General features: G+C 37.5%; 3 protein-coding genes across 4 annotated transcripts; 2 read left to right on the forward strand and 1 right to left on the reverse strand.

Moving 5' to 3' along the window:
* The first annotated feature begins 18,280 nt into the window (after positions 1 to 18,280).
* Positions 18,281 to 20,185, forward strand: LOC144998230 (uncharacterized). The gene is made up of 3 exons (XM_078958043.1): positions 18,281 to 18,712; positions 19,267 to 19,290; positions 19,690 to 20,185. The coding sequence occupies exons 1-3, from the start codon at positions 18,517 to 18,519 to the stop codon at positions 19,989 to 19,991; spliced, it is 522 nt and encodes a 173-aa protein (XP_078814169.1). The 5' UTR covers positions 18,281 to 18,516; the 3' UTR covers positions 19,992 to 20,185.
* A 23,281-nt stretch (positions 20,186 to 43,466) lies between these two features.
* LOC144997895 (calmodulin-binding protein 60 E-like) lies at positions 43,467 to 46,319 on the forward strand. 2 transcript variants are annotated; one of them, XM_078957755.1, is made up of 7 exons: positions 43,467 to 43,978; positions 44,158 to 44,233; positions 44,401 to 44,459; positions 44,520 to 45,016; positions 45,105 to 45,265; positions 45,333 to 45,536; positions 45,603 to 46,319. In XM_078957755.1, exons 1-7 carry the CDS (start codon positions 43,869 to 43,871, stop codon positions 46,212 to 46,214), a joined length of 1,719 nt encoding a protein of 572 aa, XP_078813881.1. In that variant the 5' UTR covers positions 43,467 to 43,868; the 3' UTR covers positions 46,215 to 46,319. The 2 variants fall into 2 exon arrangements, with proteins under 2 accessions (XP_078813881.1, XP_078813883.1); XM_078957757.1 differs by having other exon boundaries at positions 43,469 to 43,978; positions 44,523 to 45,016.
* A 100-nt stretch (positions 46,320 to 46,419) lies between these two features.
* Positions 46,420 to 49,586, reverse strand: LOC144997894 (two-component response regulator ORR24-like). The gene is made up of 6 exons (XM_078957754.1): positions 49,110 to 49,586; positions 48,796 to 48,948; positions 48,322 to 48,699; positions 48,152 to 48,228; positions 46,887 to 47,840; positions 46,420 to 46,743 (listed from the first exon to the last, which is right to left on the reverse strand). Exons 1-6 carry the CDS (start codon positions 49,240 to 49,242, stop codon positions 46,672 to 46,674), a joined length of 1,767 nt encoding a protein of 588 aa, XP_078813880.1. The 5' UTR covers positions 49,243 to 49,586; the 3' UTR covers positions 46,420 to 46,671.
* Positions 49,587 to 72,089: the final 22,503 nt, after the last annotated feature.

A 72,089-nucleotide genomic window follows, 5' to 3' on the forward strand; every position in this document is an offset into this window, starting at 1 on the left:
GATGCTGAGACAGAAATTGTGTGAGGCACTGATCCTAGCCCTGCCAGAGGGCGTAGAGGATTTTGTGGTTTACTGTGATGCGTCCATTTCAGGGTTGGGCGCAGTTCTGATGCAGAGGGGGCATGTCATTGCCTACGCTTCGAGGCAGCTCAAGCCTCACGAGGCGAACTACCCAACGCACGATTTGGAGTTGGGGTCCGTGGTCTTCGCCCTCAAGATTTGGCGACATTACCTCTACGGGGTTCGTTGTACCATCTACACGGACCACAAGAGTCTGAGGTATCTCATGGACCAGCCGAATCTGAACATGAGGCAGCGTCGGTGGTTGGATGTGGTGAAGGATTATGATTGCGAGATCCTTTACCACCCGGGGAAGGCCAACGTGGTGCCCGATGTGCTTAGCCGCAAGGTGGCGCCGATCAGGGACGTATGCATGAGGATGACCGTAGTGACTCCCCTATTGGAGCGAATTCGGGAGGCTCAACAGGAGGCTATCAAGGAGGAGCATCGGAAGAGCGAGCGCGTGGTGGGTCAGGCGTCCTCCTTTGATTATGATAGCCGGGGTCTATTGATACTACACCATAGGGTGTGGGTGCCGTATCACGGGGGCGTCCGCCAGATTTTGATGGATGAGGCGCACAAGTCCCGATTCTCTATTCATCCCGGGGCGACGAAGATGTATAGGGATCTCCGTCTGAACTATTGGTGGCCCTGCATGAAGCGGGATGTGGCATGGTACGTCGAGCGGTGCTTGACCTGAAGGAAGGTCAAGGCCGAACATCAGAGACCTCATGGTAAGATGCAGCCGTTGGACATTCCACTGTGGAAATGGGAAGATATCACCATGAATTTTATTACAAAGCTTCCCAGGACCGCGCGTGGAGTGGATTCGATTTGGGTCATCGTGGACCGACTGACCAAGAGTGCTCACTTTATTCCGATTCAGGAGAGCATATCGGCCAAGAAATTAGCCGATATCTATATCAGGGAGATCGTGGCGTGACACGGGGTGCCGGTATCGGTGATCTCGGACAGGGATGTGCGTTTCACTTCCAGATTTTGGAAGAAGTTTCATGACGAGTTGGGCACTCGATTGCATTTTAGCACCGCCTTTCACCCGCAGATGGATGGTCAGAGTGAGCGGACCATCCAGACTTTGGAGGACATGTTGCGGGCGTGTGTGTTAGATTTCGGTGGTAGCTGGGATACCTATCTTCCCTTGGCTAAGTTCTCATACAACAACAGCTACCACGCGAGTATTGACCGACCACCATTCGAGATGTTATACGGGCGGAGGTGCAGAACCCCGATATGCTTGGGTGAAGTTGGCCAGAGAGTCATGGGAAGCACCGAGGTGGTGCTCGAGACGACCGAGAGGATCCAGCAGGTTCGGAGGAGACTTCAGACTGCTCAGAGTGGGCAGAAAAGTTACGCTGACAAGCGTCGATCCGACTTGGAGTTCCAAGTCGGGGATATGGTTCTCCTGAAAGTGTCTCCTTGGAAAGGCGTCATTCAATTCAGGAAGCGGGGCAAATTGAGCCCAAGATTCATCGGGCCGTTCAGAGTTGTAGCCCGGGTGGGCAAGGTGGCGTATAGGCTGGATCTGCCAGCCGAGCTCAGTCAGATCCACAACACTTTCCATGTTTCTCAGCTGCGGAAGTGCCTAGTGGACGATTCAGCGGTAGTACTGTTGGAGGATATTCAGGTTGATGACAGCTTGAATTACATTGAGCGCCCAGTCGCTATACTCGATAGGAAGTCGAAGGATTTGAGGAACAAGAGGGTAAAACTAGTGAAGGTGCAATGGCAGCACCGCAAGGGTTCAGAATGGACTTGGGAGCCGATGGACGAGATGATGGAGCATTACCCCGAGCTGTTTCAGGATCGAGCAGCAAACTTCGAGGACGAAGTCTAAAATAAGTGGGGGAGATTTGTAGCACCTGGTTCCTGCTATGTAAATCTTATTTGAGTATTTCCCATTTTAGCCTTGGACTCGGCGAGTCATAGGTCCGACTCGCCGAGTAGGGACGAGACTCAGGACATATTTAAGTTGGCGACTCGGCGAGTCCATATCCTGGACTCGGCGAGTCACCGCTGCTGGATGAAACCCTAAATTTCAGGGGTTTGCACCCTATTTAAACCCTCATTTCCGCCCCAAACTCGCCCCCATTCACCCTCAGAGCTCCCAACATCGTTTATACCCTTATTTCCTTGAGAGATTGAAGTGTTTTGGTGTGTTCTTGAAGATTTTGAGGAGAAAGAAGAGTAGATCAAGAAGAGGAGAAGGAGGCCACGCATCTTTGTGTCATCTCAACGTTTTCCTTGAGGTATAGCTCGTTCCCCCTCTGTTTTCAAGCTTGTAGTCTCTTTTAGCTTCATGGAAGTCCTTCTTGAGCCATTCCCCAAGCTTGTTTGTGCATTGTGGGTTGTAATAAGTTGTTAGCCTTTAGACCTAGGCATGATTTAGTCCCTGGAGCTTGGATCTAATGCCTTTATGGGGTCATATTGCATGAAAGCCCTAGATCTACCCCTTTTGGTGCACTTTGAGCCCTAAAATCCATATTGGTGAATATCTACACGTAAAGTTGGAAACTTTACGTGTGATTCGTGTCCTAGAAGCCCAACTGTGTGAATGGCATGGACTGGAATCGAGCAAATCGGTGTATTTAATGGATGCATGGCGACGACTCGGCGAGTCGTTTATGTGACTTGGCGAGTCTGCTCGCGAGTCACCGAATTGGTCCCTTTATGCTGTATCGAGTTTGAGCCGTGATTCACAGGGGGTGACTCGATGAGTTGGAAGCTGAACTCACCCATGGTAGGACTCGGCAAGTCAATGCCCTGACTCGGCGAGTCCAAGGCAATCTTCATAGATCAAGAACAGACTCGGCGAGTTGTTCATACAACTCGGCGAGTCTAAGCATGAGTGTTCATCGGATGAAGATGAACTCGCGAGTTGTTCATACAACTCGGCGAGTAGGACGAAGAACTTCAATGTCAGTTTAGAAGAAGAACTCGTCGAGTCTTAGCCTAACTCGACGAGTAGAATCAGGGACTCAGGACAATCGTCTGGATAGGAACTCGGCGAGTTGGTGAGCCAACTTGGCGAGTCGGGTCAACTGAAAGTTGACTCTGACTTGGACTCAGGGCTAGACCTGGGGTGAAATGGTCATTTTACCCAAAGGACAGTTAGCAGTGTTTGATTGAATATGTTGTGGGAATTGCAGCCGGAGGATTTCCGGAGCAGCAGCAGCAGCAGTCAGTCAGTTCCCGATCAGTTCAGCAGCTACTTTGAGGTGAGTTACCTTCCAGTAGGGGTGGGTCTAAGGCCACAATGCCGACCCACCAGTAGGAGACGTATGATAGATGATTGTCTTTGTGATATCATTTGGGTTTGCTATTACCTGATATGTTATATGCTAGTATGATACGTTATATGCGATAGTAGTAGAGTTTGGTTGTTAGGACCGCAGGGTAGTCAGACACCCCAGAAATGTCTGACAGTATGTGATGATATGTTTGTATGATTGACCTGTTATGTTATGCGATAGAGGTAGTAGGAGGGGACCAGTCCCCGAGGATCGGTTGTTAGGACCGATGGGTAGTCATCACCCCAGAATGGCTTGACATGGGTAGTCAGCACCCCAGAATGGCTTGACACGGGTAGGACGGCACCCCAGAATGGCCGTACCGGGTAGTCAAGCACCCCAAAATAGCCTGGCAGGATGCATGTTATGTGTTTGTATGGTATGTGGTACGTTGGGGGAAACTCACTAAGCTTTGTGCTTACGTTTTACAGTTTTGTTTTCAGGTACCTCTTCACCGAAGGGGAAGGAGCTGGTGCAGTAGCGGCACATCATGCACACACTCTGGTTTCCGCATTTACGAGATTCACTGGGATTTGTACTCTGATATTTTGATGGGTTGTATGGTTTGGTTTTTTTTGGACATGGTTTACGTTATGTTATGGTTGATCAAACAATGTTTTTAATTGCCAATGTTTTCTAAAGTAATGTTTTCGAACGAAATTTTCGGACGTGAAAATTGGGTCGTTACAATCGATTTGCATCCCTTGTGGTGGATCTAAAGGGCCCACACACATCTATATGTATGAGATCCAATAATCCTTCACCTCTTTCACAAGTACCAGTGAAAGGTGATTTAGTCATCTTTCCAAGTAAACAAGATTCGCATGTATCATCTGGCCTAAATTCAAATGATTCAAACACTCCATCCTATTAGAGTTGAGCAATGTGCTTCTTGTTGACATGTCCAAGACGACAATGCCACAAGCATGATTTTCCTAAACCATTAGACGAATTAATATGAAACACACTATTTCCTAAATTGTCCACAACCATCACAGTTTCATATACAGCATCACAAGACAATGCTTCAAAATAAAATACACCATTATAATAAACATTAATAGATCCATTCTCATTATTAAAAGAATATCTAAAACCTTGTATGTATAAACCATGAAAAGAAATAATATTCCTCGTCATTTCTGATGAGTAGCAACAATTATTTCAGTCTAAACATAATCCACTACTAAGCTTCAAAGAATAAATGTCGATCTTGGTAACGGGTGACGATCTCCTATTACCCATTATCAGGTTCATCTATCCAAGCTCTACATTCCTACTTTCTTTTAGTCCTTGCAAGTCAGAGCAAATGTGAAAACCACATCCTGTATAAAGGATCCAAGAAATAGAATGTGACGAATTTTTAGACATAATAATGTAAAATTTTGCTGAGGAAGGCTTGATCTTGCCATCCTTAATGTCTTGCAGGTACTTAGGGAAACGAAACTTCGTTTCCAATGCCCCTTGTCTTGGCATTGCATCTTTTGGACATGAGCCAGGGGGAGAAAAACAGGTTTTTCCTTTGGGTCCACTACTAGAAGACCCATCATGAGACTTTCCCTTCTAGTTTTGCTTCGAGGGAGCTTTCCTTTTTTTCCCTTTCCCTTGTCCAATAGCCAGGACTGGAGCAGCAGCAGTATGAGTGGATTCAATACTTTTCCCTTTCGATCCACTTTCAGTGGTTCTCAGCAAGCCTTGAAGTTTACTCAACGTGACTTCCTCTTTGCTAAAATGATAAGTCATATTGAACTTATCATAGCAAGGAGGTAAAGAGTGCAAGACTATGTTAATAGCCAACTCTTCATCAAAGTTCACATTAAGCTTTAAGAGACGATCCACGTAGCGATGCATGCATTGTAGGTGGGTCGTGATGGACTCTCCATCCTTCATCTTGGTGGTTATGAGTGACCCGACTATCTTATACCTTTCTTGACATGCTCTTTGATGGTACTTTTATTGGGTTTTGAGCATTCTAACACTCCTATGTGTACATGCAACCCTAAATACCTTGGATCTATGTTTTCTCTATTATACATGCAAATAAGAACTTTCCAAGGTATTATCCTAATCTAGCATACAAAACAATGAATGTAACAAGATAGAATACATACCTCTTTGATGTAGGAAGTCTTCATGAAGCTTGAGTGCCTAGTGCCCTAAGTGTGACACCTCAAATGGTTCACACAACACCAAATACACTTGCAATAACTTGAGAGAATTCTACACTTCATGAAAATCGGCTAGCCCTCTCTAGAATGATACTAGTGACCGATTTTGTCAATAATAAGATATTTATATAGTGTTACAATTAGGGTAAACCCTAATTGTCATGACTTTCCATTTCCTTGGATTCATGGGTTCAAATACACCATGGAGCATCATATGGGTTTTGGACCAACTAGATAATCCATGGAGCATTAGCCCACTATACAAGTATGGATGATTTACACAATCAACCCATATATTTAATTAGTCTTCTTTTGATCACTTATTTAATCCTAGATTAATTCTTGATCAATACTAATTAAATAATCTTATTATTCTTATTACTAATATACTAGAACTTATAATATATTAATAACCATAAGTGTCTTATTTCTCTCATTATAGTCTTATCCAAATGCATGATGCCATGCAACCCAAATGGACCATGTTGGGTCGGGTCAAGTCTTACCAATTATAGTTATGGACTTAGACATTAATCCAACAGTCTCCCACTTGGATAAGTCTAAAACTAATATTGCGTATGACTTCAGGAACCGACTGGCAATCGTAGCTTTCAAAAGCTTCTGTCGAACTCTTGGCCTTGTAGATGAACTCTAATCTTTGTCAATGACTTGTCCATTAGATAAGGGATCATATATTCCTCCATTCTAGATATCATATGGACTGAGACATGGATTATAATCATTCTCTCTGTCCATTTGTTGTTTCCCGATTTTCGATTTATGGCGACTGATTAATTGAAGAAATCAAATCAGTCCTGGCCCGGCCGAGCACTTCCATTTGTCATCATCAAATCATCGAGGGGCCCACAGATATCACTTTTATCCCGAAGGTAAAAGGAATGGATAAACTTCGACTCATATGGCTTTTTCTACTACTTGTTGAATCATACACAAAGGCACGTTTTATAGCACCGAGTTACCAAATGCGTTTTCGTGCAATAAATGTACAACCAACTCATAGTAACAACTCATATCTCTAGGTTTGAAGAATATAAGATATTATCATCTCATGATCAATCGTGATAAAATCCATGAAGTGATTCCAATGAGCGCGAGTTGAATCCAATACTCAGAACTTATGAGCACTCATGAGTGTTGTAGCCCTTTGTCTAACACCTTAGACCTCTACAAGCCAACCCATGACAGTCTTAATTCATATCTACTTCCAACATATGACTGACTGTGGATGGTTTGAATAACTTAGTCATTCCGGAAGAATAACCTAGTTTATTCGAGAAGTCAAAACATGCAAAGTGAAACACAATAATAATTGAATCCAATATGGTATCAAAACCTATGAACATAAATAAAACACCTTTTATTTATCACCATATGATTACACATTATTCATTGTATACTGTTTCAGCTATCAACTTTATTCTTGAATTTAAAACAATAGTTGTCCCATGCTCCAAGCATGTACACTATGTTTTCTAAACACTAGTCATGCCATACACCAAGTATGCATACTATGTTTGTCTATGATCTTTACTTTGTGAACTAGATCAATTGAACATAACTTCAATGATTCTCTTTTCACACTCCCAAATCCTTACTGCAAATGCAAGAATTCCAAATTCATGCCATTTACTGAAATCTGTTAGATTCTAAACTTATATGTATTGATCCTCTTGTAATGATTATGCACAAATCCACAAAGACTTGTCAACAATCATTACAGAGTATTCCAAAGGAGATCAACTCCTTGGAAACATCCTTCTTGCATTAAGTTTCCTTAATCTTAAACAGATTGAAATTTCTGACTTTGAAACATTTCCAGATTCATTTTGACTATCACTTCTGAACAAGAGTTGCCTCCTTACAGATTATGCCAATATGGTCCTTCCAGAATTATCACTATACTTCCAACTGTCATTGAGCAACCAATCTTTGGTAAGCCTTAGATTGTCCTCGACAATGGTTTAATCCTTTTAGTCATATCCAGTTCTAAACCTTTTCTCTTCTTAATGCCCCAGGCGTTTGGAAAATTTTAGAAAGGATGACTATAGCACATGTAATCGATCCTATATCCGAAGCATATGGGACACAATTCATGATGTCTCACATAAAGACTAAACCAGTCTTTTGCTATAACATTTCCATTTCTATTTGCCAAGTTCTCATAATTCAAATTATGAAAAGGGATGCCCTAATCATAATCGAATTTAAGAACGCAAATAATGGACCTATATACCGGATTTCCTTATGTTGAGCCATTCCAACATGAAATTCATATATATTTCCTTAACTAAATGATTAAAGCCTCACGATCTAAGCTTATAGATTTGAGATGAAGTATAATTTCCTCTCCCTTAATTATAGCAAAAAAAACTTTTTCCCAATTGAAACCTTTTGTTTTCTATAATTAACATTGGTAACTTGCAATACTTATCATAATTATCATGCTCCCACTAACATGATGATTATTAGCATAACACTTATGCTCCCACTAGCTCTGACATGTTCTCAGAAATCAGCTGACTTTCTTACCAAAGTTCAGATTTCTGATACCAGATTGTTTTGATAAAACTTTATCAAAATCATACACCTTCCCTTAGATAGCACACTTGTGTGTCTACACAATTATGAAGAGGGATGTCGTAATCATAATAGTTAGACCTTTTTGCCACTTCTCACAAGTCTAGGTTAGTGTGCCGGTAAACCACACACGCTCCACTAACGACTTTGAGAATGCAAATATCATAATTGCTATCTAGCTAAAATCTACTTAGTGAAAGTGTTTCCTCACCATCATTTTCATGAATCGGAGAGAAACCTTATGACACTTAGATTTAATGGTGTACGTGTTCTTATCCATGTGAATTATCAAAACCATAGTCTTAAGACAAGGATAATGACAAATCCAAACTCATATGGACTGAACTCAATCTTAATTTCTTGCCACCTGGCAGCTCAAGGGCCTGCCATTGCTTCCAAGTTGTTGTGCAACCAATTGAGAACTCTAATAACTCATATGCAAAGCCAACTTTAATTGGAATGGGCACAGAATATGTCAACACGATAGGTTATAAACCTTAAGTCGTGTGCTAGTGAAGAACTTCAGGTTCTATTCTTGATTAGTTCTTGAGACTTTCAAGACCTTTAAGACTCCCACTGTCCTCTTGACCTATAGAATTCCCTTGTCAAACATCCAAGAGATAGTGTGGATTCTAACCAAGACAAACACTTCACACAATTGGCCTAAGTTGGTCTTTTTTTTTTATCCAAAACATCACAACTTACCAATTTCAAATGTACAAGAGTAGAAAACTTTTACTCTTACATTTGACAAGTGTTTTAAACCTTCTTTGAGACATGTCACTCAAGTTACAATCTTGGAGTATGACTCTAAGATTTGTATTGGAACGAAGTATGACTCATCTTCTTGATTTAACCACTTCAACAATTCAAGTTCCTCTTCTTAGTCATAAGAAAGCACTTAGGGGATGAATTGTGATAAGCTCTCTAAATCATTAAGATGATCATAAAAACTGATACGAAACTACTCTCCCATCTTTTCAGATTTGAGAAACTTCTATCCTTCTGCCTAATTTGATCCTTCTTATTCGCTCTGCCTTTCATTGGAACCTTTTCCAATGTCTCAGAGTTACACTTAAGCTTGTAAGTATAACCATATTTACTGAGCTTTAGTAAATTATGACGAATAATCTTATCGATCTTTTGTGGTGGACTTAATCAGTGTACAAGAATGTGTACTCGATCCCTTAGTCCTTTACTTGACTCACACATCCATGTGAACAAGTAATTAGTCTTAATTTTCCAATACTTCAAAGTTCTCATTCATCATGCTATACAACTTGCATGATTCCAAGTTCCGGTGCAATTGAGACTTGGGTGATGAGAATCTTTCCTTATTTGGTAAATTTAGACATTACCACAAATGAAGGAATCAATTTCATATTTCCACTCTTGCTATTAATGGAATCATATAAGCAACAATTTTTTTTCTCAAATGCCATTGTAAGGATATTTTAAAATAAATAAAATCAAAAATTTCCTTTTATTTTAAAACTATGCGGAAAAACTTATCCTTACAATCCATATGAAAACTTGTTGTTATCTATTCCTAAGCAATATCTCGTAACTCCTAAGAAGTAGCTCAAGAATCCGATCTTCAAACTACGCGATAGAAATCCATCTATACGATCAGATTCAACATATTCTTTCTTTAAGTTCCTTTACTTTTCTTTGATTCTTAAAACATCAACATGTGACCCAGTCACATCATGTAATAAGAATCTCAGAATAGAAACTTAACAGAGTTAGATAGTGGACTTTACCTGAAGTAGAGTCAAACTTATTGACTTTAACCTCCTTAGGTAAATTTGGCAGCTTCGCAACCAATGCCCCTTCCTTTGGCAATATAAACATATGGGCCCTTTGATAATGGTACACGGGACTATCACAGACTTAGCTTTTCTCTTTACCATTTGTTCAACCGAGTTGACTATGGCCGATCCCTTTCCATTGGGAAGATAATGCTTTTCTGGATTTCCTGTGTCACTATTGTCAATGTCCATCAAGTTTTAAGGAAGTTGATCTTAACAAATAGATAAGATCATTAAGGGTCTTGTCATATTCTGTTTCATAGGTGTTCCAAAAAGAACTCACTATGTGACTTAGAAAGTAGTTGAACCACCAACTTTCTCAAGACTTTGACACCCTTCTCTCCCGGCTTGTCAATATGTGACTACATCTCCAAGATGTGACCACACCTAGATCTTGCCTTGCCAATAGGGCTTGAGTGATCTTAAACTTTTCAAGAACTTGTGGGTTAGGGAGAATAATTGGAGGAGGTGAAAGAAGTATGATTTATAAGGGACATCATCTTCATTAGGAAAGCTTGTTTCAAGAGATTTTGGAATATCATAAATGACTAAACTAGACATCTTTTGGGAGATATTCAAGATAGTTGATCTAAAGTCCTTAATATGACACCCAATCTGAAATATTAAGGCTAGGACCCAACAAACTATTTTATAACTTAGAAGAGGGATGCCGTAATCCAAGCTATAAATTTTTTGAAGGTAGGTGAATGACGATTCACCAATTTCCACCATGAAAAACTAAATAGTAATTAGGTTTTAATTGGTTTTGAAACTCCTAGATCTTTGAGATTCATTGAACTGTTCAATGGCATGTTTCAATCTCGAGTGTGCCCTTCAGGTTTTGTGATTGGGATGCCGAGGATCACAAAACAAGGTGTGAAGTAACCATGCAAATTACTTGGTACCCTTAAGTGTTTACCCCTCAATCGATGTGTCAGTTAACCACACACGCTCCATCGAATCTATGATAAACATTAAGTTACCCTTTGCCTACCTTGTTAAATACGAGTTAGTGTGCCAGTTAACCACACACGCTCCACTAACCGACTTAAACAAAGTGCAAAATGTAATTTCATGGATTAGCACCTTATTCACATTTTCCTACGTAACTAAGATTGGGTATTTATAAGAGTTTAGTTACTTAGTATTTATCATTAATACTTTTAATGAAGGGAGAATTCTAGTCCTGTCAAACCCGTTCGGTTAACGACCCTCCACCAGTCAAGCAAGCGGTGGGTGAGAGTGGACACCCATTAAGTTGCCATTTTATAGGAAACAACCTTATACCCACCTTATAGACCGGCTTCGTGAATGAGGCGTACTAGCAGTAAGACTGACTTTACTCTTATACATATATATATATATATATATATATATATATATATATATATATATATATATATATATATATATATATATATTATTAACTTATAATATTATAAAGTATAAGGGTTGAATTTTAACTTTTAAAATTCTAAGGGCTAACTTGGAATTAAAGTATTCATAAGAGAAAACTTTACAAATTCCAAAACTTGAGGGCAAGTTTTGAAACTATTCAAAACTAATTAATTCCATAACTTATGTGTTTAAAGTAGTTTTAATTCAAAAACTCTTCAAGTTCCATAACTTGAGGACAAGTTATGGAAGACTTTAAACTAATAAAAGAATTAACTTTTCTTTATTTTATAACTTATGGAATTAATTAAGGTTACACTTTTTTTTTTATTATTTAATGAAGAGACTCTTGGTCCTCCATAACTTGAGGACAAATTATGGAGTCATAACACCAATTAATTAGAACTAGACTCTTCATTTTGTAACCTTTGCCAACTTTTATGAGTTTTATGAATCTTAAATGTGACTTTTCATATAACTTGAGGACAAGTTACAAAAACACATTTTAGAATCAACTCTTAGATTAATTTGGATTGAAAACAACTATTTCACTCAACTTTTCTATTAATCTAAGCAGCTCATAAGAACAAGATAATTCAAATCAAACTTTTTCATGTAATTAGTCTAAACCTTAAACTAATACAAAACATGAATCTATTGACAATTATCTTTGAAATTGGATTAGCATGAACATTACCACATCAAAAACAAGTTTATAAGTTCAAAAACATCTTAGGGTAATGTTCCTAGTCCAATTCCAACGAAAAAAGTCGAATTTATGCTATCTGGGGGTCCAACTCGTCGAGTGCACGAACCAACTCGGCAAGTTGGATACTTTTTGCCTTGGACTCGGCGAGTCCATTCATGGACTCGGCGAGTCTGCTGGGCAGACAACATCAAAACTCGATTTTTCAACTCCATTTGCAAGTATAACAAGAAAACAAGCCTAGGCTCTGATACCACTGTTGGGTTTTGAGCATTCTAACACTCCTAAGTGTACATGAAACCCTAAATACCTTGGATCTATGTTTTCTCTACTATACATGCAAATAAGAACTTTCCAAGGTATTATCCTAATCTAGCATACAAAACAATGAATGTAACAAGATAGAATACATACCTCTTTGATGTAGGAAGTCTTCATGAAGCTTGAGTTCCTAGTGCCCCAAGTGTGACACCTCAAATGGTTCACACAACACCAAATACACTTGGAATAACTTGAGAGAATTCTACACTTCATGAAAATCGGCTAGCCCTCTCTAGAATGATACTAGTGGCCGATTTTGTCAAGAATGAGATCTTTATATAGTGTTACAATTAGGGTAAACCCTAATTGTCATGACTTTCCATTTCCTTGGATTCATGGGTTCAAATACACCATGGAGCATCCATGGAGCATCATATGGGTTTTGGCCCAACTAGATAATCCATGGAGCATTAGCCCACTATACAAGTATGGATGATTTACACAATCAACCCATATATTTAATTAGGCTTCTTTTGATCACTTAATTAATCCTAGATTAATTCTTGATCAATACTAATTAAATAATCTTATTATTCTTATTACTAATATACTAGAACTTATAATATATTGATAACTATAAGTGTCTTATTTCTCTCATTATAGTCTTATCCAAATGTATGATGCCATGCAACCCAAATAGACCATGTCGGGTCGGGTCAAGTCTTACCAATTATAGTTATGGACTTAGACATTAATCCAACAACTTCTCCATCATGTCCTGGCACATCTCATAAGGCCAATAGTCCTCATAAAACCGTAGTAGCTCATGAGTCATAGTATCCACCATGATACATAACACTTTGGTCGCGTCTTTGTAGTGGGCCCTATACTCAGCTATTTCTTTAGGAGTACCTTTAGATTCATGTATCTCATTCAACTGTTTGTCGAGGACGTATTCCTTGTTCTCGAATTGTAAGGCCATTCTGATGTTACAGATCCAATCATTAAAATTGGAACCATCGAATGTCACATTGGCACAAATGCTCAATAGCGAGAAAGTGTTGGAGGAGTTGTTGTTGTTGTTGTTTGAGGAGCCAGAAGCGTTGTTTGAGGTAGACATCTGAAAAAGAAGAAAGACAAGTTTTTGATTAGATAAGGAAATCCTTTATATAACACACAAATGAAATATTAAGGCTAGGACCCAACACAATAATTCACAATTCATAAAAGGGATGCCGTAATCCAATTGCAAATTATTTGAAGGTAGTTAAATGACGATTTACCGATTCTAGTATTCCACCATGAAAACGAAATTTAAAATGAATTAGGTTTTAAATGAAATTCCTAGATCTTTTGAGATTCATTGAGCTATTCAATGGCATGTTCGATCTTGATTATGCCCTTTCCATTTGTGACTGGGATACCGAGGATCAAAAACAAGGTGTGAATAACCATGCAAATTAGCTTGGTACTCTCGATGTCACTTACCACCTAATCACATACACTCCATTGATCAATGATAATTTACGAGCTACCCATTGCTGCCTTTTGTTAGTCGAAGTTAGTGTGCCGGTTAACCACACATGCTCCACTAATGACCTTTACAAAGTGCAATGTGCAATTTCATGGATTAACATCAAATTCATATTTTCTTAAAGTAACTAAGATTGAGAATTTTTTTTAAAACATTTAGTTACTTTATATATCATTATACTTATTAATGAGAGTTTAATATCCTATCCTACCTGTTCGGCTAACGACCTACACCAGTCAAGGAAGCGGTGGGTGAGAGTGGACACCCATTCAACCACCATTTCATAGATAGTTTCATTATACCCCCTATAGATCGACTTCGTGAATGAGGCCTACTAACGGTAAGACTGACCTTTTCTTATACATATATATAATTAAACTTTTAATTTTATAATAGTATAAGGGTGTATTTTAAACATTTAAAATACTAGGGGTTCTAATCTAATTTAATATTTTTGAAAATTAATACTCTTTAATTTAAAATTTTAAATATTAAAAACCGTGATTTAACAATTATCCAAAATTAAACAATTAATTCAAATTAACAAATCTGATGAGGATTATCCATTAAATTAAATAAATTAATTTATCCTAATCCCTAATCCCCTAGATTTCGAAAGTTTGTGAAGGGATATATCAAAATCTTCAATTATCCATTTAAACAATTAAAAAATAATTACAAAAGATAATACCTACCCAAAACCCTAGATTTCCAAAATCTAATCATGGAGAGAAGTAATTTTTGAAAATTCTAGGGTTAGCTAACCCTAAAAATTGAAAATATGGAGGCCAAAGGAAAGTGTTTAAAAAACACTAAGCAATTTTCGAAACTAGGGTTATGAAACCCTAATTTTATCGAAAAATCCAAGCCCTAGAGTTTAATTGCCATAAACCCTAATTTTGTCAAGTTCAAACTATTGTATCAAATCTAATTGAAAACAAAAGTCATACGTTCTAATACCACAAATGGGTTTTCTACATAGCAACCAATCATATGTGTGCATGCAACCGTAATTTGTGGATCTATGTTTTCACTATTAAACATACAAGCATTGAACATAAAACTGGAAACCCTAGCATGCATCTAATAATTTTGAAATCCATAAAAGAAAGATTAGATCACATACCTTTATTGTTATGTAGTGATAACAATAAAAAAAACCTTAAATATCCTTTGCTTTAAGAACAAGTACCACAAGTGTAATACCTTTAATGACTCACAAACACCCTAGGGAAAGAGGATGAATATGAGAGAGAGGAGATACTTGCTTAGAATTTTGGCTCTTCTAGGGTTCTTTGGAGGTGCAAAAAATTATGAGGGGTATGGGGTTCTATTTATAATAGAGGCAATTAGGGTTTTGAGGTGGAAAAACCTAATTCCTTAGCTTAGCGCCTAAGCATCCCATGAACTCCCATCCATGAGGCTTGGACGAAATCCTCTAGAATCTTCTAGGGATTTTCGGCCTACCCAAGTAAGGATGATCCAATAGCCCAAAATCTCAACTATCAAATAATTGCAAAACAACTACTGTACTTTTAATCAGTTCCTTTAATCTCAAAATTAATTCCAAATTAATTTCAGATTAAATACTAATTAATAATATGATTTGTAGTTAATATATTATTCTCATAACATATTAATAAATCATTTTATACACCAATTTATTATTCCAAATAATAAATTCAGCCTCTCTCCAATAGTCATTGTGTCTAATTGCTAGTGTGAAGGCAACCCAAAATGACCATGCTACTATCAAATGAGATACACATCAGTTATAGTTATGTGTTTAGACACCTAATTCAACAATATATATATATATATATATATATATATATATATATATATATATATATATATATATATATATATATATATATATATATATATATCGAGGAATATTCGACTTAAATTTTCCCCCCAAATATCAATCGTCAAACCGAAAAAAATTCAATTATGCATTCAAAGTACATCTAGATAATAATGTAAGAGACAAGCGTTAAATGTTATAGGGTATTCCTTGTGACATTTGTAATTACGGGCGTGTTTGGCACGGAGCTTTTGGAAGCGTTTGGGAGCTTCTAGCTTTTAGCTTTTGATAAAACGCTATAGTTTAAACAAAAAATTTCGTTTGGCAGTACGAGCGTTTAGCTTTTAGTTTTAACAAAACGCTCCGATTCTAAAAGCTACTTCATGTAGCGTTTAACAAAACGCTCCTGAGCTTTTGAAATCAATTTTCATAATTACCCTTAAAAATATATTTATATATTTATTTATTTTTAATCAATTGTCATTTTATGTAATTTTATATATTTCAAAAGCTTTCATCTACTTTTGCCAAACATTCATATAACAAATAAAAGTTACAGCCTCCTGCTACCAGCTACCAGCTACACGCTACCCGCTACCTGCTACCACCTAACCGCTACCCGCTTCCAGCTAACAGCTACTTTTGCCAAACACGTCCTACATTTCTACCTGTAAAATTGCTAAACAAGTATAAAATGCTATAAGCAGTTAGTTTGAAGGTTTAGAAAATTTTATGGACAACAAAGTACTACTTCCTTATATGATACTGAAACTTTTTCATCCTTTCAAATGAAACATTACACATCCTTAACATTACAGAACGTGTATAATCGGTACATACTTAGTGCTAACACGTTACTTGAAACAATAATATAAAAACAGTTCACATGAGTTAAATAATAAGAAATTTAACCATTTTAGTGAGATTTAGATTACTATTAAGATCATTATTCAATAAAGCAAACAATTTTAAAAAATTATTCGTCATGACTTATATGGCGAGATCCAGACACATTAGGAAATGGTGATGAAAAATGTACGTAAATTATGTGGACCAGTTGCTTTAGTTTCATCAAATACTAGTCATTATTTATGAAATTCAGTTTCACATCATTTAGTTACATGTTTTTGGAACAACCGATTTATTAAAAACTAGCAAGTCACTAGTAAAAAGATTACATAAAGGATCATACATTCAAACTTTGGAGCATCATCCTTTTTCATGTATTTTGGCGACTTTCATTTTTTTTTGCAAGTGGTGTCTTATGGACACACCAGTCTTATAGAGCTTCATGGATGCGAAAATCGACTTTGACTTACCAATTTACAAAGAATATTTTAGCAAAAATATAACGGTAAGGTAATACATGAAAAAACAAAAAATTGTTAAGCGTTGTCAAGGATTGCGTTGAAATAAGCGTCATCAAAACAAATTTGTTTGTTATTGCGTGTTTGTTTCCAAAAATACAATAACTTTAAGCTTTTTTTAAAATGCCATAATAGGCTTGAAGTTTACCTTGAAGCATAAAAAAAACACTAGTAGATGAGATGAGTGAATTTATAATTTGTTTCTTATATGTCTAAGTGGTTGTAAAGATTAAATATTATTTGCATCATTTTTACTACAAAAGTGTTCGAAAAAACTAGTTGGAAGCTACTAACTGCTAACTGGAAATTGTAGTTTTTATTTGTATATGAATGTTTGGGAAAATAGTTAGAAACTTTTAAAATATATAAAATTACATAAAATGACTTATCCAAAGCATTTCATCGATTTTTTTTTTAAAAAAAAATAATTAAATCAATTTGCAAAAGTATAAAATAGTTTTTGGATAAACCCTATGCTTTTGTATTTTCAACTTTTTATTTTAGCTAAAAGTTAGAAGCTATTAATATCAAATGAAACTTTTTTTTAAAGTTTTTTCTTAAAAGCTAAAAGTTGCATACCGAACACACATATTGCTATTGCACTTGAAAATGATAATATATTGATAGACCTAATGATTTGAAACCTCACATAATTTATATTTACAAAATTTTGACTTCTCATTGTATCTTGATAATTTGAACTTTGTATCTCAAACTCTTATCAAAACCGAAAGAAAGAACTAGCTAGACAACTCACTTATGAATCCATCAAAAATCAAATAAAATTGAAGATGGAGTAATATGAGTTTTTATTAAAAACATCCATTGTATCGAATGTATGTCTTGTGAAAATAAATCTATAATTTGTTGTTGCCGTAGTCATCATCGTCTTCTTTCTTATCAAAATAAATAAATAAATAAAAAGGTGCAAGGGCAAACTTGTTTTTGAAGTAACTTTTATATTCCATAATCTTGGTCACATTATACATACCAAATCTAGCCAATTCGCCTCAAAATAAAAATAAAATAAATAAATAAATAAATAAAATAGACACTCATAAATCGAGTGTAGACAAGACATGACTATAAATAATGATATGCATAAATACAGAAAGAGACAAAATAAAATGACAAGTTTAGTGGATTTACGATGGCTTCTCATGAATTGTCAGCCAACCTAAATTTATGGTTTCACCATATTCATCGAATCGGGTCGGGTCAGGGGTATGTTGTCGGCGATCTTAATTCATATTTGATTGCATCCGTAACTTCCATGTGAAAACGCACATCGATAATTTTGACTTTTGTACACCCACTCATGAATGCGAGATCCCAAATCTTCAACCGAACACAAAATTCCCTCACACTGTAGATTCTCATCAAGCTGTTAAAAAAACCATGATACTCTCCATTAGATCTCACATATGAGATAACTACTCACTACTCAGCCATTTCTCGTATCCATAGAAGCATAGCGATCTATAGAGGGAGAGAAAGAGAGATGACAAGGAGATCTGGATCATGTTTAAGGTGTTGTCTGGTGATTTTCGCAGTAGCATCTGCACTCTGTGTATCTGGTCCAGCTCTTTATTCGAGGCTTATAAAGGGTTTTAATTTGAAAGGAGGTTCTTCGATTTCTTGCGCCCCATGCGTCTGTGATTGCCCTGCTCCTCTCTCCCTTCTCAATCTTGCTCCTGGTAATTAAACCATCGATTGTGCTACTTTTATTATCTGATTATCATTGTTTTACTAGTGATTAGAGTCTATTATGATTTAGGACCTTTAATTTCTACATGAATTAGCGAATATCCGATTCATCATTTGTGTAGTTGTTCATGTAATTAGGTAATTAGGATAACACTCGTCTCCGTTTTCCTACCACTTAATCCCAGATTTCCCTCTTTTGATCTATTTCTCATCATTTTTTGTTCAATTAGACTGTTTTCGATCTGCGGTTTCTATATTTTTGGAGTTCTAGTGGAATCAAAGTATATCCAGTTCATATCCAGAGGAAGATCTCTGTTTTCAATGCTGTAGATTCTTTGTTTCTTGTTGAATGGAGTAAAAACTTCGAGGACTATGGAATCCATTATTCCGTAATCAATATGATTCATATCTTCCTGCCATTGTAGAAAGCTAGAATTTTGTGAAATACCAAACATTCACTGAACTTTGATTATTATCCGTACAGAGAAATAATATTCAAACTTGATTTCAACTACTGATTCTTATTTCTTGTCATATATTTCAGGGTTGGCTAATCTTTCAGTTACAGGTAACTGTTTATCCTTCAATTTTCTGCATTAAGTTAAAAAGACAACCGCATACCATATATAGCTTATCAGATTAAATCCATTAAGTAAAAAAGAAACAACACTTAGCACATCAACAATGATGATGCATAAAGATAATTGTATTTAAAGGTGTTTATCATGAAATGAAAATGGTTTTCAATTGTTTTCGGGTTCTAAATATCATGGATCATATGAGTCTCTACTCATCATTCAACAACACATCGTGTAGTTCACTTAAACTTTCATACACAATAGTTCTTGATGATAGTCTATATGTTTAAAATGCAAGAAGTAGCAACATACGTTCGTTTCATGTCATGTTATGTCAAATAGGGTCTCAATAAACAATATATATGACGATTTTGTCACCATAAATTCAGATTGTGGGAAAGATGATCCAGATTTGAAGGAAGAAATGGAGAAACAATTTGTGGATTTACTATCAGAAGAGCTAAAACTTCAAGAAATAGTTAGTGAAGAACACATGAGGCATATGAACATAACATTTGGTGAAGCAAGAAGAGTGGCAGCCCAATACCAAAAAGAAGCAGAAAAATGCAACACGGCTACTGAAACATGCGAACAAGCAAGAGAGCAAGCCGAGGCAAAAATGAGACAAGAAAAGAAGATAACTTCTTTATGGGAGAGAAGAGCAAGGCAACTTGGTTGGGAAGGGGAATAACTTCATTGCGGATGTTTTGAGGATTTTTTTTTTTTTTTTTTTTTAATTGAATGTGGTTTTTGGATCTATAAAAATATGTTGTACTTTGTGAATCTTTATAGCTACTTATAGTAATTTTGTTGCAAGGGTGATCAATTTGCCCTTGAGTAATCATATAAATTGAATGATTCTTATTTGGTTGTCTTGATCTCAAATCTTATCTATATCTTTGTTATAAAAGTGAATTTTGAATCGTATGCGATTGAAATTTCCAAAACTATTCAACTTGTTATCACGATTCTAAGATTTTTAATTAATGATCATATTGGTTACTCTTAATTGTTTTTTTAGTTTTTAATGTTTTACCTCCTATAACTCTACATTGCTTTTAACTAATTTGTGATTAATTAAATTGGTTATGTTGAATATGATGTTAATTTTAGTGGTAGTGTATGTTAGTTTCGTGTAACATTTCATATTTATCTATGTCTATATCTATATATATTATGTTATAAATGAAATGAAATGTAATTTGATTTTTAATGGATAAAGCTTCCTTCATATTATTTTTAATTTATTGCCAACTTTTTAACTTTCAACCTTAATATACTTTAAATATCCTCTTAAATACAAACATTATCATTTTAATGCTACATTTTAGGACTATCAGTCTAATTTGCTTAATTTTTTTTTTTTTAATTTGAATATGATACTAAATGCAAAACTTAAATCAAAATATAAAATAAACTTATGAAAATGTCCAAAGCCTTTTTCAGAAAAAATAATTTAATAAGTTAAATTGGTGTTAAATGCAAATTTGAAATTGAAATGTAAAATTGACTAAACAATATCTATTAACTATTTTTTATAATAACCAAAAATATCTAAACAAATTATTTTTTTAAATTCATTAAAAATGATAATAGTTAAAAATAACATAAAATCCTAAATTATGTTATGTTACCTTGAAAACAATGGTTAATATTTAAAATAATAATCATCGTCAAAATTAATAAATTACTAATAGTCATTTTCAAATGAATTAATGATAAACATAGTTAAAATAAAAATAATTATAAAATTTTATTTACATACAATCCATGGGTAGAAGCCATCAAATAATATGATTATGACATATATTTTTCATATGATTCAAAGTAAATACAAGTATCAATATGGTGTTAAGCGTAACTCTAAGATCGAAATATCAATTTGACTAAGAAATATCCAAAAACCATTTTTTTTACAATAATTGAAAATCTTCAAAGAATATTTTTTTTAAATTCATTAAAAATAACATGAAATCATAAATTACATTATATCTTTAAATGATTAACATTTAGAATAATAATCATGGCCTGAATTAATAAATTACTAACTACGTCACTATAAAATGAATTAATCATAATTAAAGTTAAAAATAAAAATAATTCTGAAATTAAATTTAATTCTATTTACATGCAACCCATAGGCAGAATCAATCAAGATAATGCAATTATGACACATGTCCATCTTATCATATGATTCAAAATGATTATAAGTTTAAATAAATTAACAACAACAACAACAATAACAATAAACTTTGAGAATCCCATTATAATGGCGGTAGGGAAGGTAGCAATTGATAATCAGGTATGTATATGAGGAAGTGGAACTATGTCACTTTGATGACCCTTGGAATATTCACAATGAAAAGTTATAGAATGAGGGAAAATGTAAGTCGTTAACAGTAAGACATACGCATGCGTTCTTCGTAAAGAAGCATATGTATTTTTAAACCTGCAAAAAGGGCAAAAAACCATGGGTGGGTGGAAGAGAGTTGTAAAACAATAGATGCATAATCCAATTACTAACATAAGGCAATGAATCATTATCAACACTAAAGATAAAAACAAATACATACATGGTTATGAGGCTATTCATCAACCCTAATGTTTCGCCTCAACATCATCTTATTTGATGCAATGTCCTCGTTAAGAGCATGCTCTTCCATGTCAAGCCACATACTATCATCCCACTTCCTTTTAGGTGTCTTATATTTCTCTTACCATAAATCATTATTTACTATACCTTTCTTACCGTTTTTAATTAAAGCCTCCTTATGGCAGTCCATACCATCTCAAACATCTTTCTCTCATTTTTTTTTTTTTGATTCATGCCATTCCTAATGAGTTTCTTGTATTCGTGTCCAATATCATATCCAATAAATTTCGAACACATGTCCACCTCAACATCCTCATTTCTGCCACCACATCTTCTTCTAGTGTTCCTTTAACGACCAACATTCAGATACCAACTGTGACATCCCCAAAATCATAGCCAGAAAAGACCGATTTTGTTTATGCTTTGTTTAAAAATCAGAGTAGCATTTTAAATAAAAGTGTTGCGGAATTTGTCCCAAAACAAAATATGATAAAGATTTATCAAAAGCATTTCCATAGAAATGTATTTCATTAAAAGACTTAGGATGGCATGTTCGTACAGATCAAAAGCATAAACAGTACAATATAAGCCTTACTATATTATTTCATATCTATAGGCCTATATCCGTAATCCCTCGTCCAAACATCATATCTATGCTCAAGCGCCACTACCTGTAATACATAAAACTGAGTGGGTCAGGCTTGGGAGCCTGGTGAGCACATAGGGTTTTCAACCCACAATAAATAAGTTTATTAATTCCATCAATCAATAATAACCCGATTACCCGTTCTCGTTATCCTCACATTACGTCCCTAAACACCTATCATAAGGGACCTATCCTAAGGATCATCATCGGGATGGACACTACTGCTAAGGGGGTTCCTCAGCAATAAATGTCCTAAAGACAACCATGTGGGGGATGGAGTACACCGGTGAACACATCGTTCACAACACCTACAGGTTGCGAGCCTGCCAGCGTTCCACTGGACTGTCTAGAAGAGTCTGTGGTCGTCATCTATACTCTGCTAGATGACTGGAACAACAACAACAACAACATTGAGGTCTCTCATCATTTTATCACACATCGTCTTATTACATCTACCTATGTTTTACCCCAACATTTTTGTAGATATAAAATACATATACAGTTTAAATCATTTAAACCTTGTATAAAAACATTCATCCAACATAGATAACAAGTATACAGATAATATGCACATATAGCACGTAATATATAAAATACTTCATATCTATGTGTAAGATGAAAGTAACTATGCACTCACCTGAAAAGGTGGTGATTCCGAAATCAGACAGCGCTTCGCTTCTTAAAATAATTTCCTTCGACGAAACCTAGTATTATTACCACTAGATATTAGTCTATTATTCGCTGAGACTAATTAATAGTCTAGCTATTATTACTATTATATAAGCGTTAAAAAAAATACTTATATAACCCATAAAAATAGCCCAAGTATTTATTATAAGTTCCTAATAATGTTACTATAATTAAATAAAAGCTATATTAAAAATAGCGTAGACGTAGCTCACTTACAATGAGTTTTATAGAAAACCAGGATTTGCTTGGAGCAGCATTCCCGAGTCGAAAAGCTCTTCTTCTCGGATCCGTCGAGCATCCGGGGCTTCCGCTTCGTGCTAGGGAGGTTCCCTAGGCTTTTCGGGGGATTTCGGGGCTAGAGAGAGGTTCTAGAGAGAGAGAGAGAGAGTAAAGAGAAGAAAGAATAAGAAAGGTGTGAAGAAAATGAGGGTGGGAGATGTGGTATTTATAGGGTGAAATGTGGCTGAACTTGGTGCCACATGTCACCATCTGGTGGCAAGCCTTGGGGAGAAAGCAATGGCCAAGATTGTGCCACATCACCCATTTTCGCACATCACACTTCCGACTTCTAAAATCCGTAACTTTCACATACGACCTCCGTTTTTGATGTTCTTTATATCCACGCGTAGGTAATAATAAGATCTACAACTTTCATTTTGACTCCGTCGGCTAATTCTCGACCGATCTTAAATTTAACAGTACAAGGAGATTATATTGTTAAACGTCCGCGTAAAATTCATACCTTCTACATACGGACTCTGTTTTCGTCTGTCTTTTTACCGTTGATTTCCTATTAATGAGATCTTAAACTCTCATTTAGGTTGCGTAAGCCAAAAACCGCACGAACTAAAATTCGAGTTTCGGGCCGTGCACTGCTAAGCCGAATTTTAGAAAAATCATAACTTCCTCGTACGAAATCAGATTTGGGCGTTCTTTTTATGGAAGTTCTCGGTTTAACATATACTAAAACTTTGGTTTAGATTACTAAGGCTAAAAATCCCTTCATTGTAAATTCACTATTTACATCTCCCGGTGTCGTGTCGGTTTTGCCGTAAAACTTCGGCGAACCATAACTTCTTCGTTATAACTCGGATTTTGGCATTCTCTATATCCCCGGAATCCTTGTTTCGACCACTACAACTTTATATAAAGATATAGGGCTTATCACATACTTTAATTTTTACACTTATTTTTATTCTTTATTAATTATACATTTATAATTAAATAATAAGCACATAAATACACATAATTCACATAATACTCAAATATTTCATCTTTATTACTTCAAAAAGAGTTACAAGAGTTGACCTAGACTATTACATTGACAAATATGCTTAGCCCTGAAACCCGGGCGTTACACATACATCATAGCAGGTTTAATAACTCTGTAAAATTTCACTTTCAAAATCAACAAGACCTTCCTATCACACAAGACTCATGGAGGTTGCCTTCTACTTTAACCCACCATCCTTAATGTGATATGAGATATATAGGATGTCTAATGACTCTCTATAAAACTTCCCTCTCAAAATCAACAAGACCTTCCTATCACAAAAGACTCGTGAAGATTGCGTTCCACTTTAACCAACCATCCTTAATGTGATATGAGACATCTTTCTTGATACTCCCTATTTTATGTATGAAAGACCCTAAATACTTGAAGATTTCCTTTGGGGAAAGAGGCAGCCCCCATAAACTTATGTTTGCTCCTTTTTCATTCACTTCAACACTAAAAGTGCACCAAAGATACTATATCTTAATAATGTTGATTCACGGTCCTTTATCCTCTAATGTCACCCTCCAGGTATCTAGTTAGGCATTCAACTTAACCCCTAGACTTTGCCACCAATACAACGTCATTTAGAAAATCATACACTAAGGTGCCTTCCTTGGATCTGATTATACATCTCATCAAGATTAATGCGAAGATGTAAGGGATAAGATTTGAAATTTAATGTAGGACGATTTCGACTATAAATGGTTTGTGTCTCTAATAGAATTTCGAACATATGCCATAGACCGATAATACATATCACAAATATCCATGAAATATCTCCTCGCGGCCCCTCTAGTTTCCAAAGTCCTATAGATCACCTCTCGTGGAACAATGTCAAAATCCTTCTCAAGGTCAATAAACACTATATCGATGTGACATCCCCAAAATCACGGCCAGAAAAGACCGATTTTTATTTATGCTTTTAAAATAAATTCAGAGTAAATCCTTTTGATTAGAAAGAGTTGCGGAATTTGTTCCCAAAACAAAACATGATAAAATAATATTTATCAAAGCATTTCATCAAGAGATGCATTTTCATTATATAATTAAAATTTGGGGTGTCATGTTCCGATACAGACCATTAAGCATAAACAATAACATTACAAGTCATTCAACAAATATATACATATACAGACTTGTAAACAAAACAACTTGATGGTTCGTCCATCTTACGCCCTTGTGCCACTTCCTGTAATACAAATAAAACTGAGTGGGTCAGGCTTGGGAGCCTGGTGAGCATATAGGGTTTTCAACCCACAATAAATAAATTATATTTAATTTCACCAACCAATCACTATCCCGATTACCCATTCCCGTTATCCTCACTTTACGTCTCTAAAACAACATCTATCTCAAGGGACCTAATCTAGGATTTTCATCGGGATGGACATTACAGCCAAGGGGTTTCCTCAACAATAGATATCCTAAGGCAACCATGAGGGGGATAGAGTACACCGGTGAACACATCGTTCACAACACCTACAGGTTATGAACCTGCTAGCGTTCCACGAGACTGTCTAGAAGGAATCTGTGGTTGTTATCCATACTCCGCTGAATAACTAGGTCAACAACAACAACATCGAGGCCTCTCATCTGTTTATTACACCAACTATCTACCCATGTTCTACCCAACATATTAGTAGATAAAAATATATATTTTTATACATAGTTTAAAACCTGTATAGCATTTTCATCCATACATATTTCACATAACAGATGAGGCATACCCACATAGCACGTATTTCATAGAAAACAAATCAGATCTATGAGATTGAAGAGAGTGAATATATATTCACGTACATATCAACGAAACTATACACATAACACGTATTTCGTATAAAATACTTCATAATTATGCATTAGAAGAAAGTAACTACACACTCACTTGATCAGAAGATGATCGGACAACACTACGGCTTGCAGAAGTAGTAATCCTCAGCAGATCTGGAAGATCTCTACAAAAATCGAACTTCTCGCGGGCAGAGCTTCGGCTCGGAAACCGCACTTCTCGGGATCTTCGGGATCTCGGGACTCGCTTCGGGACTCGGGAATATTACCGGGGCTTCGGGATGGCTTTGGGGGTAAAAACGCAGAGCTTTGGCACAAAAACGAGAGGAAATTAGCAATTTGGCCGGCTGCCCTCGCATTCTATTTATAGGAGGCTGGGAGCCTCATTTACGCGGGGCGTACTGCAGTACGCAGCGCGTACTGCCTCCGAAATGCGTCATCGCATGCGTCATCCGAAGTGTTGACACTTTGGCTGTACGCGGGGCGTACTTACTTACGCGGCGCGTAAGTCGGATCAGACCTGTGACTCGCCTTCGGATAATGCTTTCGAATTTTGATTTAAAAATAAATACAAATTAATTAATAAACTTCGGAAATTCATATCTTCTTCATACGAACTCCGTTTTCGACGTTCTTTATATCCACGGAAAGGTGAGACTACGCTCTACAACTTTTGTTTAGACTCCGTCGGCTAATTTTGACTTTATTTTTATTATTTATTTTTTAATAGGTCGGGACAGAAAATTTCGTTATAAATTCATAACTTCTTCGTCCGACGTTCGTTCTCGCCTAACTTTTTATCGCTTTGATACTAACAACGAGATCTTCGATTCTCGTTTAGATCACTAAGGCTAAATATCGCTTTAACGTAAATTTCACTTTTTACGCTATTCAGCGTTGCCGGTTCGTCGCAAAACTTCGACAGGTCATAACTTCCTCGTTATAACTCGGATTTCGGCATTCTTTATATCTTCGGAAACCTTGTTTCAACTACTACAACATTATCTAAAGATATCAAGTTTATTTTACACTTAAATTTTGACGCTTATTTTTATTCTTAATTAATCAAACCACATAATTAAGCAATTAAGCACAAATCACATAATACTCAAATAATACAATCTTATTATTTCAAAACGGGTTACAAAGGTTAACCTAGACTATTATACCAACATTAATGACAAGCCCAGAAACACAGGCGTTACAATTCTCCCCACCTTAGAATGATTCCGTCCCCGGAATCACACATCAACAAACAAATGCGGATAGCGACCCATCATGTCACTCTCCGTCTCCCAGGTGAGATTCGGCCCATTCGTGTGTTTCCATCAGACAAGCACTAACTCGACCATCTTGCATCGCAACTTCTTAGTCTTTCGGTCAACAATTGCCTCTGGTTCTTCAATCAACCTTTTGTTCTCATCGATTCTCAACTCCGAAAGTGGAATCATGTCGGGAACTTCCCCGGTGAACTTTCGTAAATAACACACATGAAAAGTGTTATGAATTCCATTCAGTTCTTCTGGTAGTTCGAGCTTGTAAGCTTGGTTCCCAATCTTCTGAAGAACTTTAAACGGTCCAATAAACCTTGGACTCAACTTTCCCCTTTTACCAAATCTTATAAGTCCCTTCCACGGCGAGACTTTAAGCAAAACCGAATCTCCAACCTCAAAAGTCATCGGTCTTCGCTTTTTGTCAGCATAGCTCTTTTGACGATCTTGAGCTGCCAACATTCTTTCCCTAATTATTTTCAACTTTTCAGCAGTTTGATGAACCAACTCCGGTCCCATAAACTGCTTTTCCCCAGCCTCAAGCCAACAAGACGGCGTACGACACTTTTGTCCATACAAAGCTTGGTAGGGTGCCATCTTAATGCTCGACTGAAAACTATTGTTATAGGAAAATTCTACCAACGGTAAATGTTCATCCCAGTTACCTAGGAATTCCAAGGTACATGCTCTTAGCATATCTTCAAGTGTTTGTATCGTTCTTTCACTCTGACCATCAGTCTGCGGATGGTAAGCTGTACTTAAACACAACTTGGTACCTAATTCCTCTTGTAGACTTTTCCAAAATCGTGAGGTGAAACGGCTATCACGATCCGACACAATCGTTAGCGGAACACCGTGAAGTCTCACAATTTCCTTCACATAAGAATTCGCAAGCTTTTCCATAGACCATTTCTCTCTGGCTGCTATGAAATGCGCACTCTTAGTGAATCGATTGACGACCACCCAAATCATGTTGTGACCATTCTTTATTCTGGGTAGTTTAGTGACAAAATCCATAGCAATGTCTTCCCACTTACCCATAGGCACAGGTAAAGGTTCTAAACTCCCATACGGTTTTTGATGTTGTGTCTTGACTCTCGCACAAGTCACACACTCAGCCACATACTTCGCAATGTCAAGCTTCATCGTCGGCCACCAGTAGTAGGGTTTCAGGTCCCTATACATTTTAGTGCTACCGGGATGAATCGAGTACATGGTCTTGTGAGCTTCTTCCATCTAAAGATCTCTGGCTCCTCCTGTCTTAGGTATCCAAATCTGATCTTGGAACACCTTCAATCCATGACCGTTTGTACCAAACACCAACGTTTTGCCCAAACGTTCCTCCTTTCGGTCATTCCTTTCAGAAGCTTCCTCTTGAGCTTTCTTTATACTTTCCACAATGGTCGAGACAACTTCAATTCTCAACGCTCTTGGCCTTTTTCTCTCAACATTGACTTTTCGACTGAGAGCATCAACAACTACATTAGCTTTACCGGGATGGTAAAGTATCTCACAGTCGTAGTCCTTGAGTAATTCTAGCCAGCGTCGTTGCCTCATATTCAATTCCTTCTGATTAAAGAGATATTGGAGACTCTTATGATCAGTGAAAAGTTTGCACTTTGTGCCATAGAGGTAATGCCTCCATATTTTCAGAGCGAAAACTACCGCTGCCAACTCCAAATCATGAGTCGGGTAATTCTTTTCATGCTCCTTCAGCTGTCGAGACGCATATGCTATCACCTTTTCTCTTTGGGTTAAAACACAACCCAATCCAACCCTAGACGCATCGCTATAAACAGCGAAGTCTTCAACTCCATCGGGTAGAGAAAGTATCGGTGCCTCGCATAGCTTCTTCTTTAGCTTCTCGAATGCTTCTTTATGCTTCTCACTCCAAGCATAAGTAGCTCCTTTGTGGGTCAAAGCTGTCAATGGAGTAGCAATCGAAGAAAAGCCTTGGATAAACCTTCGGTAATATCCGGCTAATCCTAAAAAGCTTCGAATCTCCGTGGGACTTTTCGGTTGTTCCCACTTCATCACAACTTCGATCTTCGCTGGATCAACCATTATCCCTTCTTGGTTGACCACGTGACCCAAGAATTGGACTTCACGAATCCAAAAATCACATTTGGAGAACTTAGCATACAGCTTCTCCTTCTTCAAGACTTCTAACACTTCTCGCAAGTGTCTGCCATGCTCCTCCTGGCCTTTTGAGTAAATCAGAATGTCGTCTATGAACACTATCACAGATTTATCAAGGAACGGATTGCAAACCCTATTCATTAAATCCATGAATGCTGCCGGAGCATTGGTTAGTCCAAACGACATAACCAAGAACTCGTAGTGTCCATATCTAGTTCTGAACGCAGTCTTCTCTATATCCTGCTCTCTCACTTTTAGCTGATGATATCCTGACCTCAAGTCGATCTTTGAGAAATAACTTGAACCTTGTAGCTGATCGAATAGGTCATCAATCCTCGGCAACAGATATCTATTCTTTATTGTTGCCTTGTTCAGCTCTCTGTAATCAATGCACATTCTCATACTTCCATCTTTCTTCTTCACGAATAACACCGGAGCTCCCCAGGGTGATGAACTAGGTCTAATGAAACCTTTGTCCAATAACTCCTGAAGTTGTATCATCAACTCCTTCATCTCCGTCGGTGCTAATCGATAAGGTGCTTTTGCTATTGGCGTTGTTCCTGGTAACAAGTCAATTCTGAACTCTACTTGTCTATCAGGTGGTAATCCAGGAAGATCTTCGGGAAATACTTCCGGATAATCACACACCATTGGAATACTCTGCATCACCTTCTTTTCCTTCTTAGCATCAATCACGAATGCTAAATATGATGTACATCCTTTGGTCAAACATTTTCTGGCTTTCATTAGGGAAATGATTCCAGAATTCACTCGGCGTTTGTCCCCATACACCATAAATGATTCATTCCCTGGTGGGTTTACCTTCACTATCTTCTTCTTGCATAATATCTCGGCATCATTGGCACTAAGCCAATCCATTCCCAACACGATGTCGAAACCATTAAGTTCGATAGGCAATAATTCCTCGTGGAACTTATTCCCATTAAGGTCGATTAAGATGTTTTTCATACGATGGCTAACAGGTACAAACTTGCCACTAGCAACTTCGACTAATAAAGCATTATCTAGTCTATCAACAGGCAAGGCTAGTTTTCTACCAAATTCATGCGATATAAAGGAGTAGTTGGCTCCAGAATCAAATAAAATTTGGGCAGGCAATTTGTTTACGAGAAAGGTACCTGAAGCGACATCAGCTTCATCTTTAGCAGCTTCCAGTGTCATCTGGAATTCTCTCGCCTTTGGCTTTGGCGGAATGTTGGGTCTAGCTGCCTCCTTCTTCTTCGGGCAGTCCCTCGACATGTGTCCCTCCTCACCACAACCATAACAAACTTTCTTAGTGAGGGTACATTCATTGGTATAGTGACCTGGCTTTCCACACTTGTAGCATGTGGTCACTACCTCACACTTTCCATGATGCTTCTTCTTACATTTGTCGCACCATTTCGCTTCGCCCCCACTTCCCCTCGAACCAGACTTCGAGAACTTGTTTTTCTTATTGGACCCTGAAGTTCCATCGAACTTCCTCTTTTCGCCAACTTCTACCCTTTCCAGACCCTTCTCTTTCTGCTGGGCCTCCACATTCTTAGCTGCACGTACAGCCGTTTTCAGAGTAGTTGCCATCTTGACTGTCGGGCCAAAGTCGCCAGGCAGTCCATTAGCAAACCTCTCAATCTTGGAGAGTTCCGTTGGCACTAGGTACGGAAATAATTTCATTTTCTCAGTGAATGCCATAGCGTAGTCGTCTACGCTCATCCTCCCCTTCTTCAAGTTTTGGAACTCATTGTTAAGATCAATCAGATCTATCTCTGAACAATATTGCACCCTTAATTGTTCCAAAAACTCTTCCCATGACATTTTCAGGGCTTTCCCTTGTGGCATAGTATCTGCCAACAACTTCCACCAACTTAATACTCCAGTCTTCAGTTGTCTGACTGCAAATACAGTCTTTTGTTTGTTGCTACAGTCGCAACTTTCAAATACCATCTCCATTTCGGAGATCCAATCCATTATTTCAACAGGCTTTGGGCTCCCAGAAAGACTTGGCGGTTTGGCGCCCAAGAAATTCTTGTACATTCGCCCATCGTTGTTGTTTCTCCTTTCCGGATTGTTCCTTCGTTCTTCTTGAGTCCCAACTTGACTCAAAATGCGACTATTGTTCCCTTCCTCCGACTGCTCGGGAATCAATTCAGGTTCCTCAATAGGTATGATAGGTTTGTCCCTATTGTTATGCAACATTTGTCGCATCTCCTCCCTTTGTTCGGCTAACATAGCCCGAATCATGGCTTGCACTCCAGCCATGGTGATCTGTTCTGGTGCTGCTGCTACAACAGGTATTTGCTCAATCACTGGCGGTTGATTCCTATTTTCATCCGCGTTTCCAACGCCACTCCTTGTTCTCACCATTTTTGATCTACACACCGAATAAGGTGAAATTTAGATCTTCGATCATGATAGATTTCAAATCATCCTTATCACTCCGAAACGATTACATGCTAGTTCTAATATCGTATACATACGCTTACAATCCTAAACACATAAACCTTCAGATCCGGTTGGCAACAAACCGTAGATCCGAACAAGTAATATCATATATGGCAACATATAACATTTAGCACATAAAAGCATTTTAGGCAACGTTCCTAAAAGAAACTAGTGCTTGTGTCTAAAATCCAACAGACACACATCTCAAATTCCACTTAGGATTCTAAGTTTAAGTTTAGAAATCCTACAATTTCCTAGTTCGCTTAAACTAATGCTCTGATACCAACTGTGACATCCCCAAAATCACGGCCAGAAAAGACCGATTTTTATTTATGCTTTTAAAATAAATTCAGAGTAAATCCTTTTGATTAGAAAGAGTTGCGGAATTTGTTCCCAAAACAAAACATGATAAAATAATATTTATCAAAGCATTTCATCAAGAGATGCATTTTCATTATATAATTAAAATTTGGGGTGTCATGTTCCGATACAGACCATTAAGCATAAACAATAACATTACAAGTCATTCAACAAATATATACATATACAGACTTGTAAACAAAACAACTTGATGGTTCGTCCATCTTACGCCCTTGTGCCACTTCCTGTAATACAAATAAAACTGAGTGGGTCAGGCTTGGGAGCCTGGTGAGCATATAGGGTTTTCAACCCACAATAAATAAATTATATTTAATTTCACCAACCAATCACTATCCCGATTACCCATTCCCGTTATCCTCACTTTACGTCTCTAAAACAACATCTATCTCAAGGGACCTAATCTAGGATTTTCATCGGGATGGACATTACAGCCAAGGGGTTTCCTCAACAATAGATATCCTAAGGCAACCATGAGGGGGATAGAGTACACCGGTGAACACATCGTTCACAACACCTACAGGTTATGAACCTGCTAGCGTTCCACGAGACTGTCTAGAAGGAATCTGTGGTTGTTATCCATACTCCGCTGAATAACTAGGTCAACAACAACAACATCGAGGCCTCTCATCTGTTTATTACACCAACTATCTACCCATGTTCTACCCAACATATTAGTAGATAAAAATATATATTTTTATACATAGTTTAAAACCTGTATAGCATTTTCATCCATACATATTTCACATAACAGATGAGGCATACCCACATAGCACGTATTTCATAGAAAACAAATCAGATCTATGAGATTGAAGAGAGTGAATATATATTCACGTACATATCAACGAAACTATACACATAACACGTATTTCGTATAAAATACTTCATAATTATGCATTAGAAGAAAGTAACTACACACTCACTTGATCAGAAGATGATCGGACAACACTACGGCTTGCAGAAGTAGTAATCCTCAGCAGATCTGGAAGATCTCTACAAAAATCGAACTTCTCGCGGGCAGAGCTTCGGCTCGGAAACCGCACTTCTCGGGATCTTCGGGATCTCGGGACTCGCTTCGGGACTCGGGAATATTACCGGGGCTTCGGGATGGCTTTGGGGGTAAAAACGCAGAGCTTTGGCACAAAAACGAGAGGAAATTAGCAATTTGGCCGGCTGCCCTCGCATTCTATTTATAGGAGGCTGGGAGCCTCATTTACGCGGGGCGTACTGCAGTACGCAGCGCGTACTGCCTCCGAAATGCATCATCTCATGCGTCATCCGAAGTGTCGACACTTTGGCTGTACGCGGGGCGTACTCACTTACGCGGCGCGTAAGTCGGATCAGACCTGTGACTCGCCTTCGGATAATGCTTCCGAATTTTGATTTAAAAATAAATACAAATTAATTAATAAACTTCGGAAATTCATATCTTCTTCATACGAACTCCGTTTTCGACGCTCTTTATATCCACGGAAAGGTGAGACTACTCTCTACAACTTTCATTTAGACTCCGTCAGCTAATTTTGACTTTATTTTTATTATTTATTTTTTAATAGGCCGGGACAGAAAATTTCGTTATAAATTCATAACTTCTTCATCCGACGTCCGTTCTCGCCTAACTTTTTATCGCTTTGATACTAACAACGAGATCTTCGATTCTCATTTAGATCACTAAGGCTAAATATCGCTTTAACGTAAATTTCACTTTTTACGCTATTCAGCGTTGCCGGTTCTGTCGCAAAACTTCGACAGGTCATAACTTCCTCGTTATAACTCGGATTTCGGCATTCTTTATATCTTCGAAAACCTTGTTTCAACTACTACAACATTTTCTAAAGATATAAAGTTTATTTTACACTTAAATTTTGACGCTTATTTTTATTCTTAATTAATCAAACCACATAATTAAGCAATTAAGCACAAATCACATAATACTCAAATAATACAATCTTATTATTTCAAAACGGGTTACAAAGGTTAACCTAGACTATTATACCAACATTAATGACAAGCCCAGAAACACAGGCGTTACAAGGTTCTAACTTCTTTCTCATATTTCTCCATAATGAATATAAAGATATGTATCACCTCATTCGTCAACTTCCTATGCATGAAACCATATTGGTTCTTTGTAACAGCTTGATGCTACACAACCTAGCCTCGAATAATTTGTTATAGTTTCATCATATGACTAAGTAACTTAATACCTCTATAATTGTCATAGCTTTGGGTATCTCCTTTGTATTTATAAATTGGGATTATGGTACTTGATCTCCACTCCTCGTGTATCTTGGCGATCTATAAGATAATACTAAATATGTTTGTCAACTACCTAGCTCCTTCCTTACATACATAACGCCATGCAATAATAGGAATTTGGTCTAGATATATGGCTTTGTTCCTCCCTATTTTCCTAAATACTTCTTCACTTCCTTGTTACCAATCTTCAACCAAACACCTTCTATGTCAATATATAGACTTAGCCATCTACATTCCTATATCATATGGTGGAAGTACTATTATTATAGAAAAAAAAAAGGAAAATAACTACCATATTTCCTTTTAATATCTTCATCCTTCACTAGATTTGGCCATTGTCATCCTTAATAAACATACATTCCCTAAATCATCCATGTCTTTTTTTCTTTGGTTTTAGCTAGCTTGTATATTCCTTGCCCCCTCCTTTAGTGTCCAATATATCATACATTTCATCATATGCCTTGGCCTTAGTTACAACCACATATTTTTTCGCCTCACGACTAGCATCATTGTACTTTTCTTTAGCATTTCCTCTTTCTTCATCCCTAGTAGACTTAAAAACTTCTTAAAATGATCATTCTTCACTTAACCTTTACTTGGATCTCCTTTCTCCACCACCATGTTTCTCTATATATGGTTCATCGCGTTCACAGATGACAACCCAATAGTGCCTTTAGCTACATTTATGATGGCTTTAGGCACATAATTCCATAACTAATATACACTTCTCACCATGCCAACATTAGCTTTTGCCTCCCTAACCAATCTATTTGTGTGTGTGTGTGTGTGTATATATATATATATATATATATATATATATATATATATATATATATATATATATGGTGTTCAATGTAAACTTTAAATCGAAATTTCAAATTGACTTAACAATATCTAGAAATTATTTTTAATAATAACAAAAATTTTCAAAAATTATTTTTGTAAATTCATTAAAAATATAATATTTAAAAATAACATAATTTAAATTATATTATGTTTCCTTGAAAACATTGGCTAATATTGATAACAACTAGTAAAAAAAGCTTGTGCGTTGTCGCGGGTTTGAATGAAGTGTTGTTAAATTTGAATAAATTGAGGAGGTGTATGGATATAATAATGTTTTTCTTATCATGTTGAATCCAAAAGAAACATATATGGGGATATAAAGGAGACACAAGATATTATATAATCCAATCATACAGTTGTAACGTGCTTTTTCAAGACCCTTCATATTTCGGGGTCGTAACCTGAAGATTAAGTATCATAAGGCTTCGGGCCTCGGGGAAGGAGAGGTTTAGACCCATTTGGATGTGGGTAATATAGTTTATGTGATCCAAGTGTTTGGTTTATGCTTTGCAGCTCAATGGTATGATAGGTAAAGTGGTGTTTCAGACTTCTTTTATGAATAATGGATTTTAGTTTGATCTGTTTTAAGTTAAAAGTAATTAGATAGGGTTGTAGAGCTCCTCAATACCTTTCCATGTATATAAAGATCGTTGAAATCAAAGTTGAAACGAAAAAGTTATGACCGTTTGAATTTATGACGATTTGGGGTTAAGTTGTGTATGTTAGGCGTACGTGGAAGTACGTTGGGCATACTAGGGTACTCCTGAGTACCAACAGTATGTTGGGCATACGTAATCAGTTCCCAAACCCTATTTTTGTGGTGTGAGCCCTATTTAAGCTCCTTAACTCCCCCAAACTCATTCCATTCTCAGCATCCACCTCTCCAACACCCTCCCTTGAAACCCTAACCCTAGTTTAAGCCTTGTGAGCACAAAGAAGGTGTTTTTATGTGCTTTAGAATGTTCTTGATGCATCGCATTGAAGAAGGAGTTTATTGGAGAAGTGTTGGTTGCATTGGAGCTTATAGATCCAGACTTTGTTCACCTTGATCTTTCTTTTATAGGTATAAAGTTTGAATCTTGATGATACATTTGTTAGATATAGCTAGTCTTAGGTGTTATGACATTCATGTCACTTTAGTGCATAAATTTCAGATCTTGAAAGTTTATGACCTTTTTATGGATAAAGTTGGAAACTTTATCCATCTAAATATCATATTGATTCAGATCTAAAGGTTTAAGAATTTGACTTAACGGATTAAGTTTAAAAAGATGTTCTTTTGGTCCCTTTGAGACTTAAAGAGTAGATCTTGGTTGTTTGGACCATTTTAATGGATAAAGTTGGAAACGTTATCCATTATGAAGCTATTAGGAACCATAAAAATGTAATCTTGGTCCTTAGTTTTCGTTCATGCATGTTCTAGGATGCTTTAATGAGTTAAGAAGTTAGGGTTTTTGGTATTGAGCACTTCCTAGCCATGAAAAGTCACTAAGTTGGAAACTTTATGACTTAAGATGTTATTTTAGGACTAGATCTGCCTTTGGTCGAAAAGACTTAATATAATAAGCTCTTAAAAAGAAGAAGTGAAGTTAGCTAGTGTACAATGGGAGTACATTGGCATACGTTGTGCGTATGCGATGAGAGGCCCAATTATGGATCTTGAGTATACCAAGCGTACAAGTTGAGTACGCTAGGGGTACTCAACTGTAACGCCTGCAGATCTGGGCTGGTCAATTTAGAGACAATAAGCATCAAAAATGAGTTTTTGATTGAATATTATTTAGAAGGGTTAATCTTAACCAAGTTGTAGTATATGTTACAAGGCTTCAGTACATTTAAAGAACGCCAAAATCCAAGTTATAACGAAGAAGTTATGACCCGTCGAAGTTTTTCAGCAAAACCGACACGACACCGGGAGATGTAAATAGTGAATTTATGATAGAGGACTTTTTAACCTTAGTAATATAAACAAAAGTCTTAGAATATTTTAAAATGAGAGCGTCCATAAAAAGAACACCCAAATCTGACTTCGTATGAGGAAGTTATGAATTTTCCAACATTTGGCATAGAAGTGCACGACCCAAAACTCGAATTCTAGTTCGAGCGGTTTTTGGCCTACACAACCTAAATGAGAGTTGAAGATCTCATTAATAGGAACTCAACAGTAAAAAGAACAACGAAAACGGAGTCCGTATGTAGAAGTTCTGAATTTTACGCGGACATTTAACAGTATAATCTCCTCTTACTATTAAATTTAATATCGGTTGAGAATTAGCCTACGGAGTCTAAATGAAAGTGTTAGATCTTTTTTTTACCTACGCGTGGATATAAAGAATGTCGAGAGTAGAGCTCTTATGTTAAAGATATGGACGAAACTTAGTCCCTACTCTTCGAGCGAGCTAAATTCGATACAGTTTTGTAAATCTGAGATAGAATGAGAATTAGTTGACGACATCTAAATAAAAGTTGTAGTACTCGTAAATACCAACGTGTGGATATAAAGAACGTCAAAAATGGAGTTCGTATGAACGAGTTACAAATTATAATAGCATATTTATGTATTAAAATAAAGTATAAATCATATATACGTACACACACACACACACACACACACATATATATATATATATATATATATATATATATATATATATATATATGTATGTATATATATAGACACACACACACACACACAAATGTATATATCATTAGAAAGGTATCGATGATGCGGTTATTATAAGACTAGTGTTGAGTAATTTCGACATTATTTTAGTACAAATATCGTTAAATCTATTTAAAATAGTATTATGAAGGGGTGTTTAGTCGTTTATATAACTATAAGGTCATTAAGTAATTATGGAAGGTAGTTTTTGTAAATTCAATTACTATAAATAAGAGGCTTGGGCTCTCATATTTCTTGCACCATTCTCTTGATTCAAGAGTCTTTCTCTTCTTATCTCCCGAGCATTTTCGGCCCCTCGTGATTCGACTTCTCTTTCTATAGTTTTAGTATAGTAAGGTGAGCGTTGAAGCGCTGCACGAATCTTTCTTAGAAAGATTCAGCAACGAAGTTCTGCCCCTTCAGAGCCCGACTCCTAGCTAAAACCTCCTTGTAAGTAAGTTATGCTTACCCTATTTTAATATAGCTTATATTTAAAATTAGTATTGTTATTATGAAAATATGATAAATATTTGAACTATTATTATATAAGTGTCGTTATAATAGCTTTTTAACTACTCGTGGTACGAGGAATCTGATTTAAAGGGTCACATAGGGTTGTTGGATTTCAGAAGTGCTATATGTCAAAATGGTCATGCCCTCCGGTGTTTTATGTATGGCCCCTGTCTGTACATAGTGGTTGGAAAATATTGTTTAAACGCTTATATAATAATAATAAGACTAATAATTTGTCACGGTAAATATTAGACTAAAATCTAGTGGTAATAATACTAGGTTTTGTCGAAGGAAATTATTTCAGTTAACTTCTTCCTTATATTTTGGATCTCTTTGAAAATTCATCGCTAAGTTTCTTTTCTTTTGCTTATCTTATTCTAACAATGTTGTGTCTCAGAGTATCTACAGGATTCTTATCGATCATATTACTTTTTTGGTTTCTCAGCGTTCCTGTGCACTACAAAACGCTAAAAAGAGACTGGTAAGTTGTTTATCATTTTGCGGGACACATGGCCATATATCATACATGGTATTGTCTATGCTCTGTATTCAAAAGATGCACAAATATCTATGAATTTAGCACAAGTATTTGTCAGTTTGTTGCTTAATCTGACCTTCTTCAATTGCTCTTACATCTCATTGTTTTAGAGATATTCGGAATATTTTGTTTAAAATTTTGGAAGATTACTTGGTGATTCAAAGTTTAAACTGATCTTGATCCAATCATGCTTTTAAGCTATGAAATTAACCTCCATAACTTCAATAAACTTTAAAGTTGGTTTTATCTCTTGACATTTATCTACAAACTGTTATTTCTTTAATATTTTTTTCAACTTTCATCCATTTAATATAAAGTATACCTTAGATCAACCATTTGTATGATAAATAGCATAAAATTTCCATACTTATTTGAAGGTGTCTCCAACAAACAACCTTGCATGCCAAATCTCAATTCACTTTCCAATCAATTGCTATGAACATCCAGCAGTACGTTTGTCCATACTACTAAACAAGAAACTCAACAAAACGTATCATGAGATGTACCAAATTATCAAACATGATGCATAGGGAGAAATACTCTATTCCACCGTCCTTTTTTAAATATTATCTGTCTTTTGCATCTTTTTCTTATGTACGTACGTAGTCAGTTAGGATGCAATAATTATGATTTATTTTCTTTTAGGAAGAAAGATAAACATAAGAGAACGAACGAGTTTCGGCCAATGTGAGACGACTCTTTAGGAAAACTACATTACTACATATCGAAGGTAATTCTTTTAGCTTAAGTGATAAACTAAATCTAATGTGATAGTTTTAATTTTTTAGTTTTTGAATTTAGTTCCACAAATATTGCTTACTTCAGTATTGTTTGGCGTTAATGACCTTGGAATATGTGACGAACTTAATTCATATGTGGGTTTTCAATTTGTTAATGCAATTTAATTCTTTTGGGTTTTCTTGACTTTCCCTCACAAATAAACTATTGCATTAGCTTCAATTGAGGTTCTTTTTCCTTTTGCTGATTTCATTAGTCGGTTATTTTTCTATTATTTCTATGAATAATGGGTTTAATTCTGCTTCCTTTTGTTGAATGCATTCAATGGATTCAACTTGCTTTTCATAGCTTTCTTCCTTTCCGGTTTAAAAGTGTCCACATGTGTAATGTTATCTACGATCTCGGCAGAAACCTCTACTTTTGATGCCATATTTTTTTTTGCTGGTAAGGGTAATTTTGGAATTATCAACAACATTTGTAATAGGTTGGGTTACCCACATCTCAAAAGATTGTACATAGAGATGTGAAGACTTAAAACATGCTTTTGGACAACCCAAAGAACTGTTAAACTGCTAATTTTATTCTTCTTCTACTATTATGATTTATTGTTGCATCTCTACTCATCTGATTGATGACAAATTACACAGAATAGCAATGTACTTTATTATGGAAACTAATTCTGACAATGTATTTCATTATTTGTCTCACAAAATGAACACCTTCCGCCACGCGCAACGCGCATGAAACCTCTCTAGTTACAAATAAAAATAATTAAAAAATCATTTGATATTATTTACATACAACCTCTATGTGAAAGCAATCAATATATTATGATTATGAAAAATATTTATGATATGATTCAGAATAATTGTAATATTTTATTTTAATTTTTTATAAAAAATTACTATCTCCGTTCCAAATTAATTGTTTATATTTGACTTTTTCAATTTTTATTTTTTAACTTTGACCTTAAATATTTTTCTTTTTAATAGATAATACTTGATGTAATATATATATATATATATATATATATATATATATATATATATATATATATATATATATATATATGATTTGTATTTTAAATGTATTTTCATTTTTTTAAGTTTTATCAAGTAATATATAACACAAATAAATGTATTTAAGGTCAAAATTGAAGAAAAAAGACTTTAAAAGTCAAAAGTAAAGAATTAATTTGGGACGAGGTAGTATTACTTTGTAGATATTTACAAATGAAAATCATTTTATATATATATATATATATATATATATATATATATATATATATATATATATATATATATATATATATATATATATATATATATATATATATATATATATATATATTACACATATTTATAATTTGTACAAGGCATGAACCGTCGTCCGATTTCTATATATTGTAGAATATTTTCTCTTAATATGATTCATTTGCTAAACTAATAGTAATAAATATTAGTGGTTGATATGAATATGAAAATGATAGAGTTTGAGCGACTTATCTCTTTGAATTTTGTAATAAATATTTTTGTGAATATGATAATGATGGGGTGATATCTTTCTTTGAACTTTGATTTCTGTAAAATTAAATCGTTGTAAAAATTACTCTTTTAAGTTAGAGTGTGATATGTTGATGACATGAAGTTGATAAATACATTAATTTCTTTTGATAAATTAAACATCCTTTTATTTTTTATTTCAATCAATCATTCTATCCATTTAAAAGATCACGTGTATGAAATTAATATATTAAAATATCTTTAAATTTCGTTAAATGTTACATTGTCATAATTTAATTAGGTAGAAAGATTTATAAGAATAAAAGATAGAATTATATTTAATTTCTCATTTCTTTTATATTTTGTTAGTTGGTCTTTGTGTATTAAAATGAAAATATCAATTGTCAAGTACCTATTTTTTAGCGGAAAAAATACATTTGGATATTAATCCCAAATCTAAAATACACTTTTTAAAGAAAGGTAAAGCGAAATTAAAGTACATAATGGATGCAACTTACCATACTAAAGTTGTAAAATACTAAAATAGTAAAAGTTAATTGTTAGTTGAAAAATTAGTTGATAAAAATAATAGTTCGGTAAAAAAAAGACTAATTGATAAGCCAAATGGAAAATATAAAATTATATTTAGAAGAAGATTTTTTATAATTAATTAAGAGTATATTCATTAAAAATTTTAAATAAATTCTTAAAAAGCTAGTTTAAATAGTTTTGAAAATAATACTTTATAAGTTACTTCTTAGTTTTAAAGTTCGAAAAATAAACTAGATGTATAACGCATCAAACACAACCTTAATAATATGTCTTAAAAAAGAAAATTCATGAAATAACCAAAAAATGAGATGTCTTTTAAAAATATGACTAAGAAAATTGAAGTTTCACAAAATGAGCAAATTTTCCTCAAAGATAGTCTTTGAGGAAATCTTTTTGGTTCTGCGTAACTCAAATTTCTCTGAGAAATTAGACACATATGCAAAAAGACAAAAAGTTGATTTCTAAAGTGATGGTTCTACAGAGACGGTTTATGCGCAATGTGTACATCTTCTGCAGAATTGAAAAAACATTAATTGATCTAAAAATTGAAAAAACCATTTTCTGGACTTTTTTCTTTTAAATACCACATTTCCGCAGAGTCACTGCGGATCCACAAAGCAGCCCTCTACAGATCTGTTATACCCTCTGAGGAATTGATCTTTACTGAAAATCTTTGTTTTTTGATGAATTTTGCCATAAAATGCTTCAAATTACTCGTTCGATAGGCATATATTAAAACATTGATTCAATTTAACCGTTTAAACTAAAAAAACTACGACAAAATACCTTTTTAAACCTAAGCATGTTTTAAAACATTGATTCAAATTACTCTTTCAATCTCCTCTCCTCGTCACTACTGGCCGTTTTCGATTCCGATCGATGTCAACCTTTCTTCACCAGCCAACTAACTCGTTTTCGACAGCAAAGGTTGTCCCAATCTACAATGAATTTTTTTGATATTTTATTTGTGTTTTTGTGATTTTAACTTGCCACGTCAATTCCTCTAAAGAAAGTTTGGTCATTTTATGAAACTTCAATTTCCTTAGTTATATTTTTTAAATACACCTTCTTTTTTTTTTTTTTTGTTATTTCATGAATTTTCCTGTCTTAAAATTTGACAATCAGATAAAGATTTTATCAAATGGATGCTTGGATCATCTTATATTTACTCTTTGAGTATAACTTTTTTTTACAAATCTTTATATACATCTTGAAATCTGATTTTCAAAATTTTATCAAATCAAAAGCAAAATAAATTTTGTCATATCTAATAAATATCCAAGTCATTGTTCCAATTTCTAACATGCATGCAGAAAACCAAAAAGGGTAAATTGGCAAAATCCAAACACCAAGGGTAGTTCTGTCAACTGCCAAATGAAAGTTTGACTTCTAATTTACCAGTTCCAGATCGGAAAGAACAAGCTCGGTTTCAAGATTCATGAATTCAGTATTCATGTAATTAATCCACCGACTCAACCCAGCTGTTTTCTCTCTCGTACACACGCACAAATCATTAAATTAATCCCCACAGATCTATTGGCCGAAAGACAACACACCCAGCATAAGATTCTTCTTCTGTCTTTTTCATCGTTATCGATAATTTCAGATCATAGTGTTTTCTGCTTCAAACTTGAATTGATTTTCGACTTTATTCCAGTTGGGTATTGAAGATTCTTGCAACTGTTTCATTTATGGTTCGTTAAAGTTGCGGGACTTAGTGTTGTTTTTCAGAAATATGGATGAGTCAAGAGGAGGAGGTAGAAGAGTTGAGAAGAGAGTTTACGACGAAGAAGATGATGATGGTATGCCTCAATCGAAGAAACCCAAAGTACCGGGTTTAGCGAGGTTCGTTTAATTGCTTCTATTTATTTTCTTGTTATAAATCTTAGTTTCGTAAATGATTATTGTTTGTCTGTGCATAATCATCTCCACCTGTTTGTATAAATGTCTCAAAGAACCCATCTTAGCACCTTGTGTTTCTATTTGCGATCTTAACAAGCTATGATTTTTTATTTTTCTCCCAGCGTAATTGTGGAAGCTTTGAAGGTCGATAGCTTGCAAAGACTTTGCTCCTCTTTAGAGCCTCTTTTCCGTAGAATTGTAAGTCCTTTTTTCTTCATTATAAAGATTCCAACCTAAAAATTTTCAGATTCAGTATTTACATTGTGATATTCGCTTTTTTACCTCAAACTATACTCTAATTTATAACTCTGAATAGATTAATCTAGTCATCAATTCTCGCTTACAATAATGTATTGGGAAAACAGGTAAGTGAAGAAGTAGAGCGTGCTTTGACTAGATTTGGACATGGTCAAATTGATGGAAGGTAAAGATATTATATCCTTTATAATTTTGAACTGCTTTTTTAAGAAGTATAATGTTCCAGCAGATCTTCACCACCAAGAATACAAGGTCAAGAAGGAAAAGTTTTACAGCTTGAATTTAGAACAAGGATGCCACCTCATCTATTTACAGGTGGCAAAGTTGAAGGGGAGCAAGGAGCAGCTATACATGTTGTGTTGTTAGATGCAGCCACAGGGAATGTGATACAAACTGGAGAAGAATCATCATCAAAACTGAATGTAGTAGTGCTTGAAGGCGACTTCAATGAAGAAAACAATGAAAACTGGAGCACTGAGCATTTTGAAAGTCATGAAGTCAAAGCACGTGAAGGAAAAAGACCACTTTTAACAGGGGAGACACAAGTCACATTGAATGAAGGAGTTGGAACTTTGGGTGATCTTACTTTTACAGATAATTCGAGTTGGATTCGAAGTAGAAAGTTTAGACTTGGTTTGAAGGTAGCTTCTGGATATTGTGTTGGAATTAGAATTCGTGAAGCTAAAACCGAGGCTTTTGCTGTTAAAGATCATAGAGGAGAACGTACGAAACTTACAACTTACAGTTTCTTGCATAACATCTGTTACTGTTACTGTGACTGTGACTGTGTCTGTGTCTGTTACTTTTGCAGTGTACAAGAAACATTATCCGCCTGCTTTACACGATGAAGTTTGGAGATTGGATAGAATAGCAAAAGATGGAGCATTGCACAAAAAGTTAATGAATTCTGAAGTCATAACTGTAGAGGATTTTCTCCGTGTTCTTGTTAGGGATCCACAACGACTGAGAAATGTAACATTTTTTATTTTTTTTGTTACCTTTTGCAAACCTTTTGTTTCTAATATGTTAATGAACACAGATTCTAGGGAGTGGAATGTCAAATAGAATGTGGGAAAACACAGTTGAGCATGCAAAGACTTGTGTTTTAGGAGGGAAGTTGTATGTATACTATGCAGATTTAGGTCACACCACTGGTGCTATCTTCAACCATATTTATGAGCTAAGAGGTCTCATTTCAGATGCTCAATTTGTTCCATTGGAATCACTTAACCACAACCAAAAGGTCTACACAACACTTTTTCTCCTTTGTTTCTTTTCTACAAAAAGAAATTGATAATTCATTTTACAGATTTCAGTAGATTCACTTGTGAAACGAGCATATGAGAATTGGAATAGAGTGGTAGAATACGATGGGAAAGTTTTAAGCGCGTTAACTTACCCTTCACCACCTACTCACAACTTGATTGAATATCCGTTTATAAGTTCCGATCAAACTCAAACACTAGGTGGTGGTGGTGGTGGTGGTTCATCAACCACCACCACCACCCACCAATCATCACCACCCACCCACTATGACTATGTGCCCGGTGCACCATCTACCTTCACCGGTTCAGATGGTTGGTCGAGCCAGAGCCCAGACGATGGACACGGGTTCGGTGACTCTTTCTCGGAGGAAGTCCGGTTAAGAAGCTCGGAGATGTTGGAAACTGATGATATGCAAAAGCTACTTAGAAGCTTTGGGGTTGGTGTAACGGGGTCAACTTTTGGTGTTTATGACAACGGTTCATACGGTTATCATAACCATGTTGCTCATGAACCACAGGTGGGTCCGGTGGGTCCCGGGCGTGGTTCAGGGAAGGCGGTTGTTGGGTGGCTTAAACTCAAGGCTGCATTAAGATGGGGGATTTTCATAAGGAAGAAAGCTGCAGAAAGAAGAGCTCAACTTGTTCAACTTGATTGATTGACTTTACATGTGTAGTAGTCGTAGTACTTCTTTATGTACACTAAATGTTTGTTTTATAGAGCTTTTTGTTCTTCATAATGCAATAATTTTGTCAATATGTAAGATCTTGACCAGCTTAAATGTTTTCTTACCACTTTAAGAGGGTATCGACAAGTTTAATGCTACAATAACTTGTATGTAATGCATAAAGACACGTACATCATCCATAAATGGATTCAAGAATTACTAAAAAAAAACATTTTTGCAGTTGTACCCATGAAACGAAAACATGGGTGTAAGTTGATAAAGATAATAATGAAGTAGCTAGACATAAATAGTCCTGGAAATTAAATTACATATTGATACAAACTTCTCATTTAATAAAAAAAAAACCTAGTTTTTTTGATGCAGCCTTGTTTTATCGATCTCTAGGAGTCAAGAGCTAATTACTTTATCCATCCATGATCCTTCATCATCATATACATGAACCGAAAGAATAAGGATCAAATCCGTATTCTCCATCCATTATGATTGTCGGGTCCTGCTCCTGCATAAAAAACAGAGTTTGAAGGACCAGAATCAGATTTTTGAATCTTTGAGGGGCCAAACTTAAAATCAAAATTGAAGTCGTAAAAGAAATGAGGGGTAAATTTGCAAAAAAGTTAGAACAATAAAAAAAAGATCATATACCCTTTTCATCATTCCATTCATAAGATCATCCAACGAGTCATAACCATTATTTGCAACAAAACCATTCAGTAACTTCGAATGCTCCAATAAATACTCTTGACCGGGTCCCATTTTCAGTTCAGTACTTGACCTCTCACTCCCTCTGTTATGTTGCATAGCCGGAGCTGTTGTCAGTGCACCATTGCCGCCCAAACAACCACCACCTAGTGGTGGTGCCGAGGCAGATAACGTGCTAAAACCATTACTCGAATACTGCCCATAATTCTGTTTCCCATACTGCCCCTGCCTTTGGCTTTGAACTTCAAGCGGCACCGAGGCCGTGGTGGTAATATTACTCGAACCAAATCCGGCGGTGTAACCGTATTTCAGGCCGCCATTAGGCGGCAATTGGTCATGGAAAGTATCCCCGATTGGTGGCGGGATCGGGGCATCAAGAAAGGTGGAACTACTTGAAACTAGGTTGAAAGATTCTGAACTCATGGAACCCATCTTTAAAGAACCATTAAAGATTCTAGATTCATCAATGGGAGTGAAATCCGGGATTTGGGTGTTATTATTTGGTTTATGATGAGTAAGATCAAATGGGGATTGAAAAAGATTTGTGTTTTGGTGTGTTTGATGAGTTTGTGGTGTTGGTAACACAACGGGTTGAAATTTGTTGAGGGAATTGATGGAATGGGTTAAGTTTTGGGTGTGGGTTGGTTGGATTATAGAAGGTGAAGTGAGGCTATGTAGTGTCATTCCAGTTGCACTATTGAGTCTTCCAAGCATTCCGGAAGGTGAATACGATGATAATGTGGGACCCGGTAATCTTCCGGAAGCTGATAGTGTCCGGAAATCACCGAGTCCTTCCAGTGAACTCATTCGCATGTAAGATGACGCGTCTTTGCTTCCCCCAAATGCCACCACCATGTTAGCTTGTTGACTTATCCGTTTCAAGTAAAGCCGATATTTCTACAAATCAAACACATGTATATAAGGTAAAAATATATTTTATTCTTCAAACAAAAACAACCCTTGAGCTGACCCACAGTCTGTCGATAACCACGACCCTTGAGCTGACCCACACAGAATCATGACGGTGGCCCACATAGATAATCGTGTAAGATGTAAATCAAAGTACATAAACATTGTGCAGCTAGATAGATGCTAACAACCCTAAACTGGCCCACAAGACTTCTTCAAAAACATCAATCCACAATGGAATTGAAATTACCAAAAAAAAACCCTAAAATTATACTAGGAAATATGGTAAAAAAGCAAACCTGGAGATGGCTTGCTACATTTTCCCTAGTAAGACCTTCGACATTCATCAAATCAAGGATCCTTTTAGGAACAGCTTCTGGTTATAAAAATAGAAAAAAGGAATCATCAAAGAGTGTCGATGAAACAAGTTTAGATACGAACACAAGAACAAAAAGAAGGAAAAACTCACTCTCGATTCCAAGTTGATTAACAGCAGCAACGAACTTTCTATGAAGATCAATAGACCAAACAACACGTGGCTTCTTCTGCGAAGATGGATCGTCATCTTCATTCCCATTATCTTCACCATCGTCATCTTCATCTTTTCTTTTCCGATTAAGTTTCCCATTCAGATCTCCACTTCCGGCTTCCTGTCCACCTTCACCTCCGTGATTCTGCCTATCTTGGTTGTCAGATTTCGATTGAGATTTTGACTCCACTTTTCTACGAATCACATGTTGCCATATATTGCGTAATTCCTCCAAACGAACTGGTTTCACAAGGTAATCACAAGCCCCATGTGTTATCCCCTTCATTACAAGCTTCGGGTCGCTGTTTCCCGATAACACTGTTGACAATTTCAAAGAAAAATTAGAAACCCACGTCGATTTTGACTTCGGAATTGGAGAAATTGAAGAAATTGAAATGGGAATTAGTGAATTACTGATAACGGGTAAGTCCATTTCAAGACCCACGAGTTCAAGAAGCCTGAAACCATCCATGTCCGGCATATGAACATCACTGATCACAAGGTCAAATCGGTTTCGATTTTCTCTTAACATCTTCAATGCTGTTATGGCTTGACTTGTGGTTGTAACTGTAAAATCGAAAATCAAATGTTTTTTAACAGAAACCTAACTCAATTTTTCATGAAAAGGGATAAAAAATAAAAAAGATTGAAACCCTGAAAAGGTTAAAATGATTGAGTCAACACTTTAAAGAATATAATCTTTTAACAACAGTTGAAACGAAGCTAACCTTGGTATTGGCATTTCCTTAAAAGCCCATCTAATAACTTCAAACAAGTTGGATCATCATCGACAGCAAGAACTCTCATCCCAATGGGAAATCTGTCAATTTCGTTAGACCCTCTAATTTCCTCTACAGTCATCTTCTTGTTGTTTTTTTTCTTTATAACTTGAAACACAAATCCAGATGATGAAAAAGAGATCAAACAAGATTCAAGAAACACACAAGATTCAGAAAGTTTGGATTTTTTTCATCTGTTTGACCACCTTGTTGACGAACAAAACCACCCCAGAAAGAAAAAAGAATGATTTCAAAGATAATAGAGAGAGAAACAGGATCTTGGAGAGAGAGAAAACAAGATAGTGACTTGGACTGGAGCTTAATACATATTGACAATGATGGGGGAAATTTGGCCAGAACAGATTGAATGGCTTTCAACGCAACAATATACACAGAATCAAAAACTCTCTCTCTCTCTCTCTCTCTCTGGATTTGTCTTTTGCTTTTTTTTTTTTTTTTTATCTACTTCTTTTTGCAGAAATAAAAAAGCCCCTTTTTAATAAAATATTATTTTGGGTAATATCAATGTATACATATAATCTAGTATATGTACACATTCCCATCTTTGTTTCTATTGAGAAACAATGGAGACTTTCTTTTTCCCCTTTCTTAGAATCTTTACCTCTCATGGGTATATATGGAAGCTTTATTATAACTTTTGGGTGATATAAGTTTGTTGTAAAAACAGAATCTTTTAATAAACATTATAAACTCTTCAACGTCAAGTTAGTTAAAAGGCAGACACTCAACACACACGTTAAAACTTAAAAACATAAGAAGTCATATTCGGTTTTTATCTAAGAACCCGAAAGCTTAATTTTTATTTGAATAGAAATATTAGTTTTTTTTATATTTTATATATAGAGAGATATTGGGTAAAAATATATACACATAAGATTTTGAAGATACACTTAATCTGTTAAAATTCCGGATTAGAAGAAGAATAAAGAAACCCAATTATTAAGCAATCCTAGCCGTCCATTTGCTTTGATAATACTAATGGACCCATCCATTAATCATATGCAACTCATAGTAATAAACATGTTAATTAGAAAAAGCTTTTATGGTGAAAAGACGTTTTCTTTAATTAATAAAAAGTCTTGAAGGGTAATATGGTAATTGAAATGGAGGGACAGAATCTTGGAGTAATTATCCTATCAAGTTTAAAATGCTAATTACTATTAAATTGCCATTTGAAGGTTCAACTGACTAGCCATTTAAAGCCCCCTAAATTAATACCTTTGCTTGATTAGGTATGGTGCTTAATTAGAGGCTTATTATTTATAATTTTCAATAATAATACTACTATAAATAATAAAATAACCAAAAGTCATTTTCCCCATTCATTTGACCTACCAAATGTGACATGTTCTGAGTAAGCATGTGTGTTTATGTTTGATTTTGTTTTTATTTATTTTCTATAAATAAATCATTACATAAGTTCATAAATGACTCGTAATCATGATTTTTTATAATAAAAGTTCTTGTACTATTTTTCTATTCTATGAATAAGTAATATCCTAATATACTACGATAATTTCAACTAATCAATTTTTCGTATGAAAACTAGAAAGGTTGGTTTAATTAAACATGTCAAACTATGGTCCAAAAAAAAATTAGGCAGCATGAGTAATTTTTGTATGTACCACAAACATTTTTTTCGTCTATTTTTTTAAATGTTAAAATGTACCATATGAATGGCTAACGTAAACTCGTTCAATGCTCATATAGGAGGCAATCTAATAAAAAAAATTGTTATATTTCGGACGTTGTATTGTTTGATTTACAGATCTACTAATATCGAATTCCGTACAACAACTATAAGCTCCTATAACAGAAGCAATTGTTTTATGATTGTAAATAACTTGTGTGTCAAATTTATAAATAACTAAATAAAATAATGATAATCTACTTTTGCAATACAATATGATGGAAATACATATTTTTATTTGGTAACCTGCTTCCTATTTATCTTTTTTGAAACACTTGAAATTTTTTGAAACGGCTTGAAAAACATATTAAAGGCGGAAATAGTAATAGTAATGAAACTAATGTGCTAGAGAGATGAACACTCGATGAAGACACCCCTAAAGTGCCATTATCTAAAAAGATATATGGAAGAAACCAAAAATACGATTGAGGTGTAATTTCGACACTCATCTTTCCCGTTGATCTAAAAAGATAAGAGAAACGTAAACCTTGTGACTTCATCAATTGGCCCCAAGCATTCTTTAAAAAGGAAAACGCCAAAACTCCATCTATTAACGATATTTAACTAAACAATGTTTGTTTTCATCGAATGAATAAAGTCTAGGAAAATCTTTGTTTTAGTGGAGTATCACTCAACCAAACATGTTCCTAAAACTTAGTCATTGATCATTGTTCCACTTTAAAATTTAACATACTCAAACCCAAGCCTCTACTTTGATGTTGAATAGAAACGCAAATAATATTAAACCAATGGATATCTTAAAAAAATAAAAACCTCATTTGAAGTTTGTTCTAAGTTCCCAGCTTCTCCATAAAGAGAATTAATCGAACCCACATAATACTGTCATCTTCGAAAGACCATCATTTCTATTTAAAAAAGTAATGTTTTCGAAAGAAAATAAATTACTCACTTTCATCCATGATTGTCATCTATTTTTACTAGCCATCACTTTCTTCCATTTAGCACAAGCCAACTTTCTCTCACCAAATAACCGACAAGTTTTCTATATACTTTCTAGATTAATTATAATGGTAATGGAAAATACAATTTTAATGTAAGACAAACAAATGCTAAAACATATAAGGATCTTTAACCTAATTGATATTAAGAACGTCAAAAACGGAGCTCGTCAATAGCTACATGTGGATATAAAGAACGTCAAAAACAGAGTTTGTATGAAGAAATTATGGAATTTAGAAAAGTCATGTTTTGCGACACACGCGCATATGCGCAACGCGCGCTTCTAGAAGGGTCCACGCGGACAAATCCTTACCTGGCACGTGGCAAACAGTAGGTGGAGAGACAACGGCCAAAAGGAATGACGCACCCAGAAGAAGCATGACGCTCCCCATATACTCCTATAAATATCAGTGTTTTGCTGCTCATTCACTCATCCTTTCACCCCCAAAAATCCTCTGAAACCATTCTGCACCCCTAGCCCTTAGACTCCCTAGCTCTCGACTACTTTAGAGATGATATGGAGCACTAGAGAGCCCACAAGCGCGTCTAGCTAGGTCAACAATGTAAATTATGTGATTTTGGCATTCTTTGAACTTCGTGGATCAACACATCGATTGTTGGGAGTTTAAGAGTTTTTGTTTTTAAAAAGGTCCGGGTCAGATCAGGTTGGACCAACATAATCAACTTTAACCATGTGTAAACTTTGTGGAAGTGTTGGGAGTTGAAGACCTTTTATTTTTAATAGAGTTTGGGTTAGGCCGCCACTGTCAACTGCAAATTAACTTCATTGATAAGCACATGGAAGCTTTATATATGTAACATCCCAAATTTCAGGACTAAAAATTTCATTTTGATATAACCATTTAGAAAATATTTATAAGAAACATCGTTAAGTCACATCATTTCATTAAACCATAATCTCATGTCTTAAAGTCATATTATAAAAATAGTAGCAATGTCAGAGTACAATCCCAAGAAATCTCATAGTGTGGAATCATGCGTGTGTGTAATGTGTCACTACCGCGCCGGCTCTTTCCCCTTCGCTGAGAAGGTACCCGAAACAAAACTGAAAATTATATGCACGAAGCTTAGTGAGTTCCCCCATCATACCACATACCATACAATCATATAACATACATACTGCCAAGCATATCTAGGTGCCTGACCTACCCCTTCGGTCCTCTCGACCGGTGACCTTGCTTAGCATATATGGGTGTTGGCCTACCCCTTTGGTCCTCTCGACCGGTCTCAGGGGATTATCTCCCCCCCCCCCCCCCTTTACTACTACCACATATTATCATATAATCATACTCTGTCTAGCATGGTTAGGTACTAAACTACCCCCTTCGGCCCTATCGGTCGGTAACTTGGGGACTATCTCCATATACTGCTACAATCACATAAAATGCTAACACATAAACATATCAAGTAACAACTAACACAGAAAATTATCACAAAGATAATTATCTAACATACACTCCTACTGGTGGGTCGACATTGTGGCCGTAGACCCACCGCTACAGAAAGGTAACTCACCTCGTGATACCGCGTGTCTAATCTTGTGGAAAGTAGTCTCTAACAGTTGCTCCGATGAGTCCCGGCTATCATGGTCATATTAACACTAAATAAGAATCTATAACATTACTTGGGGTAAAATGACCATTTTACCCCTTGATCTAATTTGAGAACATTCATAAGACCCCACTCTAGCGCATTGAATCCAACGTACCCATGGCCACCAAGACTCTTTAAAGGTCCACTAATGGTCCAATTTTCCAAATTAGGGTCAACCCTTCAAATGGGCCTTTTGACAATTTCTAATAAGTCTTTAGCCTCAAACAAGATAATCCCAAATGGCCCAATATGGCCTTAGGGCCCAATGCTTCTAATTCCAGATTCCCAGGTCCAAAATTATGCTTTATAGTGGGCTATGAGGCCCAAAAGTCAGGCCCAACCCTCTAAGCCTCAAAAGCCCAAAGGAATCCACTATGCATGTGTACGCCCAACGTACGCTGGCCTTGACCACATACGGGAAGTCGACCCAGTACGCACGGTGTACTAGGGAGTATGCCCAGTGTACTGGCCAGCTTCCTTGGTACTTCATCCATGACTTAATCCATTAATCCTTTACCACCAAAATGTTGATCCATGTCCTTTGAGACCTCCTAAACCATAAAGTCGCAAACTTTATGTGTTTGCATGCATGATTGGGGGTCAAACATGGTTTTGGGTCCTTCAACAAGCTTTAATACCCACTTACACTTGCATGGTTGTGGCTTAACCACCTAGGTCCGATTTTTATGACTCTTAGTGCCTCTAAGAGTCCAAAAAGGACAGCTATTATGGTCCGAAATCATTAAGATGCAAGAAGCCTCAACAATGGAGTCCAAAAGTAACCTTAAACACCCTAAAATCAAATCTAAGCATGTAATAATCAATTTTGAAGCTTGATACCTCAAATGAGTCAGAAATGGTGCTAGTCTCCTGGATCTACAAGTTCCCCTTTGAATCCTTGTTCCTTCTTCAACCTCTTTTTCTTCTAAAACACCAAAATCACACAAATAAGCTCTCAAATGACAAAGATACACAAAATTGGGTTAGGGTTTTCGAGATGGATGCTTAAGGGTGTTAAGGAGGCTAGTCCAAGTCCATAATGTCCTTTATATACGGATAAAACCCTAAAAGTTAGGGTTTTTGGACCCTGCGTGCATACGCTACACGTACCCTTTGGTATGTTGGGCATACGTGCTTGGCTTCCGCGTTCTAGATCCTTGAGTATGCTGGGTGTACATGGGAAGGTACTCCTCGCATACGTACCTCATCAGCCCAAACACAAAGGCCTAAAGGCCCAAGTCCAAAACTTATAAATCTATCATCCTTAAATAAATACAAGATTAGTACCTTATAAATCCCGGGCGTTACAAATCACCCCCACTTGAATTAGACTTCATCCTGAAAGTCCGTTTCCATTGCTGGAAATAACTCGGGGCAGTGCTCCCTCATCTCGTCTTCCGGCTCCCACGTCCATTCTGAACCCTTACGGTCCTGTCAGTGCACCTTCACTAGAACTACTTCCTTGTTCCTCAGCGCCTTTGTCTTCCTATCTAAAATGGCTATCGGTCGCACGATGTAGTTCAGGATGTCATCAACCTGAATATCCTCCAAAGGTACTACTTGCGATTCGTCCACCAGACACTTCCGCAGTTGGGAGACGTGAAACGTACTGTGAATCTAACTGAGTTCAGTAGGCAGGTCTAGCCTATACACCACCTTGCCCACTCGGGCGACGACCCTGAAGCGTCCAATGTACCTGGGGCCCAACTTTTCCCACTTCTTGAATTGTATGATGCCTTTCCAAGGCGACACCTTCAGGAGAACCATATCCCCAACTTGGAACTCCAGGTCCGAGCGGCGCTTGTCGGCATAACTTTTCTGCTGACTCTGAGCAGTCTGAAGCCTGCTCCTAACCTATTAAATCCTCTCTGTTGTCTTGAGCACCACTTCAGTGCTCCCCATGACCCTCTGTCCGACTTCACCCCAACATATCGAGGTCCTTCACTTCCTCCCATACAACATCTCAAAAGGAGGATGATCAATACTCATGTGATAGTTGTTGGAACTCAGCTAATGGAATATAGGTACCCAGCTGCCACCGAAGTCTAGGACACATGCCCGCAGCATATCCTCTAAAGTTTGGATGGTCCTCTCACTCTGACCATCCGTCTGCGGGTGAAAGGTGGTGCTGAAGTGCAGAGAGTACCCAACTCATCATGGAATTTCTTCCAAAATCTGGAAGTGAACCGTACATCTATATCTGAAATCACGGAGACTGGCACTTCGTGTCGAGCTACTACCTCTTTGATGTAGATATCGGCCAGCTTCTTGGCCGATATGCTCTCCTGGATCAGTATGAAATGGGCACTCTATGTTAATCGATCTACAATGACCCAAATCGAGTCCACTCCCCGTGCAGTCTTGGGAAGCTTCGTGATGAAATCCATAGTAATATCTTCCCATTTCCACATAGGGATATCCAACGGTTGTGTCTTATCGTGGGGCCTCTAGTGCTCGGCCTTGACCTTCCTTTAGGTCAAGCATCTCTCGACATACCAGGCTACATCCCGCTTCATGTAGGGCGACCAATAAACAGGACAAAGATCTCTGTACATCTTTGTTGCCCCAGGATGAATGGAAAATCGGGTTTTTGTGCGCCTCCTCCATCAAAACCTGGTGCACACCCCTGTGGTATGGAACCCACACCCTGCGTTGTAGTTTCAATAACCCTCGGCTGTCGTGGTTGAAGGAGGAAACCTGGCCCACAATACGCTCGCTCTTCTGATGTTCCTCCTTCATAGCCTCCTGCTGGCCCTCTCGGATTCGCCCCAACAATGGAGTCACTACTGTCATCCGCATACAGATGTCTCTGATCGGTGCTGCCTTGTGGCTAAGCACATCAGCCATAACGTTGGCCTTCCCTGGGTGGTATAGGATCTCACAATCATAATCCTTCACCACGTCTAACCACCGACGCTGCCTCATGTTCAGATTCGGATGATCCATGAGGTACCTCAAACTCTTGTGGTCTGTGTAAATGGTACACCGGACCCCATAGAGGTAGTGTCGCCAAAGATTGAGGGCGAAGACGACCACCGCTAACTCCAAATCATGCGTTGGGTAGTGCATGGTCCTTTGGGGTTAGTGTCTAAGTCCATAACTATATTTGGTATTTATTTGACCCAGGTGTGCATGGTCCTTTTGGGTTGCCTTCACCAAAGCAACTTGATATGATGATTTATGAAGAGAGAGGATTAATTATGATTTATTAATATATTATATGAATAATATATTAAAGGAGAAATCATATTGTTTAATTAATATTAGTCAAGAATTAATTAAGAATTAGTTTTGTGGCTAAAAGAGATTAATTAAACTTATGGGAATAGAATTGTAATTATAAGATAGTTGTAATTGGGCTATGGATCACCTTGGAACATAGGTTAGACAAATTCTATGGGAAGCCCATAAGGAATTCATCTAAGGGGTGTTCTAAAGGGAGTCCATGGGCTGCTTGGAGCCTAAGCAGTCAAATTAGGGTTTCCTTGTTTGATATCCCTAATAGCCTCACTATATAAAGACCTCTATGGCCCCAAAAATGTGGCTAACTTTTTTGGAAGAACCCTAGAACGTTTATGGTGCCTCCTTACTTTCTCTTTGTTCTTCCTCTTGCTTGTGGTGTTTGTAAGTCATTAGAGGAGTGACACTTGTGACTCTAAGCTCTAAGACAAGAAGATTCAACGCGTTCTTGAAGAGGTAATCATCTAGATCTATTATTATATGTTAATTTCGAAATTCATATGCTAGATTAGGGTTCTTGAGTCTTGAATGAATTGCATGTACAATAGAGAAACCAAGATCTAAGCATTAGGGTTTGTATGAGCACATATGATGTCCTTTTGTATAAAACTCATCAGTGGTATCAAAGCCATGATTGGTTTCTATTGTATTGATGCATAATGTTTCATTCTTTATTGCAATGTCGAGTTTTTGGGCATCTGCCTGACAAACTCGTCGAGTCGCAATGTGGACTCGTCGAGTAGGATGAATTCGGCGAGTCCATATGGTGACTCGGCGAGTCTGGCTGTTAGACAAACGGATTTTCGGATTTTTTTGCCTATTTTGACTTAGGATAATTGCCATAATTGTTTCAAATTAATAAAATACGAATTTTATTGATTCCTTATGATTATCTTTGTCAAAATAAAAGATTTTGGTCATCTAATTAGATAATTGTTACCTTGCTTGATAAATGTTAAATTATTTGGTCAATTATCTTGCATAAAATTGGATTAGGTAAAAAAACTAGATAATCACCAATTAATTGTTTAATTGCCTTATTTGTACTTTGATCTAGATAGTTTTGAATGGTTTCAAAACTTGCCCTCAAGTTTTGGAATTCAAAATTTTTGATTAAAAGTTTAATTTTGAAATATTTGAACTCTAAACCCTAATATTTTGAAAATGTTCAAAACTTGCCCTCAAGTTTTGGAATTTAAAAGTTTGATTAAAAAGTTTGATTTTGAAATATTAAATTCTAAAACCCTAAGTTTTGAATTGTTCAAATTACACCCTTATGGTTTTATTAAATTAATTAAGTGTATAATTAAAAGAGAGTTAATAAATTCATAGTGATATGGTTTACATTTAATTAAATTAAAAGTGTAATTTATTAAATTAGACCACCTTGTATTTTAAAAGTGTAAAATACACCCTTATACTATATATAAAATTAAAAGTCTAATATTATATATGTATAACTAAAATGCTAGTCTTACCATTAGTATGCCTCATTCACGAAGTCGATCTATAAAGGGGGGGTATAAGGTTACCGTTAGTAGGCCTCAATCACGAAGCTGATTTATAAGGGGGGGTATAAGGTTATGGCCTATAAAATGGTTGTTTAATGGGTGTCCACTCTCACCCACCGCTTCCTTGATTGATGGAGGGTCGTTAGCCGAACGGGTAGGATAGGGCAAACCCTTTCCATTAAAAGTATAATGAATTCTGAAGTAATTAAATGTTTTACAAAATTCCCAATCTTAGTTACTTTAGGCAAAAGTGAATTTGATGCAATTCCATGAAATTAAACTTTGTACCCTTGCGAAGACGTTAGTGGAGCGTGTGTGGTTAACTAGCACACTAAATGGGATCTAAGCAAAGGTGGCGAAGGGTGACTCGATGTTTGTCATAGATCGATAGAGCGTGTGTGGCTAACCGGCACGTCGATTATGTGACTGTAACATTGGGGGCACCATGTATATTTGCATGGTTATTCACACCCTATTTTGTGATCCACGGCATCCCAAGCACAAAACGAGGGGCATATCGAGATTTAAACATGCCATTGAAAAATTCAATGAATCTCAAAGTATCTAGGAGTTTTCAATACATTTAAAACTTAATCTCTATTTTTGTTTTTCATGGTGGAAAATTAGTGAATCATCATTCACTTACCTTCAAACATTCTGCGACCGGATTACGACATCCCTCTTCCGTGTTGTAGAATATTGTGTTGGGTCCTAACCTTAATATATCATTTGGGTGTTTTATTAAGGACTCAATCAATCAACTCACTTGAATTTTCTCCCGTTTTGTAGATGTCAAAGTATGACAACTTTGGTCTTCCCAAAACTCTTGGAACAAGCTTTCCACATGAGGATGATATTCCACGATTCGATCGAGGAACAAGAGATCATGCTTCACTTCCTCCACCTCCTCCTATTGTTCTCCCTGACCCACAAGTTCAAAGGCTTGAAAAGTTCAAGCTCACTCAAGCCCTTTTGGCACGTAAACACGAAGAAGGAAAGTCATTGTGTGCACACATCTTAGAGATGAAGCTTCACATTGACAGATTAAGAATGTTGCGAGTCATTGTTTGTGAGAAGCTGGTTGTTGACTGGGTTCTTCAATCGCTTCCTGACTCATATAGTGAGTTCGTAAGAGAGTAATATATGATAAACCACGACGTAACCCTTGTCAATCTCACCCATTTGCTTGTTGCTGCTGAATCAGCAATGATTTGGCGTACTGGAGAAGCAAAGTTGATTGGTAGATCTGCCTTCCAAACGTCCATGGACATAGGAAATGGCAACGAAAGGCATGCCATGGTCGAAAAGTTTGACCATAAGAGAAAGGCAAAGTCTGAGGTAGTTCAGTGTGTTGTTCCAAAGGAGTCAATTTGCTTTTATTGCCTAGAGAAGGGGCATTGGAGACGAAGTTGCCCTGTCTACCTAAGAGATCTAAGAGATGGGAGAGTCAAGACATATGGCTCTACTTCAGGTAAAATCCATTAACTAACTCTATAAGTTCCTATTTCTTTGATTATTAATACATGATGTGATAAGATCATATTTGGTGTTTGGTAGGATCGAAGAAAAGAGAGGAAACTTAAAAGAAGAAGTGAGCTAAGTATGATCGCGAAGAAATGGATTTCAATCGCATGATTCGATGATCGGATTTTTGGAGCTGCTACTTTTAGAGTTATGATAGATTGCTTAGGAATATGTAATAACGTGGTTTTCATTTGAATTGCATTGTAAGGACAAGTTTTTCCGCACCTTTTATAAATAAAATAAATTTTAATTTTTGTCTTATTTATATTTCCTTGTAATGGCATGAATGAAAATTGATGTTTGTATATTTCTATTCTTAGCAATGTTCAAGTGGATGTGATTCTTAGTTATGCTATTTATGGTAGTACATTAACTGTCTAAGTAAGGAAAGATTTCCATCGCCCAAGTTTCAATTGGACAGAAGCTTCGAATCATATGATATGAGTCATGTGATGCATGGAAATCTTGGTACCTGGAAAATTAAGACTAATTCCTTAACAAAGAGTCAAGTGAAGGACTAGGAGAACTGGTACACAATGTTGTGCACTAGTCAAGTCCACCACAAATAACAATAAGATTATTCGTCATGATTTACTAAAAGTCTGGTAAATGTGGTTATGCTTACAAGATTAAGTGTATTTCTGAATCATTGAAAAGTTTCAATGCATGGCAGAATGAATAAGAAGAATCAATTAGGCAGAAAGATAAAAAGTTTCTCTAATCTAAGAAAAAGGGAGAGTACTTTTGTATTATGTTTTATGACCGTCTGGTTGATTTTGAAACCATGTCACAATTAATCCTCTAAAGACATCTTAGTGCACTAGTATGGCTAAGAAGAGGAATCATAAATTGTTGAAATGGTTAAATCAAAAGGATGAGTCATACTTCATTCCAAAATCAAGTCTTAGAATCGTACTCCAAGATTGTGAATTTAGTGACACATCTTAAGAAGTTCTAACACACTCTTCAAATGTGAAGAAAAAAGTTGTTTTTCTTACTCTTGCACGTTTGAAATTGGTATATTGTGATGTCCTGGATAAGATAAAGACCAACTAATACCATTTGTGTGTAGTGGTTGTCTTGATAAGAATCCGCACTAACTCTTGAATATTTGTTTGTCAGAAAATGTTTCTCGACAAGAGAATCTCATATGTCAAGAGGTCTGTGGGAGTTTAAATGATCTTGAAAAGTTTCAAGAACTAATCAAGAGTAAACCTATTATTAAACACTAGTACTCAACTTGAGGTTTGTAACCCATCGTGTTGACGTATTCTTGTTTCTTTTCCATTCCGATTTAGCAAACTATGCATATGAGTTCTACGAGTTCTCAATAGACTGCATAAGGGAAAACACCCTGTTCAATGAAAGTACATTGACTAGTATATGTGAGCTGCTAAATAACTTGGAAGCAATGGTAGGACCCTTGATGGCAAGAAATCAAGAATGAACAAGTTCTGTCCATAAGAGTTTGGATTTGTCACAAACATTATCTCATAATTATGGTTATGACAAATTCACATGGATAGAAACACATACACCATAAAATCTAAGTGTCATAAGGTTTATCTCCTTCATGAAAATGATTGTGAGGAAACACTTTCACTAAGAGAGATTTTTTTAAGGAAATAGAGATTATGTAAATTGCATTCTCAAATTCGATTATGATTACGTCATCCCTTTTCATAGTTTGAATTGTGAGATTTGGCGATTAGTCTAGACATTTGGGACTTAGTAATATAAGTTTTGAATTAGTTTAGACACACATGTGAGCAGTCTAAGTAAATATGTATGAATTTGAGAAGCTTAGATAAAGGATTATCGAAGCATATCATATTAGAAAAGATGGACCTTGGAAGTCAATAAATATTGTTTTCTAGAAGTTTAGCTGATTTCTGAATACGTGTCAAAGCTAGTGGGAGCATAAATGTTATGATGGAATTGATATAATCATCATGTTAGTGGGAGCATGATTATTATTTTAAGTGTTGCAAGTTGGCAATATTAATTATAGAAAACAAAAGTTTCATTTTGCAAAGTAGTAGGGGTTGAAAAGTTGTTTTGCTATAATTAAGGAAGAGAATGTTATACTTCGTTTCCAATCTAAAAGATTAGATCGAGAAATTTTAATCAAATTTAGTCAAGGATATATTAACTGCATTCTCAAATTCGATTATGATTACGACATCCCTCTTCATAGTTCGAATTGTGAGAACGTGGCAAATAGGAATATTATGGCAAATGGCTGATAAAGTATCATGGCTTTATGTAAGACATTATGAATCGTGTCTCAGACGCTTCTGGTATAGGATCGATTACATATGCTATAATATTTAACCGTTCTAAAATTTTCCAAATTCCTAGGGCATTAAGAGGGAAAAAAGGACTAGAACCGGATTTGAATAAAATAATTAAACAACTGTCAAGTAGAATCTAAGATTCGTCAAGGATTGGTCGCTTATGGACAGTTGGAAGTATAGTCATGGATAGACCATATTGACATTATTATGAATAAATAAGATTCTATTTAGAATGCGTTGTCAAATGGAAAATATGGAAATGTTTCCATATTGGGAGTTGGATGTTAAGAATTTATGTCAGGATTAGAAAATTTTATGCAAGAAGGATGTTCAAAGGAATGTACTTTGAATGTGAGACTTCACATATATGGGATTGTCTTGTAACAATCTCCAATAGAGCACTTTGTAATTTCATTGGCAAAGTCTTGGTGACTTTGGCGCTGTGATATTACGAAAGGGCCGTTGCATAAAATGTTAGAATCTAACATATTCTAGTAGTGGAAAGAATTTGCATTCTCACTCTAATGATTAGGATTAGGAATTGTGAAATGAGCATCGTTGGAAATGTTTTCATTTGATCTATTTCACAAAGGAAGGACCATAGGTAAACATAATGTGCATGCTTGGTGCATGGGAAAACTGTTGTTATATGTAGCACCCAGTTCCTGGTATGTGTTTCATTCATTTATTTTTCACAATCTGGGCTGAGACTCGGCGAGTTGATGGCCCAACTTGTCGAGTAGTAGCGGTTGGACCCGGGGGTTAAGCGGCGGACTCGTCGAGTTGGCGGCAAGACTCGACGAGTAGGCTCTGGTTGGACAAAACCCTAATCTGAGGGTTTGCACCCTATTTAAACGACCTTATACAACCTCCATCGCCCCTTTATACTCCTAGAACACTCCATTTCGAATCCTAACTATGTTGTGAAAGATCTAAGGGCTTTTTGGTGGTTTTAGTGTTTTTTGGTGACAAGAATGAAGGAAAAACCAAGAGGAATTAAGAGAAGACCAGAAAGAATCAAGCTTGTACAACATCTACAGTCCTGGGAAGGTATAAAATCGACACCTTGCTTCTTCTTACATTAGATCCCTTTTTGGGGAGATTTAGGGCTTTTATAAGCTATTTTTGGTGACCAACCATGATTGCAAGCATGGTTGGGGGTTGAGGCTTCAGATCCAGGCTCCTTAAGGAGTTAGAAGGCAGAAAAGGAATGCCTTTGCACCCATCGAAAGCCCTATGCAACTCAAGAGCTTCTTTTAGGACCATTTTAGCTCAAAGTCCCATGCATGCACGTAAAGTTTGTAACTTTACATGCTAGATCGATCTTAGAAGCCTAGATCTATCATTTGGACAAGTGTTGTACATCAGAAATCAAGAAATGAGACTAGGACAACCTCGACTCGACGAGTTGTTCTTGGGACTCGCCGATGCTTGACTCCCTTTTTTGTTAGGGTTCAAAGGAATCCAGTTGAGTGTTAGAAGGGTTTTAGAGGGTCCAGGTGAGTGACCCAACATTTTGGCATTAGCCATAGACCTGGAGTTCATAGGAATTGATGAGTGCATGAGCAGACTCGGCGAGTCCAAGGCAATCTCCTAGCAAATGACGATGAACTCGAGGAGTTGTTTATACAACTCGGCGAGTCGGATGAAGGATCATTCGAGGTTCGTAAAGAAGGAGAACTCGTCGAGTCATTGTTAAACTCGACGAGTAGAAGCGTGAATGAGGGCAGTTGAAAGGATGGGGACTCGACGACTTGGCGGCCTAACTCGGTGAGTCAGGTCAACTGAGAGTTGACTTTGACTTGGTCAGGGGTAAACTAGTCATTTACCCTAAGAGAAGTTATCAGTGTCTGATTAAGTGTTTTATGGATTTATATCCGGAGGATCACCTGAGCAGCAGTCAGACATCTGCCGATCAGCTTTTCAGCAGTCAGCCTAATGAGGTGAGTTACCTTCCAGTCGCAGTGGGTCTAAGGCACCAAGGTCGGCCCACCAGTAGGAGTCGTATGTTAGATGACTATCTTTGTGATATTCATCTAGGTTTGCTACTACCTGATATGTTATGTGCTAGTATGATATGATGTTATATGCTAGTAGCAGTAGGGAGACAATCCCAAAGATTTCCGGTCGATAGGGCCAAAGGGGTTAGTCATACCCAGTCATACTAGATAAAATACGATTATGTGTTACTTGTTATGTGGTAGTAGTAGAGGGGTGAAATAGTCCCCATTATTCGGTCGAGATGACCGAAGGGGAGGCTAGCACCCAGATATGCTAGGCAGTATCCAGCCGAGAGGACCGAAGGGGAGGCCAGCACCCAGATATGCTAGGCAGTATCCGGTTGAGAGGACCGAAGGGGAGGTCAGCACCCAGATATGCTAGGCAGTATCCGGTTGAGAGGATCGAAGGGGTAGGTCGGGCACGCAGATATGTCGGACAGTATATGCATGTTATGTGATTATATGTTATGTGGTATGTTGGGGGAACTCACTAAGTTTCGTGCTTACAGTTTTCAGTTTTGTTTCAGGTACCTCTTCAGCGAAGGGGAAGGAGCTGGCGTGGTAGCTGCACATCATACACACACACGTTGGATTTCCGCAATATGAGATTCTTGGGATTTTACTCTGACATTGTTACATTTATGATTTGGTTTCAAACATGAGATATTAATTTTATGAAATAATATATCTTCGCTATGTTTTCTTATGGATGTTTTATAAGTCAATTAAATAAAATAATAAATGAAAATCAAATTTTTGGACTTGAAAATTGGGATGTTACAAGTTGGTATCAGAGCCCTGGTTTGAGGGATTCAGACACACCCTCGGGGATGTCTGGACTCAAACTGAGGGATTAAAACATTTTTACAAAGAAAATGGTTTTCTAAAAGCTAAGTTAATAAGTTTTAAGAAAGAACGAGGTGTGTGATGTGTGCGACCAGTCGAGCTCAAGTAAGTTTTTCCCCAAAGTACCCATACAAGTTTATGTTATGATTATCAGTTTCAGTAGAACAACATGCTAGATTAGGACTAAGGATCTAGGAAGGATGCCTTATGTGCCTTTTATATGTGCTTTTAAGTTGCATGATAGTGTTGATTAGACAGAGATAGGATAGCCTGCTTAGGCTATGCCTGATTACATGAGCTTATATCGCATGCTAGTACGACTTCCTGTTATATAGATAAAATTGCTTGAACTTGTTTCCTTTTTGTCTGAATGCTGCTTGCTTTGTGCTGCGTGGGTCTCGGAGTGATGGGAGTTAGCTATTAGGTGGGTACGTTAGGTCACATGCTATCAGGGTTGAATAATCTCAGAGTGTTGGATTTGACCCTACTGCGTAGCTCTTGTTTGAGTACTAACCGTTGTAGGGATGAGTCCCTTACTCAAAAAATTATCTAAGCCTCGTGGCATGTGACTGTATCCATATGGTGGCTAATTGTCATTGCAAAGAGGCCTTCAGCGGTTGAGGACTGGTTTGGTGGAGTTAAAGGTAACCTAGGGCAAGCCTAGGATGAGAGTAGCAGAGATCAGTAGTGGTAGAAAGGGACTTGGTGGAGTCAAGGCAGTTCTTGAGGAAAGTACGGATGGATGTGGGAGGTAATATGGGCCCGTACCATTGAAAGCAGAGGATCTGTACTTGAGTCGAGGAAGGCTGAGACAACACCACGAAACCTGTGATAGATGTGATCCCTCTAGATGTATTAGTATCACTGATAGTTTTGCAGAATAGTAATGCTACGTCCGAGGCCAACAGTTGGCAGTTCAGGAGAGGGATCGGGTTCGGGTTCAGGTTCTGAACTAGTGGATGAGAGGCTACGCGAGTTCATCATGTCCGAGATCAATAGAGGCATCCGTGATGCGACCCCGGTCATCTTTGAGTCGATCAAGGAAGGGATTATCGAGCTGATGGAGGATCGCCTCAGGGCGTTCAGGAGTGACATGGCAACCAGCCAGTCAGGATCACGCACACTGTCTTTTAAGGACTTTAGGGGGAATGATGCGCTAGATTTCCATGGGGAGAAGGACCCCATTGTGGTCAGGTGGTGGATTGCAGACATTGAGTCTGCACAATTGACCAGCTTCTGCCCCGAGGGGTCGAAGGTGAGATACGTAGCAGGGTGCTTGAGAGACAGGGCCAGAGATTGGTGGGAGTCAGTTGGTGACTCTCTGGGAGCCTCGGCTATTGAGGCTATGAAATGGATGGACTTTGTGACTCGGTTCAGAAGTTAGTCCGCGCCAGCTCTGGAGCTTCAGCAGCTGGCCAGTGAGTTTTTGGATATGAGACAAACTATGAAGACTGTGGCTGAGATCATCGCCAAGTTTCGGGAGAAGGCGTTGCTGGTGCCCCAGTATGCGGGAGATGAGGATATGAGGAGGACCCGCTACCATGACATGCTGCGAGCTGACATTCGGGAGGGAGCATGTCAGTTTGTCAGCTTACCCTACCCTGGATTCCATGATTGTTAGGGCAAGGGAGAGAGAGATTGACCTGGAGCACATCCAGAAGAGGAAGTCCGAGGAGGGACAGATGACTGGGGCTTCGGGGAAGAAGCCTAAGGGATCAGACGTTGGACCAAAAGGCCAGTGGGGCCGAGGACGCTGCAGGAAATGCGGAAAGTCACATGAGGGAGCGTACAGGTTGGGATCGTCGGGCTGCTATAAGTGCGGAAAATTGGGGCATTTTAGCAAGTATTGTACCACCCCTATACCCACTATTCAGACATCAACGTTGTTGTGTTTCCGCTGCAACTAGAGGGGCCATAAGAAGGCCAATTGCCCCCAGTTGACAGCAGCAGCGCCAGTAAAAGGTGCCAGCTCCAGCGACCCTGCGGATTACTAATGGCCGGTAGGGCAAGTCAGAGGCTCCAATAGTGAGGATCCAGGACTTCCAGTTGACTACCGAGTAGGTACGCGCCGCACTTGATGTAGTGACGGGATCGTTCCATGTGAATGGTATACCGGTTCAGGTGTTGTTTGACTCAGGTGCTACCCGATCGTTTGTTTCTCTTGCGCTTAGCAAGAAGTTTCCTGAGCCCTCGGGCATGTTGGATTGCCCTCTAGAGGTCGAGATTGCGGACGACCGGTCTATGCGAGCATCATAGGTCTTCCGAGGTTGTGTTTTAAGGTTGTTCGAAGAGAGTTATCTAGTGGATTTGGATCCCATACCGTTGAACGGGAACAAGGTTATTATTGGTATGGATTGGCTAAGCCCCAACAGGGCAGTGATTGACTGCGCGCAGCTGTTGGTTCGGATTAGGACCCCAGGCAGGGGAGAGCTGGTGATTCAACGTGAAAGGCCACATCGAGTACTAGCTTTATGTTCGGCAGTGAGGGCGACACGCTACCTTCAGCAGGGTTGCGCAGGATTTGTTGCCTATGTTATGGATACCCGGGAGGTGGGTAAGGCGATGGTGGGCGATGTGCCCGTGGTACGAGAGTTTGTGGATGTATTCCCCGAGGAGTTGCCTGGGATACCTCCGGAGAGGCAGGTGGAGTTCAGGATTGACCTCGTCCCTGGTGCGGCTCCGATAGCCAAGGCACCATATCTGTTTACTCCTCCTGAGATGCAGGAGTTGTGTACACAGCTGCATGAGATGTTAGACAAGGGATTCATTAGACCAAGCAGTTCGCCATAGGGAGCCCCGATTCTGTTTGTGAAGAAGAAGGACGGGTCGCATCGAATGTGTATAGATTATCGGGAGCTGAACAAGGTAACGGTGAATACCTTCGCGTACTCTCACACCATCGATACATTGCTCACCATCACCTTACCCGCCTCCCAGGTATCCATGATATAGGCGACATATCCAGTGCATCCCTACTGAAGGTAGCACCTAGCCCTCGCTGCTGAGCACATGGCTGGTCCGTGTTGTGGTCTCTCGCCCTGAATCACCAGTTCTCCCCCATTTGGGGTCGTAACACGTACCAACTGTTGCGCATAGTCGATCACAGCCCCGTTGGGCCTTACCCAATCCATACCTATAATGACCTCGTTCTTCGCAATGAGATGGAAACCAGGTCTACCAAGTAGCGCTCCTCGAACGGTCTATGAACACAATCTCTATAAACCTCCGATGCTCGTACTGATCGCTCATCGACAATCTTAACCTCTAGAAGGAAATCCACATGCCTGAAGACTCAGAGAACCTCTTGCTAAGTGCAAGAAAAACAAATGATTGAGTGGCACCTAAATCGAACAACACCTGTAGTGGGATACTGTTCACATGGAACGATCCTAAACAAACATACAACATGACATATCAATATCATAAACAACATATAATAAAAGCTAGGGAGAAAAATCATACCCATCACCACATCAGGTGTGGTGCGTGCCTCCTCGGTAGTCAACTGGAAGGCTTAGCTCTTCACCACTGGAGCCTCTACCTTGCACTTTCGGCCATCAGCAATCTGCAGGGTCGCTGGAGCCAGCGCCACCACTGGCGCTGTTGCTATTGTCAATTGAGGGCAATTGGCCTTTTTATGGCCTCGCTGGTTGCAGTGGAAACACAACAAGTCCGATGTCTGAAAAGTGGGCGCATGGGCGGTACAATCTTTGTTGAAGTGCCCCGTCATGCCATACTTGTAGCATCTCGTTGATCCCATCCTGCAAACCCCCTCACGAGTCTTGCCGCACTTTCCGCAGTGGTCGCGGCCCCGTTGGCCCCTCGACCTGGAGTTGGATCCCTTGGGCTTCTTTCTCGAAGCCCCAAACACATGCCCTTCCTTCGCCTTCCTCTTCTTGATGTGCTCTAAGTCAATCTCCCTCTCCCTCGCCCTGGAAATCATGGAATCCAGGGTCGGGAATGCTGAGAAGCTGACATGCTCCCGGATGTCAGCTCTCAACATGTCATGGTAGCGGGTCCTTCGCATCTACTTGTCCCCCACATACTGGGCCACCAACAATTCCTTATCCTAGAATTTGGCGGTGATCTCCGCCACTAACTTAGTCGTCTGTCTCATGTCGAGAAACTCCATGGCCAGCTGCTGAAGCTTCATAGCCGGTGCAAAATCCACCCTAAACCTGGTCACAAATTCAGACCAAGTCATAACCTCAATGGATGCGGCTCCCATGGAATCACCAACTGACTCCCACCAGTCTCTAGCTCTGTCCCTCAAACATCCCGCAGCATAACGTACCTTCGAACCCTCAGAGCATAAGCTCGTCAGCTGTGCAGACTCCATGTCTGCAATCCATCGTCTTGCATTAATGGGGTCCTTCACCCCAAGGAAATCCGACACACCATTGCCCCTGAATTCCTTGAAGGACAGTGTGCGTGATCCTGACTGGCTGAGTGCCATGTCGCTCCTGAACGCCCTGAGGCGATCCTCCACCAGCTCTATGATCACTTCCTTGATCAACCCGAAAATCACCGGGGTCGACTCAAGGATGCCTTTCGTGATCTCGGATGTGATGAACTCGTGTAGTCCCTCATCTAAAGGCTCGGACGTAATGACGTGTGATCATCACCATTCTGAAACAGAACACATAATCGTTAGAATCATACATAAATATCGGGAAGTCTCATACACTCTACAGTTTCCTGATTCCATGTTAGCCTTCCTTGACTTGAGTACGGATCCTCTGCTTTCAGTAGTATGGGCCCATACTACCTTCCACATCTATCCGTACTTTCCTCAAGGATTGCTTCGACTTCACCAAGTCCCTTCTACTACTATTGCACTTTTTGTTAATCCCATCCTAGGCTTACCCTAGGGTAACTCTCCAACCCACCATCTGCCATCAGCTGCATAAGAAGTCCATGCTACCTTCACTCAACTAACTTGCAAATACCATCACATATCGCTAAGACAAGATAATTCTTCGAACGAGAGGTTTTTCCCTACAACGGTTGGACTTAAATAAGAGCTGCAAAATAGGGCTAAACCTAACCTTCTGAAATTATTTAATCCTCACAATACGTAATGTAATGTATTCACTTATTAGTTAAGTAAAGATAACTAGAACTCCTACTAGCACAAAGCAAGCAACATTCGGGCGTTAAGTAATCCTATCAAACATACTCTATCCAAACTATCATATATCTGGCGAATCAGTAGTATCTTGCAACTTAATAGACACATATAGCAGGCATATCAGGTATCTTCCTAGATCCTTAGCCCTAATCTAGCATACAATCCTCATAATCATATCATAACATAACATAACATGTATGAGTATCTTGGGGAAAACTTACTTGAGCTCGACCGGTCGCGCACATCACACACCTTGTTCCTTTTCAAAACTTTTTACTTTAATTTTTTTAAAATTTCTCGTAGAAAACCCTTTGAACTCCCGGTTTGAGTCCAAACACCCTCGAAGGTGTGTCTGAATCCTCAGACCCGGGCTCTGATACAAACTTGTAACATTCCAAATTTCAGGACCAAAAATTTCAATTTTGATATAACAATTTAGAAAAATATTTATAAGAAACATCATTAAGTCACATCATTTCATAAAACCATAATCTCATGTCTTAAAGTCATATTATAAAAATAGTAGCAATGTCAGAGTACAATCCCAAGAAATCTCGTAGTGTGGAATCCTACGTGTGTGTATAATGTGTTGCTACCGCGCCGACTCTTTCCCCTTCGCTGAGGAGGTACCTGAAACAAAGCTGAAAACTATAAGCACAAAGCTTAGTGAGTTCCCCCATCATACCACATATCATACAATCATATAACATACATACTGTCATGCATATATGGGTGCCTGACCTACCCCTTCTTGCCTCTTGACTAGTGACCTTGCCTAGCATATCTGGGTGTTGGCCTACCCCTTCGGTCCACTCGACCGGTCTCGAGAGATCATCTCCCCCTTACTACTACCACATATTATCATATAATCATACTCTGTCTAGCATGGCTGGGAGCTAAACTACCCCCTTCGGCCCTATCGGTCTATAACTTGGGGACTATCTCCACATACTGCTACAATCACATAACATCATAACATGCTAACACATAAACATATCAAGTAACAGCAAACACATAAAATTATCACAAAGACAATTGTCTAACATACACTCCTACTGGTTGACCGACAATGTGGCCGTAGACCCACCGCTACAGAAAGGTAACTCACCTCGTGATATCGCGTGTCTAATCTCGTGGAAAGTAGTCTCTAACAGCGACTCTGATGAGTCTCAGCTATCATGGTCATATTAACACTAAATCAGAATCTATAACATTACTTGGGGTAAAATGACCATTTTACCCCCTTGGTCCAATTTGAGAACATTGATAAGACCCCACTCTAGCGCATTAAATCCAACGCACCCATCGCCACCAAGACTCCCTAAAGGTCCACTAATGGCCTAATTTTCCAAATTGGGCACAACCTTTCAAATGAGCCCTTTCACAATTTCTAATAAGTCTTTAGCTCCAAACAAGATAATCCCAAATGCCCCAATATGGCCCAAGGGCCCAACGCTTCTAATTCAAGATTCCCAGGTCTAAAATTATGCTTTACAGTGGGCTATGAGGCCCAAAAGTTAGGCCCGACCCTCTAAGGCTCAAAAGCCCAAAGGAATCCATTCTGCATGTGTATGCGCGACATACCTGGCACGTACGCCCGACGTATGCCGGCCTTGACCACATAGGGGAACTTGACCCAGTACGTGCGGCGTACTGGCCAGCTTCCTTGGGACTTCATCCATGACTTAATCCATTAAGCCTTTACCACCAAAATGTGTATCCAGGTCCTTTGAGACCTCCTAAACTATAAAGTCCCGAACTTTATGTGTTTGCATGCATGATTGGGGGTCAAACATGGTTTTGGGTCCTTCAGCAAGCTTTAAAACCCACTAACACTTGCATAGTTGTGGCTTAACCACCAAGGTATGATTTTTATGACTCTTAGTGCCTCTAAGAGTCCAAAAAGGACAACTATTATGGTCTGAAACCATTAAGATGCAAGAAGCCTCAACAATGGAGTCCAAAAGTAACCTTAAACACCCTAAAATCAAATCTAAGCATGTAATGATCAAGTTTGAAGCTTGATACCTCAAATGAGTCAGAAATGGTGCTAGTCTCTTGGATCTACAAGTTCCCCTTTGAATCCTTATTCCTT

This window comes from Lactuca saligna, chromosome 5 (genome assembly GCF_052625555.1).
Source record: "Lactuca saligna cultivar CGN05327 chromosome 5, ASM5262555v1, whole genome shotgun sequence".
NCBI lineage: Eukaryota > Viridiplantae > Streptophyta > Magnoliopsida > Asterales > Asteraceae > Lactuca > Lactuca saligna.

Coding starts and splice junctions, on each gene's coding strand:
- LOC144998230 (XM_078958043.1), top strand. CDS start 18,517: ATGACAAGGAGATCTGGATCATGTTTAAGGTGTTGTCTGGTGATTTTC. Junction 18,713..19,266: donor CCTTCTCAATCTTGCTCCTG/GTAATTAAACCA, acceptor CATATATTTCAG/GGTTGGCTAATCTTTCAGTT. Junction 19,291..19,689: donor GGCTAATCTTTCAGTTACAG/GTAACTGTTTAT, acceptor CCATAAATTCAG/ATTGTGGGAAAGATGATCCA.
- LOC144997895 (XM_078957755.1), top strand. CDS start 43,869: ATGGATGAGTCAAGAGGAGGAGGTAGAAGAGTTGAGAAGAGAGTTTAC. Junction 44,460..44,519: donor CATGGTCAAATTGATGGAAG/GTAAAGATATTA, acceptor ATAATGTTCCAG/CAGATCTTCACCACCAAGAA. Junction 45,266..45,332: donor ATCCACAACGACTGAGAAAT/GTAACATTTTTT, acceptor TAATGAACACAG/ATTCTAGGGAGTGGAATGTC.
- LOC144997894 (XM_078957754.1), bottom strand. CDS start 49,242: ATGACTGTAGAGGAAATTAGAGGGTCTAACGAAATTGACAGATTTCCC. Junction 48,229..48,321: donor TAATCAACTTGGAATCGAGA/GTGAGTTTTTCC, acceptor TTTTATAACCAG/AAGCTGTTCCTAAAAGGATC. Junction 47,841..48,151: donor ATGTAGCAAGCCATCTCCAG/GTTTGCTTTTTT, acceptor TTTGATTTGTAG/AAATATCGGCTTTACTTGAA.